Source organism: Ostrea edulis, chromosome 4 (assembly GCF_947568905.1).
Source record: "Ostrea edulis chromosome 4, xbOstEdul1.1, whole genome shotgun sequence".
NCBI classification, from domain to species: domain Eukaryota; kingdom Metazoa; phylum Mollusca; class Bivalvia; order Ostreida; family Ostreidae; genus Ostrea; species Ostrea edulis.
In genome coordinates, this window is record NC_079167.1 from 69,299,776 (window position 1) to 69,360,723 (window position 60,948).

At 35.4% G+C, this 60,948-nt stretch overlaps 3 protein-coding genes across 4 annotated transcripts in view; all 3 read left to right on the forward strand.

Annotated features, from left to right (window-relative positions):
• Positions 1-21,269, forward strand: part of LOC125671922 (E3 ubiquitin-protein ligase TRIM4-like) — a 41,315-nt gene extending 20,046 nt beyond the window's left edge. The window contains exons 2-9 of the mRNA XM_048907907.2: positions 6,026-6,164; positions 6,264-6,670; positions 13,337-13,414; positions 13,511-13,726; positions 15,037-15,059; positions 17,089-17,210; positions 20,017-20,120; positions 20,292-21,269. Coding sequence (XP_048763864.1) covers positions 6,275-6,670; positions 13,337-13,414; positions 13,511-13,726; positions 15,037-15,059; positions 17,089-17,210; positions 20,017-20,120; positions 20,292-21,065 — 1,713 coding nt within the window. The 5' untranslated portion in view covers positions 6,026-6,164; positions 6,264-6,274 and the 3' untranslated portion in view covers positions 21,066-21,269. The remainder of the gene's footprint in view (positions 1-6,025; positions 6,165-6,263; positions 6,671-13,336; positions 13,415-13,510; positions 13,727-15,036; positions 15,060-17,088; positions 17,211-20,016; positions 20,121-20,291) is intronic.
• Positions 21,270-25,528: 4,259 nt separating this feature from the next.
• LOC125671943 (uncharacterized) lies at positions 25,529-29,563 on the forward strand. The gene is made up of 2 exons (XM_048907944.2): positions 25,529-26,199; positions 29,155-29,563. Exons 1-2 carry the CDS (start codon positions 25,821-25,823, stop codon positions 29,292-29,294), a joined length of 519 nt encoding a protein of 172 aa, XP_048763901.1. The 5' UTR covers positions 25,529-25,820; the 3' UTR covers positions 29,295-29,563.
• Positions 29,564-48,097: 18,534 nt separating this feature from the next.
• LOC125671933 (core histone macro-H2A.1-like) lies at positions 48,098-60,614 on the forward strand. Of its 2 annotated transcripts, none has more exons than XM_048907924.2 (9): positions 48,098-48,217; positions 48,830-49,037; positions 50,439-50,545; positions 50,660-50,890; positions 52,121-52,210; positions 52,687-52,777; positions 52,926-53,015; positions 55,629-55,809; positions 59,027-60,614. In XM_048907924.2, the coding sequence occupies exons 2-9, from the start codon at positions 48,869-48,871 to the stop codon at positions 59,187-59,189; spliced, it is 1,122 nt and encodes a 373-aa protein (XP_048763881.2). In that variant the 5' UTR covers positions 48,098-48,217; positions 48,830-48,868; the 3' UTR covers positions 59,190-60,614. The 2 variants fall into 2 exon arrangements, with proteins under 2 accessions (XP_048763881.2, XP_048763882.2); XM_048907925.2 differs by lacking the exon at positions 55,629-55,809 and adding an exon at positions 56,121-56,295.
• The last annotated feature ends 334 nt before the right edge of the window (positions 60,615-60,948 follow it).

The following is a 60,948-nucleotide window of genomic DNA, read 5'->3' on the forward strand; positions in this document are numbered from 1 at the left end:
ACCCAACATATTAGTAGAATTAGAATGTCTTCGCATAATCTTGCCATTGAGAGTGGACGTCATTTTAATGTAGCAAGAAATAACCGCTATTGTAAACTTTGTAATTTAGATATTGAGGATGAATTTCATTTCATTTTAAAATGCCCTTACTTTATTGAATTGCACAGGAAATATATCAAGAAGTATTATTGGAAAAACCCATCTGTTTTTAAACTTATACAATTATTAAGTGTAAAAAATTTCTCAGAGTTGTGTAATTTAGGGAAATATCTTTACTGTGCCTTTAATTTACGTAATGATTTACTTATATAGCATTCTGTCTATAAATTCACACCAGTATTGTGTAACATACCATATAATGTCATGCCATGCCATACTATACAATTGTTAACTTGTTTATTATTTTTGTAAACATGTATGCCATAAGACGTATGTCTTCAGCAATAAAGAATAATACCTGTGTTTTGGTAGTCAAGGCTGCTAACGAGAACTTGTATGTTTTTCTGAATGAAAGTTGTTGACAAATTCATGGTGCCTTTTACGAAAACCCGTTATGAACTTTGCAAAGCTTTGGAAGAAAAACTTTAAGGCCAAACGAGGTAAATAACCGTTAAACAATTTGAGTTTATATGTACTCCAGTAGCAAATTGCTATGTTGAATCAATTTTTACAGATGCATGTAATTTGAATAATGTTGAATTTTATTAATGCGTATTAAACTTCCCATATATTGTTTTGTGGCCAGAGTCATTTACAGTTGCCAATTGTTGGTTGTAGAAAATAAAACATACGAGTATAAGAGCTTTTGGACTGTAGTAGTATAGAATATTAAATATTTGATACACTCGTAACATGTAACCGTATACATTGTATCTGATACTCAGGAAAAAAAGAAGACAATTTAATTTTCACGATTTCAAAAATTATCTTTAGGCTACATATATAATGTATTGACACATAAAATATATTAGGCTTGTCCCTAGTACTGGGGAATCCTTCAGGTATTTAATGCGCAATGAGTATAAATATGAATGAAGGTCAGTTCTACGTCACGAATGTTGGCACGGAGCTCCGATTAGGGAAAATTCCCGCTTCTGTGCAACACCCTCTTTTTTCAAAATCCTTACCTTCATGGACAAGATGGAGTGGTCCGGTGAATTAAAATGCTGGTAAAAAAAAGTTTGTTACTACCATTATTTATTTGAAATCTGTGCCCCGAGATTCTTTTATTAAGTGAAGTATTATGAAACGAGTGATTAGATTGACGTATGGCATTTTTGTGGTTCTTGGGGAAAATTTTGTTTTATATACTTCATGAAACCTTGAACCCCTACTGTGACCTTGTCCTGAACACGGGGGTCATGCTGTTAACAAAGTTAGCTTAAATCTACATCACATGGGGGTGCTTATATATTAATTTGGCAAATTATATTCTCATATATTCTAATTTAACTCTTTAAAACCGCATGGTGAACCCACCCGCCGTGGGACCCAACAAACTAGATCATATATTATGTTCACTTCCATCTATTTTTAGCTGGTTTTTCCAGCATAGGATCAGAGGGACTTTCCTTTATACGAATGAAAACTCTTGACTAGGTCTGGGTAAACAAAGATGACCGGTGAAATATCTTTTGGTAAGCTGGTTTCGATGATTTAGCATTATTCAATTCATATATATGAAATAAACAATTACTCATAGTTCTAATCACTTTCGACTGGGTCTTGTACTGTAGCTGTAAACAAATATGGCCGACCAGATATCTTTTCGTAAGCTCTAGTAGCTGCTTTCGATGTTTTGAATTTCAATCATACTGACATTTTCCCGGTCAATACGATGCTTTAGCTATTATTCAGATACAATATTCATCTCGTCCTCTGGCCTCGGTGAATATTGTGCACATGCTGTTCTGTTATTCAGATATATTATTCACCTCGTCCTCCGTCATCGTATTGACCTAAAATGTAAATTTATATCGATACTTGTGGGAAAAAACCAAATACATGTATCAGGAATTGCATCAATTATGCAAATTACCCCATGTTTCCATGGTTTTCATACCCTGTCGTCGTTCATACAGACAGACGAGACTTTAACCACCATTAAAGGGACTGATTCACGATTTCCCCCAAAATTTTCTTTTTCACTATTAATGATCGAAATCTACTGCCTAATGTGTTTAAAAGATTTTATATAAAAATTAAGGTTATGCATTGTCACAGAAGCTTATTTTAGAGAGTTTATTATTTGTTTTGTAAACAAAGATTGTGGCATTTTATTGTTTACGAAATTTTCAAAGAAATGGATATCGATCTAAGTTTATTATATCTTTCACATTTCAAACATTTTTTAGGTAAAATGTGTCATCTAAAAGTTAAAATTTGTGACTAGGCAAAATTAAGATCTTTATTTTACTAAATCAATATTTCACTTGTTTGTTTGTATACTTAAAAAGACTCGAGTCTTTGTTTACATAACACATATTCAAGGCTAAAATATTGTTTTTATTCTTGCATTCAGATGGTCAAAATTTTGGCTGTCAACATTAAATGAGTTATATTTTTAATATTTAACATCAAAAATGAAAAATAGTTTTATCAAAAATCGTGAACCAGTCCCTTTAATATTGCAATCACAGGGATCATATTTTAAACAAAACTGAATTGAACTTCTTGAGAGGATGCTTGCGTGTCAATATGACAAACAGGGCCCTCGTTGTTCCTTAGAAACAATTCCAATGTAGTTCTATTTAAATCCAATCTAATTAAAATTAGATGTTAAATCCGCTCGCGTACTCGCATACATAATGTATGCGTACATAATGTATGCGAGTACGCGAGCGGATCTAACATCTAATTTTAATTAGATTGATTTAAATTTATGAACTACTTGATCATACCCTTGTAGTTCTTATGATTGATTGACTGATTAAATACCGTATAGCGGGTTTTTTCCGTGAGGTTATAATTTTGGCTTATTTTAGCGGTTATATAGCTAAAAGAAAATTCTTCCCTGTCCGTCAAAATTTATTCCGCTAAAATTATTAGCATACCTTTCACCCAGCAAATCCCCAAATTTTAGACCCGCGGAATAAACCCGCTACACGGTATTTACGTCCCTCTTGAGAATCTTTCACTCATATGGAGATGTCACCATTGCGGCGAATGGCTGCAAAATGTAGGCCTATGCTCGGCGCTTACGGCCTTTGAGCAGGGAAGGATCTTTATCGTGCCACACCTGCTGTGATACGGGACCTCAGTTTTTGCGGTCTCATCCGAAGGACCGCCCCATTTAGTCGCCTTTTACGACAAGCAAGGGGTACTGAGGACCTATTCTAACCCGCATTTCCACGGTAGTAGTTCTTATGAAGATGATTTTTAAATTAAAAAAATAAAAGTGAAAAAACAAAACACCTAAATCCCTTATCCTATGTTGGGATTTCTGCAGAAGAGAAAAATACGGAATATTTTCCGTGTCAAAAAGATGAAATAAAATAAAGCTTGTATTTGACACACGAGTTGCAAGTTTTTAATCTAACAGATCAAAATGGACAAGCAGTATTGATAAGTCACAAAAAGTGGGATGTAGCATTATGTATCTAAAATAAAAATAAAAAACACCCAAACAATGCGAATGTCGGTAACATTGCTGTGGAAAAAAGAAAATACCACTTGTTCATTCAATCTCAGAGTACATAATAAATTGGTAGAATACTTTGAAAGATGAAAGTCAAGGTCGCTTCCAGGATATCACGGAAACCACTATGAAACACTAAATTAATATAGACTCAAATAATTGAAGATATCTTTAATTAATAAAAAAAAAAAACTTTCAAAGAAGATGAGTATATTGCTTTGCACCGGTCGGTATGTCGGTCGGTACACCACCATTCACTTGATTGTAATGATATTTCATATGTGGGTTGTTTATGAGTAGTCGAGGACGCCTATTGATTTTCAGGTCAAAATGTCAAGGGTCAGTCCACTCTGGACATAGGAAGATACTGTGCGCTCAATATAATGAGAACCCTTTCCTTGATAGACATCAAACTTGTTACACTGGTACATCATAAAGAGTAGATTACCCCTATTGATTTGGAGGTCACATGGTCAAGGGTCATGCTGGACATAGGAAGATAATGTCTGCCCAATATCTTGGAAACTCTTTGTTTGACAGACATCAAACTTGGTACACTTGTACACCCTAAGAAGTAGATGATCCCTATTGATTTTGTTATCATATGGTCAAAAGTCAAACTGCATAAGAATGTGTTGTTCACTAAATATCTTGAGAACCTTTTGCTTGACATACATCAAACTTAGTACAATGGTTCATCTTAAGAAGTAAATGACCCTTATTGATTTTGAGGTCACGTGGTCAAACCACTCTGGACATAGGAAGAGGTCCGCTCAATATCTTTAGAACCCTTTGCTTGACAGACATCAAGCTTAGAACACTGGGTACATCATCAGGAGTAGATGATCCCTATCAATTTTGGGTTCACATGGTCAAAAGTCAAGGTTCAAACTGGACATAGTAATAAATTGTCTCCTTTATCTTAAGAATCATTTGCTTGATTGATACCAAATTTGGTACACTGGTACATCCTAAGGAGTAGATGACCCCTTATGATTTTAAGATCACATGGCCAAAGCCAAAGGTTAATCCACTCTGGACATAGGAAGATATTGTCTGCTGAATTAAATGATACATGTGTATAACTTTTTTTTTAATTTTGCACCATAGGGTCTAGCCAAGGTCACGCAAGCCGTTTGACTCCCTCGTAGAACACTGCATTGACAAACGTGTATGTGACCTAGACAACATGCATGGGGGCATAAATATTTTATTTAGGCAATCACTGCCTTTTAGTGGTAGAGCTTTCGCTTCGTAACCGGGGGGACGTGATTAAAGGCACCGATCTTGTCATAGCCGCGTCAAACCAAAGACTTTACATTAGGTAGTGATTGCACCCTTGCCAAACGCTCAGCATTTAAAAGTGAGAATCACGGGTCTTTCGGATATAAACTTTAAAACGAAGGTCCCGTGTCGCGGCAGGCGTTGACACTTTAAAGAACCCTCACTGCTTCGGCCCTGTGCGCTAAGCATAGGTCTAAATTTGTGGTACTTCACCTACAGCTGGTGACGTCTCAATATGAATGAATAATTCTCGACGGGACGTAAAACAAACAATCAGTCTTAGGTTTGCACGAGCGGAGCTCAAACTCAAGACCTGGCTACGAAGCGAACGCTCTATCGCGACTGGTGACTACATGTACTTGCATTAGTTTCGTACTTACAAAAGGTAGAGGTTTTGTATTTTTAGATGTGAGATTCCATCTTGAGACAGATAACATGCGATGTCTATTGATTTCAAAGTGTAAAATCAAGGTCCTATTGCTTGTGATCAATGCAGTAGATTGAAGTACAAAGGACCCCATATCAAACTATAATGTTCAGAATGACACACTTTCAATGTTACAATGCGAGAGAGTGCCTCGCTTTGTTTTGGCCTCATTTCACTGAATTTCCAACCTATGCAATCTTCAAACTGAGAGGAAATACCTGATTTTATCTACCTGCATATTCATATCTTTGGGGGTGGATTTTACAAACAATCAGATATGAGGTATATCAGGTTCTGTTTTGATTACAATAGTCCATAAAACGACACAATTAAAAAGATCAATTTTCTATGGAGTAAAGAATTTGCTGCAAGTTATAAAGTAATTTTGTGATAATTTCTGGCGTTTTATGAAAATTGATTAATGATTGTTGATCAGGGTTATTCCAAAGTTGAATCATTGATCTTTTAAATAAAAACATTTTCAGAGACTACACCATGACTTTGCATGCTAAAAATAATGTCTGATTTTACTTTAAACATTGGCAGCTATTACCCCCGTATTGACTCAGTTCGATATTTTGATTTTGTATTTAACATGTCACCTGTTCAGTAAGTACCCTGGGTGTTTAGTTCTTTGTGTATTCGGTGTAACTAAAATACTGTACCTTTAACTCCAGATAATTTTGGCGGTAAGCCTTCCCACGATCAATGTGGACAAAATGAATACGACGTTTAACACCGAGATATTCTCGTGGAATCTATGTTTGTGTATAAATTATGGATGAATCATTGTGTTTCTGGCGGAGGTAGGCTGAGGTAAATTTGATTTTTTATAACGTGTGAAGAATTATATTCCAATATATATATATATTTTTAAAATATCTATTATCTCTATATGGCATTGTATTTGTATAGGTATCAACAATATGGCGTCTCTGGTTTTAGACCAGTACCTAAGATGCCCCGTGTGTATGGACTTTTTTGCGGACCCACACAGACTGCCATGCAGCCACTGCTTTTGCAAACGATGTCTGGAGGGGGTGCGCCAGCACTGTTTGTCCTTCAACTGCCCAGAATGTCGCCAGTTAGTCATACTGGACTACAAAGGGGTGGATGGTCTGGAAAAGGACAGGAGGCTGGCCGCCATGGTTGACGAATTCGCTCATCAACAACAACAGTCTCGCGTCTGTAAGGAGCATAAGCGGACCGTGGAGGGATATTGCGAGACATGCGCAGTGCTGATGTGCGGAAGATGCTTCTTCAGTGATCAACACTCGGGTCATGTGATGGGGGATGTTGACGTCGTTGCTAAAAGGAAAAGGGTACTTGAACGTATCATAATACTTAAAATCAAACCCAAATAACCATAACAATAAAAGATAAGTTTATTTATTTGCTATTTTTAAACTTCAGGATTCATATCATATTCGCTATCACTGTTTCACTCAGTTAGATTTAACAACCTCTTGAGAATCGGATGTTTCCATACGAGACCAGGGCTCGACATTTCTTTTTTCATAGATAAAAAATCGTGTTTACAATTTAATTTCAACCAGATTTTTGGAGGGTTAGAGACCCGGTGCATTAGTTGGACTTCAAGGGAAATATGTTGCCTTCTGTAGATTTTGTGTGTGCTAAAATTATAAAGAATAAATTATCTTAAATGTGTCATCAAATTAACTACCACATCGGGAAGTAACGCACATGTAGTTCAAATACTAGTATTAAAAAACCCAATATGGCGTGCGACCTGCAGATAACGGTATTTGTTCACACACACACAAATCCTTTACAATGATTATAAACAAATCGAAACTTTTTATTTAATAACAGATCATTGATTTTCTTCAATCTTGTTGGTTTTGTCATTTGCTTTTTGGCGAAAGTACACTACCTATATATCTAGGTTCTGTGTACATAAGGAGACCATTGTGTCCGCATATCTTGAAAATCAATTTTTGCTGATTAAACCATTTTAATTTGCTGTAATCCAGTAGGTATAATATAGGTCTATCACTAATCGAGGACACACACAAGAAACAAAATGACGAGATTTAAATACCAACATTCGAACTTTTGGCAAAGAATGAGATCATATTTCTTTGTTTCAAATCAATTTTCATTGTTCATATCTCCATGAATAAGCATTTCGGGTTATAATAATTGAATGCAATACCCTGGATTTTGTGCCATGTGATCTTGTTATGAAAGTCATTAAGATATTTGCTATAACAGATCTAGTAAAACCAATATAGGTTATGAATTATTATGACGATAATGACACAAATTGCTTGAAATTTAATATTTCATTTGAAACATTTACCCCCATATTTTCTCTATGCTGTTGTAAAAAATACTTTTTTAAAGGTAGTGCTTTTTAAACAAAAAAATCAAATGTCAAAATCATGCATATTGAATGTTGAGGGGTGTCAGTATTGAACCATGCACAATATCATAATTGTAACGCATGCGCATATACCTTTTCCTCTATGTGTTTCGCTATGTGTACATCATGCATATGAAATCACGTATGTTTTACATACTTTGCGAGAAGTTTTTATCTTTTTGTGCTATTAGATATACTATTTCGATCCTTCCTGTCTTATAAGTCACAATAATCGACCTCACAGGAATTTTAGAAGAGAAAACTTCATGTTTATTGACAAATAAACTACTTAAATGGTCTTTGAAAAAAATCCTAATCTGATTACGCATTGTCTACTAAATGACGTTGGTCTGGATTCTAGGCTAAAGCTAACACCCACACGCAACTTACACCATACATGTACAAGGTTTTTAATCACTAAACGTTTATATTCACACTAAACCGGTCTTATGGAGTAAGATTTTTACCCTGAAAATCCCTAAGGAAAATTGGTTGCAGGAGATTTTCTCAACGCAAAATAGAATATAATTTAGATCTACTCCCATAAAAATCTCACCCCAGAGTAATTCATCCGGGGGGAGAAATTCTACTCCAACTGGAACTTGTATACAAGCTTTCATCTAATCATAAATAAAAGCATCACTGTTCGTTATCTTCATCTTTCATACACATAAATAAATATACAAACACACGTGTGTATATGCGTGTACCATAAATACCGTATACTTAACATAGAGATACACGTAACACAGAGATACACGTAACATAGAGATACACGTAACATAGAGATACACGTAACATAGAGATACACGTAACACAGAGATACACGTAACATAGAGATACACGTAACACAGAGATACACGTAACATAGAGATACACGTAACATAGAGATACACGTAACATAGAGATACACGTAACACAGAGATACACGTAACATAGAGATGCACGTAACACAGAGATACACGTAACACAGAGATACACGTAACATAGAGATACACGTAACACAGAGATACACGTAACACAGAGATACACGTAACATAGCGATACACGTAACACAGAGATACACGTAACACAGAGATACACGTAACACAGAGATACACGTAACACAGAGATACACGTAACATAGAGATACACGTAACACAGAGATACACGTAACACAGAGATACACGTAACATAGAGATACACGTAACATAGAGATACACGTAACACAGAGATACACGTAACACAGAGATACACGTAACATAGAGATACACTTAACATAGAGATGCACGTAACACAGAGATACACGTAACACAGAGATACACGTAACATAGAGATACACGTAACACAGAGATACACGTAACATAGAGATGCACGTAACATAGAGATACACGTAACATAGAGATACACGTAACACAGAGATAGACGTAACATAGAGATACATGTAACACAGAGATACACGTAACATAGCGATACACGTAACACAGAGATAAACGTAACACAGAGATACACGTAACATAGAGATACACGTAACATAGAGATACACATAACATAGAGATACACGTAACACAGAGATACACATAGAGATACACGTAACATAGAGATACACGTAACACAGAGATACACGTAACATAGAGATACACGTAACACAGAGATACACGTAACATAGAGATACACGTAACATAGAGATACACGTAACATAGAGATACACGTAACATAGAGATACACGTAACATAGAGATACACGTAACACAGAGATACACGTAACATAGAGATACACGTAACACAGAGATACACGTAACATAGAGATACACGTAACATAGAGATACACGTAACATAGAGATACACGTAACATAGAGATACACGTAACACAGAGATACACGTAACACAGAGATACACGTAACACAGAGATACACGTAACACAGAGATACACGTAACACAGAGATACACGTAACACAGAGATACACGTAACACAGAGATACACGTAACACAGAGATACACGTAACATAGAGATACACGTAACATAGAGATACACGTAACATAGAGATACACGTAACATAGAGATACACGTAACATAGAGATACACGTAACACAGAGATACACATAGAGATACACATAACACAGAGATACACGTAACACAGAGATACACGTAACATAGAGATACACGTAACATAGAGATACACGTAACACAGAGATACACGTAACACAGAGATACACATAGAGATACACATAACACAGAGATACACGTAACACAGAGATACACATAGAGATACACGTAACATAGAGATACACGTAACATAGAGATACACGTAACATAGAGATACACGTAACACAGAGATACACGTAACATAGACATACATGTAACATAGAGATGCACGTAACACAGAGATACACGTAACACAGAGATACACATAGAGATACACATAACACAGAGATACACGTAACATAGCGATACACGTAACACAGAGATACATGTAACACAGAGATACACGTAACATAGAGATACACGTAACACAGAGATACACGTAACACAGAGATACACGTAACACAGAGATACACGTAACATAGAGATACACGTAACACAGAGATACACGTAACACAGAGATACACGTAACACAGAGATACACGTAACACAGAGATACACGTAACACAGAGATACACGTAACACAGAGATACACGTAACACAGAGATACACGTAACACAGAGATACACGTAACACAGAGATACACGTAACATAGCGATACACGTAACATAGAGATACACGTAACATAGAGATACACGTAACATAGAGATACACGTAACACAGAGATACACGTAACACAGAGATACACGTAACACAGAGATACACGTAACACAGAGATACACGTAACACAGAGATACACGTAACACAGAGATACACGTAACACAGAGATACACGTAACACAGAGATACACGTAACACAGAGATACACGTAACATAGAGATACACGTAACACAGAGATACACGTAACACAGAGATACACGTAACACAGAGATACACGTAACATAGAGATACACGTAACATAGAGATACACGTAACATAGAGATACACGTAACATAGAGATACACGTAACACAGAGATACACGTAACATAGAGATGCACGTAACATAGCGATACACGTAACATAGAGATACACGTAACATAGAGATACACGTAACATAGAGATACACGTAACAATATATACGTGTAGCATATATATACGTACACGTAGCATATACATGTATACACGTCCATAAATCATAGATTTACATATAGTAAAGGCTAATGTTTGTTGAAACCATGGCTCTTTGGGTCAGAGCAGAGCTACATTAAGTTGTGCAGTTTTATATATTTAGGAGAAGTCTTTTGAACTATTCTTTAAAGATGACACTGTCATATGTAAGCATCCTCATACATTGTTGATTCAAGTTTTCTCAAACACCGGATCAGGAAGTGATTGTTCCTTCGCCAAACGCTAGACCTTAAAAAGGGAGGTCCCGTGTAGCGGCAGGCGTTGGCACGCTAAAGAACCCTCACTGTTACGGCCCCGAGCGTTAAGCACGGACTTCACCTCCAGCTGGTGACGTCTCGAAACGACTGAAAAATTCTCGAAGGGACGTAAACGAAACAATCAAACTTAAGATCCGCAATAGGGTTTACGTTTTTGAAAATAAATTTTCATTATATACTGAAAGTCAACTATCAAAGAACAAGACTACAAATGTCACAAAATCAACAATAACGCTTTGTTAGACTACTACGCATGCATCTCAAGACATGCAGTTGTTTGATGGTACAATCGCCATCTAGAGTTGTCTTTCGTAACTTGCATTGTGTACGTTATGATATGGTCCCAGTATCACGATTCGCGGCACGATTGAAATCGGGAAATAATTGTGGTAATCATATATCAAATCTTACCGAATCTTGGCATCAGTCGTGACAATCCGTCAAAAAAATGTCTATGATCAACACGATTAATTTTCAGTCGTTATAATTGCACCAAATCGTAACAAAGTGCAACATATCGCATTTAATCGTGCTCCTAAATCGTGATGATCCCGTTTAATGTTTTACAAGGTAAACACCACGTTTTGTTGCGATGTCCTACAATCTGTCACGATGGTTATGATATAAGCATACAGTAGTACTGCAAATGCCACGTTGTCACCAACCTTAACTTCCGCCATTTTTATACGCCCGTCGAAGATGGGACGTATTATGGTATGGCGTCGTCCGTCCGTCCGTCTGTCTGTCTGTCTGTCCGGACCTTGTGGGTAGGATACGGACCGAACCATAAGCTCCAAGATTTTACAACTTGGTACATTTGATCACCATGATGAGAGAAAGATGCCTATTGAATTTGAATGTCAAAGGTCAAGGTCGTAGTATCACTTAGAAAAACCTAGTAGGAAACCCTTGTGGGCAGGATACAAACCCAACCGTAAGAATCTCTCTCTCTCTCTCTCTCTCTCTCTCTCTCTCTCTCTCTCTCTCTCTCTCTCTCTCTCTCTCTCTCTCTCTCTAAGTTAACACGTGATCGCCGAAAAAGATAAAAATACCAAACAGACGTGTGACAGCCGATCGGTGGGTCGTGAGTTCGAATCTCACATAAGGTTTTACTCTCTCTTTGTTTTCACTACTTAAGAAATTTTTAAAAGGTTTTCTATTTCAACATATTAGTGTATATATTCTCCACTTTCCATTCGTACCAGTTCTCTCTAGTGTGGTTATACATCCCTAAGACACACATATCAACAGTGAGAGTTAAGACACACATATCAACAGTGAGAGTACATCGATATAATGCATTTGATTACTTCAAAACACACAGAGAAAAATGGCATTTTTCAAACAAGACAACAACCCCAGCTACTCAAATATTTCTATAATGATTGGCAACTCATGCACAAAGTATATTACATTCTCTGTGCATCATTCTCCTTGCTGTCTCTCTTTCTCTCTCCAGCTTCTTTTTCTTATTTCAATACACTTCTTATCTATTCTCAATTTTTGAACATGTCTTTATATGTACATACATTCTGTATATTTCACTAGATTGGGAGTATGTTTGACAGTACTAAGGTTGCATTACATCATCGCATAAACATTCTTCAGGGGTTGATTTCTTCAGAAACCCAAGTTCACCGCTATTCTTACTTACTACCCGTTACGTCTTTGACATACAGGGCAGTAACGAGGTCCCTCCATCCCTGTCACTAGCTAACTTTAGGTGTGTGCCCCAACTTCTGTTCTTTTATTTCGCCCTCTGCTGTTCGTTGTCAGGTGACTTTGGGTCTCCTCCTTTTCCATTTTACTTCTAGTGTCCATAACAGCCGTCTTGATAATGCTGTCTGAGCCCCTTTTCAGTAAATGAATAAGCCGTTTTCATCGCCCTTTGGTGAAGATTGTGGCCATGTCATCTTGTAGGCATCTACTGAGAAGGTCCTTTTTTTATTCTCAGACGTTGAGAGCTTGTTTATATCGTTCTCCGTCATTCGCCAACACCCCCATCTATATTAAGCTGGTGTATACTGAATGGTATAATAAATTGATCTCCAAATTTTAAAAAGCTACTGTTGTCTTTACCGTTGTTCATCGTCCTTAAATCCAATATTCATTTACAGGACGAAATTTCGTCAGATCTAGCATTTATCAAAGGAAAGGTCAATTCCATTTTAAGCGACAGTGACGTCACAGTCCAGGTGAGAAAAATCAAATAAGGTAATCGATTTTTAAGTCACTCACCATCCGACCTTCAATTTTAGTTTTGAAAAAGCATGCTCCTGTTCTATTTTCAGAGTCAATTATGCGCTCTACAAGAACAAATTACTGCAGAATTTGAACAAATACGGCAACTTTTACGACAAAAGGAGGACATGTTACAGCTGGAAGCCATTAAACTCGCCGAAAAGGCCTGTCATGGCAACGATAAAATTGCTAAGGCCCAGGAATTGAAATCAAAAATACAAGCCCTAGAGGACTCCATATCGGAGGACGGAGTGTCATTCTTACAGGTTTTTCTTTCCATTGGTTTCTTTGCAAAGCAAGTGATCATTGAAATCGGTCCGGTAGTAATATATAGCCTTTATTTTTTGTGAAACCTTTAAACACATTAGACAGTAGATTTTGATCATTAAAAGTGAAAAACAAAATTTGCGGAAAAATCGTGAATCAGTCCCTTTAAAAGATATGTAATTTTGTTAGCACTATAAATCACATATTATCCATTAAATGAAGAATCTTTGCACACGACTGTGAATGTAATAAATCATATCATTTCCTTAATTTTGCTTGTAAGACGAGTTTCGATTGGTTAAAAAGCTGGATATAAATTTCTGTACACTCTGCTGCTGCTGTGCATAGAGTACAACCTCGGGGTAAAGCCTCGTACACTCATGATTGGACCTGGAGAATGCCCCGTTAATTTGAAAACGAGGGAGGGAGGGTAATTCTCTCTCGTAGTTTATGCCACACAGCAAAAGGTATTTCATATACTTATTTGACTCTGCAGACAAAGAAATTCTTAATTTTGTGAGCAAATATGTTGTAGTAGTCGAACATATTTCACACATTTGTACCCGAAATAATTAATATTGTCAAAGTGTGCTACTACTATACATTGTTAATCTAGCCTTCGATGATTTTTCTTGATTAATGTCATCATTTCTCCCTGGAAGTTTGGCTGTGCAGACATAGGGTGGCGTGCTGTGTGGTCGTGCGTGTTAGCGTGTCCTGTTAGAGCGTGTTACTGCGACTGCTTACAGTGTGAATTGCAATAAGTACAAATATAAAATTCCTTTAAGAAATAGGACTTATAAAATGTCCATGATGTCCCAAAGTCAAAAATATTGCTCCTCCCATATAAATCTACACAAATTTTCCCACTGTTTTGAACATGGGAATATGGCAAATTTGATTCATTTGGTAAACTTATAAAAACATGGATTTCATTTTCATTAGTTTTGAAAAAAGTTTGCTTATAGCAAGTGTTGTTAGCATGCTGTTGCACTTTTTGCAATTTTTAAAAAATGCATTCATTAATATATTACGAAAGCCTATTAGTATCATGTAAAAAAAAAAAAAAAAAAAAAAAAAAAAAAAAAAAATCACATTCCATTATCGTTATTACGAGATAATTATCTCGTAATTACGAGATAGTGGAAAGTGAATTATTTTTTTTATATGCATGCAATACTAATAGAATTTCGTAATGTGTAGATTTTTTGGAATTTAATTTATTTCGATAATTAAAGTAGTGAAGTATTAAATTATTAAAGAAAGGAAATATTGAACATCTTAACGCTGAACTTTTGTTTTATTACAGAACACAACAGAGCTCAAAGAGAGGTAACTGCTACAATGCTGTTTCACTCAAATATTTGAAAAATTTTCACTTTATTCGTGTACTCAATTTATTTATTTTTTGGACCTTGGTTTGATTATATGTGAAGTCAGGATTGCTGGAAATGAGAATCTAATCTTGGGTATATTTGGTTAATAGAAATTGTTTTGGATATTCTAAAACCCCTATAATAGGGAGTGGATATAAGAGTCATGGCTAAAAACTATTTCACGCAGTTTTTCTATTTATTTTTTCAATCAAAAAGAAGATAGTCAAAAACATCAAGTCGGTTCAAGAAAACAACTGATTTTGTTTCTCACGTCGTGAATTATTATAGTACGATAGCTATCAGTTATTTTAAATGTAAAATAGCTTTTTAAAAAATGAAATTGAAATTGATGAACTAATGATGATGTGTGTGTGGAAGAGAGAGAGAGAGAGAGAGAGAGAGAGAGAGAGAGAGAGAGAGAGAGAGAGAGAGAGAGAGAGAGAGAGAATAATAAACCAGTCAAATTAGTTCGGTTCGGTACTTTTTGATTTCTTGAATTTGTTCTACTGTCAAAGGTCACCATGAGTCATAAGTAACACAACATGGTTACCAACTTCTTGCTCTTGTCCTATGCAGTATAAGTCTAAGGTTAACGAGGTTAAACCAGATGCTATGGAGAAAAATCAGCTTGTACATGTAGTCATTGTACGTTGTCACCGGAGCCAACAGAACATATTTCGGCCTTTTCCGTAAAGTCGAGAAAAACTTCCCGACTTGACGAAAAAGACCGAGCGATGCTCCGATTGCATCGGACCTTGATGATGCGACCTTCATTTATAGATACGTTTTAACAGGGTAGTACGAAAGGTCGGCTTATGGGGGACCCAAGTTTTTAACTTTACCACCTAAGAAGGGGGTGCTTGACCACCCCAATATGGCAAAAACGACCTTTTGTTTTAAAAAAAAATTCAACCAAAAAGGGGATGGGTGGGGTGCACCCCCTCTTTTAGATCCACCATTGTCATTGCATTACATTATTGCCTTAGCAATAAGATTTAAAATCAAATATTTGCATATTTCAAGATAACACCCCCACCCCTATTTTTATGCTCCCGAAAAATTTTGGGGGAGCATTTAGTCGCTCTCATGCTTGCCTGTCCGTCCGTCCGTCTGTCCGAGCTATTATCTCCTAAACCTCCTTTCATCAGAAATTGATATGATTTATTGATTGTTCCTTGAGACAGGGACTTTTGGACCAAGGTCATTGAGACAGGGACTTTTGGACCAAGGTCAAGGTCATTTTGGAAAGGTCAAGGTCACTCAGAACATCTCTCTCTCTCTCTCTCTCTCTCTCTCTCTCTCTCTCTCTCTCTCTCTCTCTCTCTCTCTCTCTATATATATATATATATATATATATACATATAGTCTTTATTTCAACAGTTTTTGAAAAGGTATGATCATATATCACACAAATAAGTAATAAGCTAATAGCTTTCAGAGAAAGGTCAATCAGGGTAATTTTGCAAAGATCAAGGTCACTCAGAACATATACCTTATAAATGAAAAATACTTCATTTCAACAATATTTCAACTGTTATTGGTCTTTTGGACCAAGGGTCAAGATCACTCAGAAAATATACCTTATATAAAGAAAGAGTACCTTATTTCAACAACTTTTGAACAGGAATATATTGATTATATATCACGCAAATAAGTAATAGGGGCTTTCAGACAAAGGTCACTCAAGATCATTTTGTAAAGGTCATTGTCACTCAACATACCTTATACATGTCTATGAAAAAGAAACCTTCATTTCAACAGTTATTGATCATTGTGCGAGTTATTTGTCACATGAAGTAGTTCATTGGTTAGATGCATTTCGGGGAACATCCATCAGTTTCACTGGTGTTCTTTTTATTTCAACCTAGAATATTAAGTTCCCGTTAGAAACACATGCCTACGGTCCACGTAATGCAGTCCATCTTTAAAGCTTGCTCTGTTATTTTCGTCTGGCTACCTGAACAATTCATTGATTGCTTATGCAGACTTAAGATTGAGAAGAAACTGGTGACCTCCCTGGACGCTGAATACTCCGATACTCACACGTCTCTGCCAACCCTCAAACATGGCGACACGGAGTTGTTTCTCATGTCCTTCAGACTGGCCCGTAAGTATTAGAACTATTCTTTGTATGGGAAATACTGGGGATGTTCTGTTACAGGTATGTTTTAAATCTTTGATATCAAAGGTAATTTAAGCTGTTTCAGCTATACTTAGTTGAAATTGGGAAAACTCATTTTTAACAAGAGCTTATCGGTCACCTGAGTACTAGTTAAAAGTATCACTAGTGCCAAGGGCTACGAAATCTAGAAAAGAAATTCTTGTTCTGAAAATTTAATCTAAATTCTAATGTTCAACTAAAGTATCAAGCAAAATGTGTTATTTAAACTTAAATGCCTATATGGATTGATTGATAGTATCTTTTTAAACGTCCCTCTCGAGAATTTTTCACTCATTTGAAGACGTCATCAATATCGGCGAACGGCTTCAAAAGGTCTACGCTTGGCTCTTACGGCCATTGAGCAGTGAGAATTCTTTAGCGTGCCGAGAATCAAAACCCTGAGGTTGCGAAATTCACAATTTGGGTACATCCTTTTCTGCTTCTCCTAAATATGCATTTAGTTTTATACTGTTTTGGCAAACTTAAAGAAGTCTTTCAAATGATGAAGACAATAATCAATATAATAATTTTGGCTCTACCCTGGAACTATTACGTTAACTGGTCTTTGGAGCTGTCACAACAGGGGACCAGTTAAGAGAAAAAGCAAGCTGACGTAATCAGAGTTGTGACTTAAACCCGGGACAGGGGCATGTTGAAAATGGATTAAAAGCAAGGAAGTTTTGATTTCCTTATGACGGTTTTGTGCTTTGGTGTTAAATGTTTGAAAACAAGTTGTCTATTGCGTAAATCCAGGCACATCTGAGTCGAAACGTCGGTCGAAGCATAAACCGTCACCGACTCCGGCATTTACACGTTTTCCAGAATCAAAACATGAATGCTTGCGAAGAGAAGTCGATCAAGGTTATGCCTCTCGACTTCTCTAAAGAGAATACCCTGGAACCAAATCACTTACCCCTAGGGTCATGGAATTTACAATTTTGGTAAAGGACTACCTACTCCTTCTAAATATCTATTTACATGTAGTTTCAATTTAGTATCAATAGAAGGTATTATTTAAATGTTTTACACATATACGCTATATAATTATACCAAGTTTGACCAGGCCCTGGAGTCCGAACGAACCCCTACCCCGGTGATCATGAAATTTACAATTTTGGTAGAGGTCGTCCTGCTCTACATCACTATGCATTTATGTTTTCTTTGATATATGCGGCTGTAGAGTAGAATTTTGAAAATTGGTCAGTTTTTGGCAGTTTTCCCTTCCCTTAAGCCCGGTGATGAAAGAGTCTTGAAATTTACAATTTATGTCCCCTTGTTCGAAAGATGCTTCATAATAAAGAAAAGAATTGGATTAATATTTATCAAAAAGAAGTTAAAAATGTTCAATTGTTAACCATTAATAACTGACCATTTTGTCCACACCCTGATACTACACCCCCTACCCCTGGGATAATGAAATTCACAATTTCGGTAAAGGGTTACCTGTGCATTCTAAATATTCATTTTGCTTCAATTTAGTATCAATAACATTAAAGAAAATGTTTTATAAAATGTTTTACACATAAATACTATTTACATCGTACCTAGTTTGGCCCCGACCTGGAGTCCGAACCTCCACCCTGGAGATCATGAAATTTACAACTTTGGTAGAGGTCTTCCTGCTGTACAGCACTATTCATTTTGTTTTTGTTACACATGAAGATTTTTTTTTTTAATTGGGTACATATTTGGCAGTCTTTGCCCCGGCCATAAGGCCCCATAGGTGCAAGAGTCCTGACAATTACAATTTATGTCCCCCTTGTCCCAAATATACTTCATATAAAAAAAAATGGAATGGTAGTTATCAAGAAGTTAAAAATGTTCAATTGTTGACGCACGGCAGACGACTGACGACGTACGCAGACAAATTGCAATAGGTCACGTGAGTAAACTCAGGTGACCTAAAAATCAAAACTAATTGATTTTTCTACTGGTGATAAAGAAAAGCTAGACATATTTTATCACACTGACAGATTTATAGAATACTGGCTACGCATTTAAACGCAATAAAGCTACAAACATAGGTACACTTAACAAAACAAACATACAAATTTTGATTCGCGATCTCTTTTAATTATCCTTTGTGAATTCTTAAGTGCCATTTTTGGAAAGACATTTTTTTTTCAGCATTTGGTATGGAACCGAATTTCGGTCCTCTACAGACCCTTAAAAATCCCTGTCAGTTGAAGCACTTAATATTTCTCTTGTAGTGTAGAAAGGCTACCAGGAACTTGTGCATGTCCTATTGAGATAACGATCGAGGGTTAGAATTTTGTTCTGACAAAAGTTTTTGTGTAAAATCTAAATTATGTACCTAAAAATTAATAGGGATTCTTCAATCAACCATTGGAATTGTCTTAATGTAAATCCCATAAATGAAGTAGTGTCTTATTTTACGAAAAATCTGAAGTCGAATTAAAAATATTAGACACAGCATGAGAAAGATGATAAACAGGACTGGGCGAATTCCACAACTGTGTGAATGAATTCTAAGTAAATGAAAGTTGTACAAAACGTCAATATCTTCTCAACCAACAGCAAACCCAACAAAAAACACTCATCGAAATGAATTGACAATCCATCAGAACTTACATATTACATTATGTTTTCGTTCATCACTGTTTCAAACTGCGTTGAAAATCCCACCCTGATTATGCGCCGTTTTTTAGACTTTGATCTTTATCATCTTGATCATTTTGTGGCATTAGCTTTCGCCATCTGTGTCTTCAACCTGCCTTCTTCTTGTTTCCAGCAGCGCCAGATCCACGGCTGCGCATCCGGAAGTCAAGCGAAGGAAGTGAAGACCTTTCATACAGACTCGCCACACAACACGTGGAGAGCAGCAAGCATTCTGCGGTAGGCAGCTCGTAAAACTACAGATGCCGAATGTGCACACTTCACTCTTAGTGTATATAAATATTTTTTCTTAACTTTGCTCCATTAGCAATCTTATTCATAAATGCATATCACTTAAAGGCAATCGAAAAGCATTTGCTAACGTTTTAAAACCGTTATTTTCAATTGCAGAAGCTTTCATTTCACACAAATCTCGTACTGGAAAAGGAGATGGCCCCAAGCCCTGCAGTTCATGCTGCAACATTCCTGTCATCCGGGTATCTGGTGCTGTTAGACCTTAATTCAACACTTCTGTTGTTTGATGACAATTACGCTCTTCTTCACGAACTGAAACTAGAGGACAAGGCATTTGATGTAACTGCCTTATCCGACCACATGCTAGCTGTAACAATCGGAGCAGCTAAGAGGGTGGAGTTGATTGATGTCAAGGACGAAACGTTGCAACCGAACGGGAAGATCGAACTAGATACCGAATGTTTCCATGTCTCTTGTATAGATGACAAAATCGTGACCGGTAACGGAAGTTTAGTCAGTTTCTTCAGCGTTAAGGGGGCTCGACTGAAAACCATCATCATGTCTGGAATGATACAGTCCCTGTATATTTCCAAATCACACAGGAAAATGTACCTTAACATCCGGTCTGAGTTTGTACTCTGTACGGACATGCGCGGAAACCGGGAATATAAATACAAGCATGACGACTTGCAGGAAATCGGTGGCATATCAGCGGACAACAGATCTCTGGCGTATGTTTGTGGTTCGAAATCCAATAACGTCCATCAGATCGGCCCCGATGGACGGCTGGTGAGGATTATACTCTCCAGAGAAAATGGTCTGACAAAACCAATTTTTGTTGGCTTTGATAGCACGTGCTCCAAGATGTTTCTTATTGAGAAAGACGATACATTAAAAGAGGCGGTTAAAGTTTACAGTATGAATTACTGAGAAAGACGACACATTAAAAGAGGCGGTTAAAGTTTACAGTATGAATTATTGAATCAGTATTGTACGGGCAGACGACAATTCTTACAGTTTGTTCACATAGTTGTTTTTGATTATTTGTTGTTTGTTTATCATAAACTAAAAATCTATTTTACTCTAATAAAACAAACTCCATTTGTTTGGATGGGGATCATAGTAGACTGGAAACGCTTAACATTTGGCTTTACATTTCTCAAATGTCCCATTTTCCTCATGTACTATTTCATTTACAGATGAATTAAACCGGCTGGTGTTTTCTGGTTCAGTTTGAAGTTTGCAACAGTACAAATACAGAATTTCCATGTTTAAAAAAGGATGGCACTTACTTTTTATATACTAAGTACATCTAGCAAAACTGACCGTTCTCAATCACAGACAATCAAATACGAAAAGACAAGTGTAATTTTTAAGGACAAGCAGGTCAGTTTAGGGTCTAAATTAAAATGGATTTGTTTTCCATTTTTGACGAGACGAAAAAAAAATTGAAATGAACTTAATTCTGGTATATTTACATTTCCATAGTTTTTGCCTTTACTATCTTTACAAATTGTAATGATAGCCATTTCCTCATGAACACGCTGTACTTGTAAAATTGAATATTGATAAATACATCGTACGTCTATTTAAATGGCTGGGAATTCCGACGGAAATTAAAGTAGTTCTAATGCAATCTAATTAGAATCAGACTTCTCAGATCCGCACCGTAAACTCTGCGTAAGATAAAAGGGAATTAGATGATATATGTATTGAAAAAGATCATCTCAAGAAGTATTAAACCAGAATATGCAAAAAAAAAAAAAAAAAAAGTTCACTTGTATAGTAATGATATATCATTGTTTACACCATCCACGACCCCCAACCCCTTCTCCATGAAGCGAAGGAGGAATTTAAAGTTTTACGTTGGAATATATAGAAAATATTTGTTAAAAAACCACAAGAGTGCAATTTATCAAATTATAAAATAAGCAAGCTCTTTGGTGTAGCGTACTTCAAAAGTTTATTTGAACCATGACCCCCGGGGCCAGGCTAAACGTTATTACACTCAGTTACAAATATTAGAATACATACATACATACATACATACATACATACATACATACATACATACATACATACATACATATATATATATATATATATATATATATATATATATATATATATATAACGTTCCCAGTTGACCTCAATGCACTGCTGGTACGCTGAGTATATGCGTAGGTGTAAAGTGCCTTCAACCCTTTGTGGAACAAAAAAATTATTTATTTACAAAAAAGCAACGATAATATATGTATGTCAAACTCTGAAATGTACAATGGTTATGACTTCAGCATGCGATGGAGTTCAACAACCATCGCAAACGAGGCTATCGGAGAGTGTATCGATTCGTAGCACAAAGTAATTATTGTGTATTGAGTTTCAAAAACGTAAATGTTATAAATTTAGATTTACGTACATATATTTTTTTGTGTGCAATAGACTTATCAACCGGTGCTTTCCCCCCATTGCGTGCTGTGTAATGAACAAAATAAGCTATGGAAGGAAATAAATTTATGATATAGTGGGTGGGTATACGAAGTTAATGGCTAAATGATTTTATACGATCTGAGATTATTTCTTTTAACATTGAGCAACTTGATGACGGCAGCACAGCGTATTCATGTAAATGGATCTCCATTTATCTATATATTAATATAACAATAAGAATACTCTCAAAGGGCAAGAGCTACGTGATAAAAATTTAAAATGGGGCAACTTTTTTTTATGATTTGTGACCTTTAAACTGAACAAAACTATTGCGTACAAAGGTTGGGAAAATGATAGAAAGTATACAATGTACATTAATGTATGATATGTAAATCAATTTAGTAATAGACTGCTGGAAAATAAATACCGTATTAGGTCACCTGAATAAACCCAGGTGACCTATTGCAATTGGTCTGTATCCGTCATCGTGCGACGAGCGTCGTGGGTTAACAAATGAATATTTTAACTTCTTGATAATAACTATTCTAATTCTTTTCATTTGGTATGAAGCATCTTTGGGACAAGGGAGGACTTATATTATAAATTACAGAACTCCTGCACCCCTGAGACCTTAGGTGTGGGGCAAAAACTGCCAAATAATGACCAATTTTCAAAACTCTTCTTTACAAACGCACATATGTAAGAAAAATAAATGCATAGTGATATAGAACAGGAAGGCCTCTAACAAAATTGTAAATTTCATGATCCCCAAGGTAGGGGTTCTGACCCCAGGGCGGGGCCAAACTTGGTATATGGTGTTTATGTGTAAAACACTTAAATAACATCTTCTATAGTGCTATTGATACTAAATTGAAAACTAAATGGATATGTAGAAAGAGCAGGCAGTCCTTTACCAAAACTGTAATTTTAATGGTTCAAGGGGTAGGGGTTTTGGTATCAGGATGGGGCAAAATGGTCAGTTATTAAATGTGTGAACAATAGAACATTTTTAACTTCTTGATAACTCCATTCCAATTCCTTTCAAATCTTTACAACCGCACATGTGTAAGAAAAACTGCATGCATAGTGATGTACAGCGGGAAGGCCTCTACCGAAATTGTAAATTTCATGATCCCTGAGGTAGGGGTTCTGACTCCAGGGTGGAGCCAAACTTGGTTAATAGTGTTTATGTGTAAAACATTTGAACATCTTTTGTAGTGCTATTGATACTAAATGGAAACTAAATAAATATTTAGAAAGAACAGGTAGTCCTTTACCAAAATTGTAAATGTTATGATCCCAAGGATAGGGGTTTTGGTATCAGGGTGGGGCCAAAATGGTCAGTTATTAAATGTGTGAACAATGGAACATTTTAACCTCTTCTTGATAACTACCATTCCAATGCCTTTCAAATTTGGTACGAAGCATCTTTGGGACAAGGGGGACATAAATTGTACATTTAAAGACTCCTGCACCCCTTGGGCCTTAGGGACGGGACAAAAACTGCCAAAAATTGACCAATTTTCAAAAATATTCCCTACTTTTGCATATCTGTAAGAAAAACTAAATGCATAGTGATATAAAGCAGAAAGGCCGCTACAAAAATTGTATATTTCATGATCCCTGGGTAGAGATTCCGACTCCAGGGCGGGGCCAAACTTGGTAAATATAGTGTATATGTGCAAAGTATGTAAATGATATATGCATTAATGTTATTGATACTAAATTGAAACTAAATGGATATTTAGAAGGAGTAGGTAGTCCTTTACCAAATTTGTAAATTTCATAATTCTAGGGGGTAAGGATTTGGTTTCAGAGTGGAACCAAAATTATTGTCGCGATTATTGTCTTTCTCATTTGAAGGACTCTTTCAGTTTACTGATGCAGTTTAAAAACTAAATGCATATTCAGGAAAAGCAGAAAAGAATATACATAAATGATGAATTTCGCAACCCCAGGGTTTTCACTTTATGGTGGGTCCGAATTTGTGATATCATTTAATGATAATAGATATATTATGCAAAGCCTTTCATCAGTATATATGCACTTTTCAGGGCATTGAAGTTTTAAAAACACATCTTGTTAAATATGCTGTTGCTGAATATTGGAATTTAGCTTTCATACTTCCAGAATAGGAAATTGTTTTTAGATTTTATAGCCCTTGGGACTGGTGATACTTTTAACTAGTATACAGGTGACCGATAAGGCCTGTGGGCCTCTTGTTTAAAGATGTGAAACATATATGCTCTAGAAATGAATATTCTACTATGTCTGAGTTACGTTAAATACGTATCGTCTGCGTCAGAATCTACCGAGGTGTTAATGAAGACCGAGAGGTCTGATCTAAATTATTTCCTAATGGCATCGTGTCGTCTGCTTTCTGCTGACCATTACCCAATTACGTCACATACGGCATATGAATCACGCGGCAAAAGTCAGAAGAAATTACCGACAGCAATTGCAGATTTGTAGAATATTGAATTAATATGTAGATTGGTGTACAATTTTGATTTCTCTAGAGTTTGTGAGAATAATCATGTGAAAAGTGCCTGCAACACCATATTTACAAAACAAAAAAAATATAAGTCTGGGTGGACTATCGGCTGTCATGGCTCTGTGATTGTGAAAATACGCGAGATGGATAAAATGCAAATCAAGATCACATAGAGAGAAGCAATACAAAATATTAAATTATCTGTATTAAAGCATTGTTACATGTAGTTAGTTTTACATACTTCACTTCAGTGAAACTTTCAGAAGTTTACTACTTCTAGCGATTCAGACTTTAAATGACTCAGCATATTACACGTAGAGAATTTTAAAAATCTAATTCACTTCATTACTCAACACTTAATCATTACGATAATACGTAGATATGATCCGGCGGACGAAAGATCATCAAAATCTGATACTGGGCATCTGGACATCGCTCCAAGACCGTCTATCAACTTTCGCAGTGTGTGCTTCTCGAGAGAAAATGCTGGACATTATTATAAGTTTGAGTTGTTTCTGAAGCATCTCACGGGACCACAGACAGGCTCGCGCGCGCTCCTCGCGCGTTGATATCAGACTTACATGTAATACGTAGGTGATGCTATGCTTTTATGATATACGGCCACTTTTATGTGTTCCTTGATAAGCAGAAAACTTGCGTAAATTTGTATTCTTCTCGGAAATCTTAGAAAAACTGTTACTCACACAATATGAGGAAATTTTGAGTGAGTATTTTGCAAGTTGTGTTCGTAATCAAGAGTGATGGAGGACGATTCTTCGACAAATCTCGAGCTGCGACAAAGCTCATCGAGTAAACAAACATCAACTAGAAGTGCTCCGAAACCTCAAAGACAGGAGTCATCTACATCCAATCGAAAAAATTCAGACTCCAGTGCAAAAAGTTCAATTAAAAGAGGACTTCCTTCTACGGCTAGTGTTAGGTCTGGTCTGGAGGCCGGGCAGACGACACGAAATGGAAAGGACTACTACGACGAGGCCCGGAGGGCGGTGGAAAATCAGAACAGGGAGACTTTTGATACACCTGTTTTGGAAAGTAAACCATCAAATTATCTTTGGTTGGCGCTTTTTACAACTATTTTCTTTAATCCGTTGACAGGAATTGTTGCAATGGTGATGGCAAGTAAGTATAAAATGAGCGGTACCTTCTACTCTCTTTCTTTCTCTCTCTCTCTATCTCCCTCTCTTGATCGATCGATTAATCATAACGTTCAAAGCATGTCTATGCCCATTTTTTATGACTTTTGATAATTCCAAGCTTGTCCTAGATAACACTGCAACTCCCTCTTTCGGAATCTCAGTTTTAACCAAAACTCGACGTCAGGTTAATTGGATTAAGATTAATTGTTCTTCGTGGGTAAGCATTCTTGAAAAGAGCACAAGTGACAAGTATTAAGACGGCGAGAGAAAAACAGAAGCACTCGTTCTCCCCGGCGGTAAAAATAAAACCGGCAAACTAATTAAAAGCAAGTGAGTTTGTTTAAATATACGCAGAACGCTTACTTAAAAATTTCGACTGTAAATATTCAGTTCCAAAATATATTTCCAAAATAATGAAAGAGATGCGACATATATTGCTAAAAAAATCCTAAAGATAGAATGCATGAAGTTCATATGAATTATAAATATATCTGATGCGAGGAATTTAAGTTCCCACCCTGAAATCTTAATAAAATTTTAAAAACATGTTTCTGATGAAAAAATCCCCCCCAAAAAACCTCATGCATTCAGTATACAACACCGATTCTCTTATATAAAGAGTAGGCGCGTTTTGTTTACTTACGCAAGAATATATTAAACATGTCGGAGCATCAAATGATATCGAGAACAAAGCTATAAAGTTAATGACCGAACGTAAAAAACGGACGATAAAAGATTACTCTCCTGAAACAAATCTCTTGTAATCGAGGCTGATCTAATAGAGATAGAGATTATCATCTTCTATCTGCTATTGGCTTGCCTTTTAACGATAGTGTGCCATTGTATCGTCTGTGGTATAAAACTGTTGAAAGGGCACCTGCTTACTAGAAAGATACAATGTAGACGTTTGTATTCACGAGTTCACTCTGTAGTCATAAATTGTCAATTGAAACCTATGGAACTCATAAATTCTTATTATCATTTTTTAGAAATTAGGGCACACTGTTGGAATAAAAAGGGCAATGCGTAACACAAAATTATAAAATCTGACAAGAAAATATAATGCAAGGATGTATGGATGGCACGCTTCAAATCATGATTGTTTATTGTTTCTGTAAACAAAGTCGCACAAAGGCCCTTTTCTCTCAAATATAAAAGAAATATGCACGTTTGATGTTTGTTGGGCGTATATAGATATTTTTATACTCAATATATCATTTCTAGAAGTCTTAACAATAACACGCATTTCGAATGAATGGATTTTGAATTATACCATCTTAAACGAAAAACTCTAAAATCGAAGTTTACCTTCCTTTTGTAACTACATGTTATCAAACAAAATAGGGGGGGGGGGGGTCTGAAACCATAGAATTTGATTTTTGCCAGCAATAAATTGTTCACATCATTTCAGAGATTACAGTAAAACCGAATTTTGTGAAAATATCTAGCTAGTGATATGTGAACAGTGCCTTTGGATTATATTCTTCGGTTTGATTTTCTTTTTCTCACTATTTCAACATTATGATATTTCCACAATTTTTCATTATATCGATCAAACATTTACCAAAATGTATGCATTGCTTTTTGCCTAATTGATGTTTTAATCTGTCTGTCTCTTTCTTCTTGTGTCTTTGTCTGTCTGACTAAATAAAACTTCATACATAGTAAACTGAAAGGTCAAGGCCAATGCTATGTGATCGCTTAAGTTCAGGGTTATTCATCAAGGTCAAGGACAAATTTGCTATACCGATTGAACGTGTTCACACCAGGAGGCAATTTGTTTCACGACCACATCTTGTTTTAATCTTACAATGGAATGACGACGTAGACTTGTTATCAAAGTATATCTAGTTTATTAGCCAATCAGGTTTCAGGCTATATCCTTCTCTGCTGCTGTAGAAGAACTTGGCTTTACTCTCTCTCTCTCTCTCTCTCTCTCTCTCTCTCTCTCTCTCTCTCTCTCTCTCCGGTAGCCTGATCTATTCGACTGCAGTGTAATTGTACACACATGTACGTACGCCACGAAGCATAATATAAACAAAGAATAAAGATGTTCATTACCTCGTTAGCTCGAACATTCTGTCCATACACCTGAAAGGAATGCCTCCTCATCATTGTGCAAAAACCGTTGTAAGAGGTGTTATCCTAAACCTTTTCTTGTCTTATCTAAATTCATCAAATTACATTCATGCAATGTAGGTATACCACCTTCATCTTCCCGTACTTTTGATACTAATACATGACGTAGTTAACGCAAACACACCGGTTACATGTCTACAGACTATTTCTGTAAAGTAGTGCAGAAAGTCATAATTATTTCTTTGTATGTTAATCATGTAGTCTAAAGTGCTCATACTAGAACACTCAATAGGGGTTTCTTTTGTATATTGAACATAGAGGCAAATGCTGGGAATTTGCCACACAATTTTGTTGAAATTTACTTTCTGCAAATAAGCTCATTGCTTTAATGTAGACTGTCATCGCTTTAATGTAGACTGCCATCGCTTTAATGTAGACTGTCATCGCTTTAATATAGACTGTCATCGCTTTAATGTAGATTGTCATCGCTTTAATGTAGACTGTCATTGCTTTAATGTCGATTGTCATCGCTTTAATGTAGATTGTCATCGCTTTAATGTAGACTGTCATCGCTTTAATGTAGACTGTCATCACTTTAATGTAGACTGTCATCGCTTTAATATAGACTGTCATCGCTTTAATGTAGACTGTCATCGCTTTAATGTAGACTGTCATCGCTGTCATCGCTTTAATGTAGATTGTCATCGCTTTAATGTAGATTGTCATCGCTTTAATGTAGACTGTCATCGCTTTAATGTAGACTGTCATCGCTTGACGTCCACAGAGGAATGTCACATAGAGTTACGATTCTGTGTATATCTATGAATTTAAGACATAAGTGATTTTTTTTCTATTTCAGTCCAAGCGGACAATGAATACATCAAAGGGAATTCCGCCAAGTGTAAGAGACTGGGTAAAATTGTCCGTGTGATATCGATTGTATCGATAGCATTGACGATAATCATCATCGCTGTCGTCAGCATCGTCTTCAACATCTAGTTGTCGTCTGCTCCCCCTTCCGCGTGTTGCATTCTACCTCAGGGATCGACTTTCACCTTCACTATTACAGTGAAACTCCTTTTTTTATAATTAACTGTGAATTCTAATTCTAATTTCAAAATGAGAGTCTTCCATATTTGTGTTAGTACCAGAAGATTTCAACTGCATGTCTAAAGACTATGGTAATCCATATTCGTTGCTTTTATTCATACCTGGAAATGATATGGGTAAATAAAGTGCATGGTTAATAATAAAAAAAAAAAACGATCTTTTAAGAATTACATGTATTTGTTTTTCACAATGCCATATTGAACAGGGGCAGATCCACAAAATTTCCAAAGGGTGGTTGAAACCCTAGACGGTACCTCGTCAGATCCAAAAATGGCACAAAATGTCCTTTTTTGTGAAAGTTTTCATTCCCTCTATATGCACCAATTTTGAAGGATATTAATGTTCCTTCAACAAAATCAAATTAACTTTTGAACTTGTATCATTTAACTTCATGTGGATAAACAAATACATTTCAGTATTTTCAATAACACTGCATTTCGATCTAAAATAAGAAAATTAACATTATTAGTTGTATAGAAAAACTTATGACTAACGGTGCTGTATATTTCCTCTGTACAAAAAGCTAATTTTATAATTTTTTCAATCTTAGATAAAATGTTCATTGAAATAGCCAGTGGTGTAGCACGTGGCCTAATTTATGTAACGGTATCTAGTGTTATGTTAATAACGAATTCCTCATTCGCAAATTTACTGTTTCATCGAAAACATGATAAGGAAAAAATTACCCAAAAACATTTAATATGAAATATATCTGGTTTTGAAGAGAAAAAAAGCAGAATAGGTTCACTCTTTTCAAATGCTTTTTTTAAATTTTATTTTTTTAAATTTTTTTTTTACATTTCAATCCTTATTATAGGTACATGTAATTAAAAGAATCTGCAGAATGTTAGCAATTCAGCATTCTTGTAAAATTCTAGATAAAAAGAAAATCTGAAATTGAAAATATGTTTCTCTCAATGACTGCTGTCTATTTGCATAAGTGAAGCGACTATGTTTCATTCTAAAGTGAGAGGCTTACTTATAGATTGTATAAACTAATCAGATATACGCTATTTTTAGACAACCGAAATAGTTAGATTTATATCAAGAAATCATCCATTGTACTTTCAGCATAGGGTGCCTACCTTCTGTTTCCGATATAAAATTCCTTTAAAAATCTGAAAAGTGCGTAATCATTTTGTAAATCAGAAAATTTTGTGACAGTAGAGAATCAAAAGAAGCCATTAAAACAGCAAATAAGTCGATGGCAAACTTCAAAATAATTCTAGAGTACTATCTAATTACAAATCATTTTTTACACTGACAAAGTGCACTTAACATATTACATTTAGGGGGGTGGGTGATAATTAGTTCACCTATATTTTTCGACTTGACAAGAACAATTGTTGTCTTGTTCGTTGATATTAAAGCACAACTAATTAAAATGAATTATTTTTTAAATTACATGAGGGCATGGACTGCGACTCTCCACGTAGGCACACTATATCCTGATAAGTATGTCGGCATGAAGCGCTGACTTTTCAGAAATGAAAATTTATTTTATAGTTTTTGTCTTTGATATCTTTACAAATTGTAATGATAGCCATTTCCTCATGAATGCAACGCAGTTGTGAACAATGCGCGTATGAATCTTGAAAACCATAGTTCGTCTATTTTAACGGCTGGGAATTCCGCCAGAAATGAAAGTAGATAATGGATGTAAGAAATAAAAATAGAAAAGAAATAAGCTAACGTGCTTCGTGAAGTATGCCAGCATAAAGCATCGCAGTTCATGCCTTATGAATTTTCAAATATAAAATTTTATTTATTTATAATTATGTAATTTACAATAGAGGCACTAGATTTATAAAGATTCATACGCGTTTTGTTCACTACATAGTGCATTCACGAGGAAATGGCTATCATTAAAATTTGTAAAGATATCAAAGGCACGACGTTGGAAATGATAATATTTCTTGATTAACATATAATGAAAAAATTCACTTCTTGGAACTCTTCAATGTGTATAATGCATTTAAAGCTTTCTTAAAAAGCGAATTTGTTCTTCCAATACGACTGAACTAAATAATTTCTGTGCAATTGCCAAACATGCTCCTAGGTTTTATGAAAAACACAAACAAATGAATTCTGAAGCCAAAACTAAATATAAAAGAAAGTTTTCACAATTTTGAAGTTGATACGTATTTGCGGTGAGAAGGATAAAATCTTTGAATAACCTCCTTTGGGTTTTGTATAGCATCTTTTTGTTTCTTTGGTAGTTATAACTACACACAAATAAATATATATTTTATTTCATTTTTAAACTCTCTCTCTTGCGTAACTTTCAAAATCCATACCCGACATAAAACATAAAATTCATTTTAGCTCGCCTAAATATAAGTTGCACAAGGCCTGTACAAAATCTGCACAAGGCTACTGATATTCCACAATCAAACAAATGTGCGCCTTTCAGATCACAGAATCTCTTATTATCACTAAATCAGCAGACTGGTTAAAAACAAGACCTATGTTATATAACGACTTGACCTCTTGACCCTGCCTTCCCACGCAGTATTTGTACTGCTCTGCACTGCAGAATCTGTGCCAGAATCGTGGTGAACTGTAAAACTGGGTAACCTTTATGTCTGCGGAATTTCCCGGCTAATAAAAATATCTGTGTACACGTTCTTTCCTCTTTGTTGCTACTTCCTTGTGGCAAACTTCAGAGATAAATGTATTTTAAATCGAGATTTCGACTAAGTCTTGGAGATACAGAAAATTCTTGATTTCTGATGCAAGATTTATATCGAATGATGCAATGTATCTTGTACTCGTCTTATACCAATACTGCAGCGGATACTTCATTCATAAAATGCTTGTATAAATCAAAACATTTACAGTATGGCGCATATGGATTTCACAAGGCAATTAACTAAATCCATTTATTTGTTTATTATCATTATTGCATTTGGAACTCCATAGAGAACACCGAATGGCAATAGCGATGCGAACAGACAACACAATGCTTTATACAGATAATATAGCTCGTCGTTATAAAGGTGTTTTAAGCCCATCATAGTTGGTATTATGAGCTAGCCACTAGATAGAGTTTATAAAAATCACCAAATACTGGGCTTTTTCATATGGTTGCCAGTCTTGTTGACCGATGTTATTTTTCAAAACTCTCGATGGAGATCCCCTTTGATAGCACGAACAGCTGTTCAACATAACTTAATTTACACACCTGTAGATAAGTGCTGTTCTTCCGGTCGTGGTGTCGTCTGTACTCCGTCGTCCGTTTGAAAATGTGAAGATAACGAACAGTCAAAATTGAGAGTAGGGCAAATATGGACTCCTGACTCACCAGAGGTGGGATTAGGTGCCCTGGCTCACCAGGGGTGGGATTAGGTGCCCTGACTCACCAGAGGTGGGATTAGGTGCCCAGACTCACCATAGGTGGAATTAGGTGTCCTGACTCATCAGAGGTGGGATTAGGTGCCCTGACTCACCAGGGGTGGGATTAGGTGTCCTGAATCATCAGAGGTGGGATTAGGTGCCCAGACTCACCAGAGGTGGAATTAGGTGCCCTGACTCATTAGAGGTGGGATTAGGTGCCCTGACTCACCAGGGGTGGGATTAGGTGCCCTGACTCACCAGAGGTGGGATTAGGTGCCCAGACTCACCAGAGGTGGGATTAGATGCCCAGGTTGCATATTTGTTTTGTTTTACGTCCCGTCGAGAGTTTTTCATTCATGTTGAGACGTTGCTATCTGTAGATGAAGTACCACAGTTAGCGCTTAGGGTCGTACGTAGAAGTGAGGGTTCTTTAACGTGCCAGCACATGCCGCGGCACGGAACCTTCGTTTTTAAGGTCATATCCAAAAGACACGAGATTCTCAATTTTAAATGCCGAGTGTTTGGCAACAGAGCAATCCGTCTTACATTATATAAGTTTGATGCGGCCATGACACGATTGGGACTCTCGAGAATTCAAGACCTACTAGTACTGGTTATGAAGCGAGCGCTTTACCACCGAGCTACTGCCACCAGTCCAGGTGCATAGGAGGAATACGCATCCCCTGTTGATCGGTCACATTCGCCGTGATCCCTATATCTAAGTCAGGTAAACGGAGTGTTCTGTGGTCAAAATCGGTGTACATAAAGATCACGTCACACGACCCTGACTGGTTGTATGTGCAACTCATATCATAAAATGGTCATGAAAATTGGCGAAATGCTGACTTTAATCAAGACCGTTGAAACCTCTGTAACACTATTCAACTTATTTGTCAGTAGTCTGTCTCGATTTAAAAATTGATCATAAGCAAGACGTTTGTTACGACCAGCGCAGAGGATCGAATGCAATAATATCATCGGCCTTGGTTCATACAAATATATTTACATTCACTGAATCTTTTCTCTTAAATTTCTTTTTAAATTGACATTGATTGCTTTCATCATGCAAAAAATACAAGTTTGTTGCAAACTAGTTCGATCCGGTTTTTTAGTACCTACTATCTGCCGGCAAAATCATTACCAAATATGGAGTGTCATCAAGGTCAAAGGGTGCATTGGCTGTTCCATTTAACGTATCAAATGGGTCGACTAGATGCTATTTTAGATCTTAATTCTAGTTTATATTTTTAATAATACATAAAAATATAGATAAACAATAAAATGTCTTTCTTTGTTGTTTCATCGGGTGATGAAGGTACATGTAGCAATCATTGCAGAAAAAATGTACAATGCTAGCTACCTTCATCACCCGATGAAACAACAAAGAAAGCATTTTATTGTTTAAATGGAACCAGGTTCAACACTATATTCTGATTGATTACACACAAGGAAATTAAAAATATATTTTTAGTTTATGATATACATATCAAATATCAAGCAAAGCACTAGTACATGTAAATATTTGCGATAATAAGCAATACATGTATGTAATGATTTTATTGGGGGGAGGGGGAGGTGTGTGTGTGTCATAATTTGGTGTTAAAACACCTACATCTGTTAAAGAAACCTTAATGACACACACACGCCTGGACACTATCAGTGTGACATCACAAAGCTCAACAAAATCTAACCAATTACATTTGTTGAAATGTTGAGTCCCTATATCTCTGCCGCCACTAAATGTCTGAATAAAGACTTTTAGAAAGAAATAGAATAGTTTATAATTTTGTTTTTGATAAAACATTTGGCAGTACGAATTAAGAGTATCGAGGGATATTTTGGTAACGCTGTTGCTACTATAGACTGCATGCTGCACATTGTCCGTCCGAGTCTGATCCGAGTTTAAAACAAAACAAAATTGAAGTCTACGTCTAATATTTTTTTTTTTTTTTTTTTTTTTTTTAATCTTTAATTTAATTCAATATCAACAAATATATAAATAATTCATCAACATAATGCAATTTCATGCAATAAAGTTTACAATAGTTAGATTGGATTGTCAAGTCATACTATTCATAAATACACACACACACACACACACACACACACACACACACACACACTATTATTTATCACATGAAAGGCTACCCTTGTTTACCTGTAAGGCACACTACCACATACACAAAGAGTCCAATTGCCTCCAGGTAAACAGAATGTGAAGGAGCCGTCTCCCTCCACATCGGGCCTCTCATAGTCTACGTCTAATATTAATTAACACACAGCAAGCTAATGTACAATGGATCTGAACATTGCTTATCTATAACGATATGCGATCCAATATAAGTATATATCAACATATGCAACGTATTTACATTAAAATAAACAAACAAATATACAAATAAAACAGGCATCGGCGATGGCATAAATACAAGCGGACGACGTGGCACTTGCAGCCTCCAGATGTAGAGTACCTGTAATGGAGGTTCGATATTATAAGATGGTGGCGTCTTAAACTGTTAAATGGAGAATGATGGTCAGAGAGAGAGAGAGAGAGAGAGAGAGAGAGAGAGAGAGAGAGAGAGAGAGAGGAATATAGTCCAAGATCTAATTGAAATTATTGATTTTGATAATACATATTGGTACTTGATTCTAAAATTTAATGAATCTGATGAACATGGACTATGAATGCTTGAAGTGACAAAACCGACCAGCAGAACATAATCTACTTTACATATATAAAGCAAATCCACTGCAGTTAGTGGGATGGCCGATAGTAGGAAAACCGATTCACATCTAGGGAAAATTCGTAGTTGATTTTCTAGTAATTTGGAGATAAGATCTCGAAATTACGAGTTAGTTTTCTTATAATTACGGGGGGAACTCTCGTATAATTTTAGGTTGACACACCGAATTAGTTCTAATTCAAACAAGAAAAATAAACAAGGGCAGATAAAAATATAGGGGGGAAATTTGCGCGTGTATGCATATCTGTTAATTCGGGGGGTGTTTATATTAGCTATAAATATACTGAAATATACTTCTCGAAAAAAGATTCCGCAAGTCCCTATACATCTGAGTTATTAGCATACCCTACCCCCTCTTAAATGTCCCTCTCTCCGAGGATGAAGACCTCGGACCGATGGCGGTAAAGCATGGGGGTTATATTTATGCTAAAGAAGGAAATTGTGGAGTCTTTGATATCTGTGGTAATTTATACCCTTCAAGACAAGCAAGCATGTACGTGCGAATATACTTCTTGAATGCTTTTTAATGCCCTGGTCATCTCTACAATGCCTGCAGATATCTCGTGGTTTTTTTTCTTCCATTTATCTGTTGTTGTTTTTTTAAAAGTTGGAACATATGTTTGTTATAATGAGAGTTTTTCCAATATATTGTATTTATGCAGTTGTTATATACATAACAGTTCATCTTATATTAACAAAAATTTGCTTAACGAGGTTCGCACCTGAGATTTGGAGTTATGTCAATTTTTAGGGAAGTGTATTTTTGATTTCTACATAGAAGGAGAATTAGGAAATTAAAAAAGAAAAACTAGTGTTGCAATGCTTGTTATTGAGCCACAGGGTTCTAAACACGACCTTTTTGCACTTAGAATTGACTCAAGATTTGTTCAATTAAACTTGATTTTTCTGTTGGTGTCAACACTACATAAGCAACACAAATCAAACATTACATAAAATAGATACATAATCATGTCTTCTAACAACACAGAATAGAAAAAAGTCTATTACAAATAAGTGAAATATAAATAATGATTTTTTTTGCACTTGATATGCGAAAAAATTCGTGATATCAAATTTGAGAGTTTAAAGGGACATATTAGGAGTAATGTCAATTTCTAAAATTATCTTAAAATTTAATGAAATGGAACTTTAAAAAGGTGGTGTTTTGAGATGAAATTTTTAAATTATTGGTGAAAATACTGATTTTTTTACACACAATTTCGAGTAAATTAATTTAAACTTTTTAAAAGAATTGCTGTTCTGCTTGGAAAATATATCAACCAAATTTAATGGATTACAACATTTTAACTAGTTCCAAATCTCAGCTACTTGTGTCACAAATTCTAAAACTGAAATGCACGTATAGGAGAATAAAAATAGAAAATATATAATCCCCTCGGTCTCGAAATGTTGTTTAGAAATAAAAAGCCGAGACTAAAGCCCCAGCTTTCATGTTTCAAAACATTTCGTCAGCCTTGGGTTTTTTATGTCAAAACAACATTTCAAGACCGATGAGGTTATCCTGCAACACCCACAAAAACAAGAACTTTTTATTTTCATTCTAATACGACTCAAAAAAATACATCTGACCGTTTACCTACATATATATATATATATATATATATATTTACTGCTACGAATTAGGCCATTTAATGATGTCATGAAGTTTCCGAAATGGACTAGACCAAGATGATATTTTTTGCTGACGAAAAAATAGCTGCAGAACTGTAGTCCTCTGAAAAAATATTGGAAGAGATCAGAGAGCTACAGATCCACCCCTTATATAAAAAACCCACCTTCGATTAACGGCGCACAAAAACTGTGCACGGTTGAGGTTTTATATCGCTATGTTCTTGTATCGCCGCCTCATAAATTTAATATAAAAATGCCCAACATATTGTCCTACTATATTTGTGTCCAAACATACCTTCAAATATTCATTACAGCTCCAAAAGACTCGAAAGCTCACAGCTTTTAATGATTTCGGGGTGGGTTTTTGTTTTTTGTTTTTTGTTTTGACGTAGCCATGTTAAGTAGCCAGTCAATTCGAATCCCGGTTCATTTCCATAATAACGTCTAGATGTGAACTAATATCCCCATGATTATTTTAGTCAAATATCTAAACAATAAATCATACCAGTTGGGTTAAATAATTATTATTCAAATAGATAAACTCACGGCTACGCTGCTTTCATTATGCTGGTCCGGTCCCCATCCCTGCCACACGAGAGTAAGGGACAAGACTTGGTTTTTGTAACATTTACAATAATCAAGAGATTATTTTACCTTTAGATTAAGTATATTTTTAATTTCTGATAATCATTCGTGTTTATAATAAATGAAGACCGAATGCATAATTTGTAACGAATATCGTGAATGAAAGGTGAAGATAACGAACAGTGATCAATGTCATAACTCCTATAAGCAATACAAAATAGAGAGTTGGGCAAACACGGACCCCTGGACACACCAGAGGTGGGATCAAGTGTCTGAAAGGAGTAAGCATATCCTGTCGACCGGTCACATCCACTGTGAGCCCCAGGGGCGGATCCAGGAATTGCGGTTACGGGGGCGCAACTTTATGAGGCAGGGGTTCTTGAGGCCCCCAGTGGGTCCAGGGTGAAGCCCTGGTGGAGACCGGGGGCAAAGCCCCCGGAAGCTCCTGGAATTTATAGATTTTATAGGAGCTATCCATAGTCAAAATCAGAGTGCCAAGAACGGCCTAACAATCAGTATGAAACACGTCAGACAGCATTTGAACCAATGGTAGGTTGTATTGGCAAACTAGATCGTTATAACGACCATAGAATTTGCGAAATGGTGACTTTAAACGAGACTGTTGGAACCCCTGCACCATCAACTTGTTTGTCAGTAGCCTGCTTCGATTTAAAAACTGGCCATAAGCAGAACAAGCTCTCAAGTATCGAATCAGTTGAGAGATATAAACACCATATGCAGGTGATAATGGAATATTGCTACATAAATATGGGAAGTTGACGATGGAGAAGCTTAAGTCATCCCGCTTGTCATAAAGTTGAGTTGTTAGTTTGCCGTTAATATCTACTTTCAATAAAATATCTAAGTGTGAAGCAGAAGTGGACGACTCTGTGGTGTCTTTTATTTCGAGTTCACTGGGATATATCGAATCGACATGTAAATGAAAATTATTTCTGTTAATAGATAATACGTCGTCGATATATCTAAATGTCGAATTGAAGGCCACAGCAAGATATTTTTTCTTCTCACGTAAAAGTTTTTTAAAAAAGAAATTCTAATACAAAAACAGGTCAGCAAACAAAGGAGCACAATTCGTGCCCATGGGGATTCCAACAGACTGTTGGAAGACCTGATCACCAAAGACCACGAAGATATTGTCATTGAGGAACACTAGACTAGAATATTTTTTTAAATTTTAACTTCAGAGTACTTGTGCTTGGAATCAGAGTGGCGTTTAACAAAATGATTTTTTTGGATGACTGATCACTAGATGGGAATATTTCCGTTTTTCATTTTTGTTGAAGAAGCAACTGTCTATTATGTCAAAAAGCCTAGCCTTTAATTTATCGCGAGGAATGGTCGTGTAACGTGTTGAAAAGTAATATGTTTTCATGTTGTTGATTTGAGAAAAGTTTTGCGATTTCAAATAGATTAAAAAGTTTGATGTAGACAAAGCAACTGCCGAATTCAGTTAATGAAAAACACGCATTTTATGATAAAACTCATATCCATATTCAGTGTGACCGTCGGGCCGAGCGAAGCATGAAATTGTCATTGGTCTTCATAATTCGAAGTAATATCAATTAAATAAATTAGAACTTACTTTGAAATATATATCATTTATGAAGTTCCCCTCGCGCAAACGCCCAATAACATCGAGAAATATTAAAGGGCGAATATATGAGGATACCCACAGGATCCGCCTATTAATTTACCGCGGGGAATATAACGCTAGCCAACGTAAACCGTGCATTGAGAAGAAGCTGAAAATGTTCAAAAGTTACGACCGACACTGTTTTTGTACGTTGTCGTTTGTCGTCCGTCTGTCGTGTGTCGGTCACAACTTTTGAACATTTTCAGCTTCTTCTCTGGAACAGCTGAACCATTTTCAACCAATTTTGTTATGTAACATCGACATGTATGGGTGAAAGGGAACAAATATTGTGAATTTCATGGTTTCTGTCTCCCTGGGGCCTGAGAAGTGGGGCCAAAACCACCAAAATGTAACGTAATCTTCAAAAATCCTCTTCACTCCTGAACATAAAGTAGTCAAACTATTAGCATGAATATTACAAGCAATGAGCCTTATACCAAATGTGTGAGAAACTTGACTCCTGGGTTCAGGGTTCATGCGCCAGGTGGACAATAAGTCACATGTCAACAGTCAGATATTGGTGTTAGTAAGTAAAACCAATATCTCTAAAAAGATTAGTAACTTGCATGTAGATATAATTATCTTGTATGTAGACATAATTATCTTGTATGTAGACATAATTATCTTGCATGTTGACATAATTATCTTGTATGTTGACATAATTATCTTGTATGTTGACATAATTATCTTGCATGTTGACATAATTATCTTGTATGTTGATATAATTATCTTGCATGTTGACATAATTATCTTGTATGTTGACATAATTATATATCTTGTATGTAGACATAATTATCTTGTATGTTGACATAATTATCTTGTATGTTGACATAATTATCTTACATGTGTGGGTTGGGGGTGTGTGGGTGGGGTGGGGGGATGGGGGGGGGGGGCAGAAATATGCCACCATACATTTCCCTTGTATAACCTACATATGTATTCTGTGCTTCTTACTGGACTGCACGGAACCAACATTGTTCACTCCTCGATCAAACGTAAATCCCCAAAGCTATGTTTCATACATTTTTTTCTCTCAAAATAACTATTTTTATAACAGTATTTTATCTATTATAAAATATCTGTAAAGATTTATTGTTGATGCAACCATTTATGAAAATTTTACAAGAAACATATTAAAGAATTGTCAAGTTTCATAATATTCACTGTTGTAATGAATGGAGAGGTGTACTATCATCCCAATCACAGCGTTACAACTCCGCCTGATCGAGCGTGCCACTCACTGATTGGTCGTGTGGTTTCAATCAAACTGAGTTTGGATAACTACCACTGTGTACAACCCCGCATTTGGGGGTGCGGAATAATGACCTTAGGGGGTACGGGATTCGAAGCGTGTTTTACTAGATAAGTTGACATATTCAGCTTGGTTACAGGCTTACAGCTATAGAGATAAATTATTCTGCCATTCCACATAATATAACTGATACACATGGTTTCTGCACATAACGCTGTAGCAGATATTTCCATGACTTCCGAGATTTCACGTCAAATAAACGATGAAATCTTCAATTTAGTGTGTGCCACTAGGGGGTACAGCTTTCAGTGGAGGTAGGGGGCAATGAACCAATCTCTAAGTTATTGGTTATTAAGGAAATATAAATTATTTCCAAAAATACACATGGATCACAGCAATGAATTTATTCAGACGTTATACATATGTTTTCTTTTTACGTTCTCTTTTAAATTACCACACCTAAAAGTTTCTTACACAAAAACGCTATTTGGTATTGAACACAGTAACCCTGTATCCATAACCACGTATTTTCATGCATGTACGAAAGGATCTAATGTAAAATGAATAATGATATTTAAAATTTGATCGTGAAAATTCAAAATTTATAAAATATACTTATCTATTATCTAATGTGCATAATTCAGTTGTTGACTGTCTTTAATAAAATGAAAGAAGAAATGGTTTCAATACGAAATTGGCCCTGTATTTTTCTAAAATATGAAATTGTTGAACCCACTGATACCATGTCTTCTTTTGTTTGGCCAATCGCTCTTGGACCACCCCTAATATACAAGAATTTAGCTTGTATTTAGTCTATATCCAACATTCCAAAACCTCTTTGTAACTAACCTGTGTCACATATTGCTACTATTTTAGGTCACCTGAGTCTTCGTCCGTTAGCAATTTTACATGTTTAACTTCTTGAAAGCTACAAGGCCAATTGTCACCATTTTGTGGTGTGAAACTTTTTTTTAGGATAAGAGGAATATCAATTGTGAAATTTATTATCTTAACTCCCAAAATTGCCACAACAAATGCCAAATTTTCAGAAATCTTCTATACTCCCACACATGTGTGAGAAAAAACAAATGCATGGTTATGATGTACATGAAGCCCTTTACCAATAATGTGAAATTCACGGCCCCTTAGTCAGGGGTTCAGTCTCTAGGGTGGGGCAAGTTTGGCCATTTATTATAGCTATTTTAATCTTTAAAAATCTTCTCTACTCCTGATTGTGAAAAATGAAATGCAAGGTTGTGATGTCCATGAGCATCTCTATTGTGAAAATCATGGCCCCTGGATTTGGGGTTTAGGTCCTAGGGTGGGGCCAATATAGCTCTCTAGTGGGGTTGTACACGGTGACTACGCTATATGTCATTATTTCAATGTGATTTGTCATTGAGAACAAAAGTGAAACCTGTTTCATTGATATCTGTGACAAGCCTCGCCCAAATATTTGTAATTTCGACCAAACAGTGTATCATGAGGGTAGATTAAGGTGTCCCATAAAATATCACAGTGCATTTTGTGTCGAACTACCAATATGTGACGTCATTATAGAAAATGACATCGTCACTGCAAACTTGAGCTGTTATGACGGGGAGAGTGTCATAAACTTTAGACCCTATTTCAAACTGCCTGTAAGATGCCAGAACGCTATTGCAAAAATCACGTGTCTGAATTGTATTTTAAAATCTTATATGTTCGAACTTTTTAAAATAGTCTGTTTAATTACCCTTGATTGAAATTCATCGTGTTCAAACTGCTTTCGAAAAATAGACTTTTGAAATGTACTCTGTTCTATACCAGTGGTTAGAAGTAGAATTTATGATGTGTTTATAAAAGAGTCTAGCGCAGGCAATTTATGAGGATTCATTTGAGATCTTTTATGGAAATCGTAAAAGGAGTTTGTTCTCTACCTGAATCTTGCTTGGAAAAATGTGTGATGGCTTAATTATTTGTTTGAATACAGATTACCCTCAAATGTGTCGGTAAACTTGTGTTTCAGTAAGTTGAACTCTTCATAAAATACATGTATTTTGTACGCAAGTATAATGCTACCATTTTTCCCAAGCACACTTCGGGTACACAAGGCTACCGTGAGATCATTTATGAAACAAAAAGTTAAAAATAATTGTTTAATCAGCTGCGCTGAAGCGATTTATGTGAAACACTTCAAACAATACGGAAGTTCCGAGTTCCCCAAGAGTTATTTCCCTTTGTCGAAGTCTTCCGTAAATTATGACGTAAAATATGATGACGGTGGGTACATTTGCTAATTACTATCGTTGTATTATTTCTTAAAAGATGATATCCAGAGTTTCTCAGACCATCCTTTCTCAGGGAAAAGGCAATTTTAGTGAGTTTATGAGTATTGGATAACAAAATGGCTCAAACAAATATTGTTAATTGCCATCTTTCTTTGATAAAAGCGTCACTCATGTAGAAGAGGAAACGAATAATGATTCAATCGTCAATTTGATGATCTTATTCAAACAAATTATGCTTGATATGGCTAGAATATGCATACCAGTGATTGATATAAACAAAAGTTACGCTTTTATTACATTAATCGTACGTAATCGTTATGTACAATGCCAGTCTACGATATAATGTATACATTGTGTATCCACCATACGTCATAAAATGCGAAAGAGTTCGACAAAGGGAAATAACTTTTGGGTAACTCGGAACTTGCGTATTATAAATGGCCGTCACGTGATCAACGAAGTCATGTGATATCATAACAAATATGTTAAAGAGTTCGTATGGCAAGCCCTTTTACTATTTATTCGAAAAATAAGATATCTCTTTAAATTAAAGAGATATCTCTTATTTTAAAGAGATATCTCTTTAAAATGAGAGATATCTTTTAATCTTAAGAGATATCTCTCTTAATAAGAGATATCTCTTTCACTTAGAGATATATCTCTTTTACTTTTAGAGATATCTCTTACACTTAAAGAGATATCTCTTATACTTTAAGATATATCTCTTTCACTTAGAGAGATATCTCTTTCACTTAAAGAGATATCTCTTTTACTCTGAGAGATATCTCTTTTACTTTGAGAGATATCTCCTTCACTTAAAGAGATATCTCTCTAGAAATTCCTAGAGAGATATCTCTCAAAGTATAAAAGATATCTCTTTAATCGTTGAAAAAGAGATATCTCTCAAAGAGAAAGAGATATATCTTTCCAATATTTTTATTAGTTTGAATACTTAAGTAATTCTCCCTAAAACGGAAGCCCGCCAAGGCAAATCTTACCATGATGGCTGGGGTGTTGCTAAAACGCAGAACGGAAAATGGAACGGAAGACGGAACGGAACGGTTGATTGATTGATTGAACATTGTTTAACGTCCCTCTCGAGAATATTTCACTCATATGGAGACATCATCACTGCCGATGAAGGGCTGCAAAACTTAGGCCCATGCTCAGCTCTTATGGCCATTGAGCAGGGAGGGATCCTTATCGTGCCACACCTGCTGTGACACGGGACTTCGGTTTTTGCGGTCTCATCCGAAAGACCGCCCCATTTAGTCGCCTCTTACGACAAGCAAGGGGGTACTGAGGACCTATTCTAACCCGGATCCCCACGGGACGGAACGGAACGGAAAACGGAAAATATATTATGCAATAATGTTATGAGGAGGTCAACATTTTGCAAAATCAAAAGGCTAACTATTTTGAACAGGGAATGCAGAAATTACAGAGAGAACAGGAAGTCACCCTCAGAATCCACCATTTCATATTGATACCTCATACTAATGCATTATTATGTATTTTTACACGGTGTGTTTTGTGGATGAATGTACCAACAGGCGCTTGCTTAATATTTTGCATAGTAAGTTTTAATAAAAATATTAAGCAAGTGCCTATTGGCACCATCTTTTCCCCCGGCTTTGTCACCCCCCCCCCCCCCCACCCAATTTGACAGTATGCTGTTTCACAAATGAAGAAAAAATAAATAAGGTAACATACTGAAAAAGACTTGAATTATAATCTATTACTTTATTCTGGCTGGTATGGTAAGACAAAATTTTATGAGCTCATCCAACGAATAAAAGGTACACCCCCCCTCCCCCCGAAAACAACATTGTAAAAGATAAAATAATTTTTTGAACAATTTTCCCCCAAACATGGCCTTTTTAAATCGAACGTGCTTTTAATCGAACTACATATCTTTAAGATAACTGAATTTGAATTTGAATTTAGTTCTACACCTGGTACAATATACATTTATGTATCACATCAAATTTTAAAGCGAACGAGTCCGGTGAAGAAAAAAGTGTTGCCTCATTTGGGATGAATCTATGTGAAAGTTCGTACATTTACCGATATCCTGCGGATTAGTGTTGAAACTGAAGAGATACAGCAGGAAAGAAAGATTGAAACAAAACCAATGTTAACTAGGGTGAAGTTTACAACCAATAGTAAGAGGAATTAACAGATTTATTTCATAATATATGAAATAGCTAAAAAGCTAACGCAGAATTTATGCTTGAATGGAATTAAAAGTTATCTCGTTATTAATCCAAATGTTAAGCTATACAAGTATTTAGTTTAAAAATTCACTGCCAGAAGTCCTCCCTATTTAGCATTGGAGTGCTGCGGTTACTAAGTCTCCTGTTAGTTAAAAAATGATAAATCAAACAAAAGATGTTTAACTTGTTGACTAAATAAGATCAGGAATTATTATTGTTTTATACATATCACACTCCTTTTTGGAAGTACACGACGTATTGCCACCGGGGGGTGGGGGTGAGTATAGTCTACGTGTGTTCTTTTCATTCTCTACCCATAGGTGTAACTGCTCGCTAACACCTGTCATTGCCGAAATTTCGAAATTCTTGTAAAATGCCTTGTAAATTCTTATACTAACGTTTAACTAAATACGATTAATCAATTTATGATGCAAAATTTTAAGATAAAGTTGTGTTATCGCTTGTAAACAATTCCAAAATTGTTGATTTTAATCAAAATTACCCCCCCCCCCCGATTTTTTTTTTACTGTTATCTAATTTACATTAATCATTCTAATTCTTAAATTCTGTTCCGTTTCGTTTTCCGTTCCGCGTTTTAGCAACACCCTGATGGCTGCTATCCCGTGGGAAGATTTTGCCTTTTACCGCATGTGAAATGTATACATGTACAGGTAACAAAAAACAAAGACAACAAATTGATGAAATATGCGAGCTAGACTAGATTTCGCCTCTCGGCAACTTGACAATATCACCCCAACCACCTCTTCAACCTTTCCTGCCATTTGTACACTAGAAGTATTTTGCTTGGTTAAAAAAATTGGATTACATCATTTCAATGACAATGCAAGAAGGAGAAGTCATTATGATCACCGGCGGAAAAATCTAAAGAGATATCTCTCTAGATTAAAGAGATATCTCTTTTTAAAAATTTAAAGAGATATCTCTCTAACTTAAAGAGGTATTCTTTTTACATCGATAGAGAGATATCTCTACGCTAGAGAGATATATCTTTCTCTCTGAGAGATATCTCTCTAGCTTTGAGATATATCTCTCAAAGAGAAAGAGATATCTCCCAAGCGTAAAGAGATATCTCTTTAAGCAAAAGAGATATCTCCCTAACGTAAAAGGATCTCTCTCTAACTTACAGATATATCTCTTTAACCAATAAAGATATCTCTCTTATTTAAAGAGATATCTTATTTTACGAATAAATAGTAAAAGGGCTTGCCATAGGTTCGCACCTGACATATGAAATAATGTCAATTTTTGGGGAAGTGTATTTTTGATTTCTACATTGAAGGAGAATTGGGAAATTAAAAATAAAAACTGGGGTCGCAACGCTTGTTATTGAGCTATATAGTGTTCTAAACATGACCTTTTTGCACTTTAAGTTTATTCAATTAAACTTGATTTTTCTGTTAGTGTCAACACAACATAAGCAACACAAATCAATCATTACATAGGATAGATGCATAATGATGTCCTCTAACACTACAGATGAAAAAAGAAATTAATACTAGTAAAGGAAATAAATAATGAACATTTTGCACTTGATATACGAAAAACTTCGTGATATCAAAATTGAGAGTTTAAAAGGACATATTAGGAGTAATGTCAATTTCTAAAATTTTACATAATTTTCAAGGTCTGGTCTTCCAATTTAATATGCAACTAAAAAAAGTTGGGGTTGGAGATCAAATTCTTGAATTATTGGTGAAAATACTGAATTTTTATTCAAAATTTCGAGTAAATTATTTAAAACTTTTTCAAGAATCGGTGTTAATGTTTGGGAAAATATATCAACCAAGTTAATAAATTACAACATTTGAAGTAGTTCCAAGTCTCAACGACCTGTATCATAAATTATAAAACTGAAATAACACGTATAGGGGTATAAAAATAGAGGATGCATTGGATGAAACAGAAACTGTAATATCATGCAGAATTAGAACTTTTTGATTAGTGAATCCTTCCGCCACAAAATATAGTCCCTGTCAAACCCTTTCAAACTTTGAATTGACACAAAATTGTTCAAATGTATCAAAAGCTCAGGAGCTAACTTAATGTACAACCGAGAGAACTTTCTATATAAATTGTTTGTACTTAAGTATATAAATTACAAGTTAAATAAAACCGACCTCGCAATGCAACGTATGTTTTTAACGTATTTCAAAGCTCCGGGAAGCCTTAAAGCTGTATGGTCCGAATTACACTTTTTTTTTTCATCTCGTAAAAACGCTATTAAATCATCGCACGTATGTAGTTATGAGACTGTACGACCTATCATAAATTATTTCACCTGTTTTAACCCAAATAATTTGATTTTAAATCGATGTTTACAAATAACCGCGTCACTCTGCCATTTCAAGTGACAGTCACGTGACCAGTTCAAACTTTCAGATCATCGGTGGTCTTATTTGTGTAAAACTGTGTATTTTGTTATAACAGTACCGTACCATAAGTTTAATAGAAATAAAAATATCAAATGCCTCTTAGTAATTCGTTGTTTTACGCTCTTTCAGCCTTAAAACTAGACATTTGCGTATGAGTTAATACATCATGTTGGGATTCCCCTGACGCGCGTGGGTCTATTTATAGACGTCTATTATGGGATGATTTATATATGTAGCCACTATATTTACTTTCTGAATAATACTCGCACTGTTTTCTTTTACATGCAGATGCTTTCAAGCATTTAATTAAGGGAAAGTTAATAACTTTATAAAGTAATTAATCTGCTTTAAAGTAATTATGTACAAAAATAATACATGAACATCGGGTCATACAGCTTTAACATAGCTGCTCATCAGGGGTGGATCCAGACATTTTTAAAAGGGTGAATTGTTTAACCATCAATTTTGGTTTTTAAGGGGGGGGGGGCAAAATGCATGATTTTTACCTTTTTATGCCACCTTTTTAAAGCAATTCTTTTTTTGTCGAAAGGGGGGGGGGGGGTCCAACCCCCTCTGGATCCGCTACTGGTCATGCTGTTATTGAAACGATGTTAGTTTTGGGATTAGAACGAAAATGCAGTCTAAGAATTGTCAGTCTATCCAAATATTTATTACGTTTCTTGCTTTTCATAGTGTTCACTCCACGATCGAACGCACGCGCGCACAGTCGGTGAGTTCCTAAAGCTACGTCTGTTAAATTTTTTTCTAAATAACTATTTTTTCATCATACAATTTCATAGCAGTAGCCTATTTTATATATTACAAAACCTCTGTAAAAATATATAGTTGATGCAATCATTTATTAAAAAAGAAAAAACAACAAGAACACGTGATAAAGAATTGTCAAGTTTCATAATATTTCATTGTTCCTTCAAATCAATATGTAATGAATTGAGATGTATAGTTTTACGATGTGCGTTACCAAAATATCGAAAATGCGTTTCTGATTAAGAATCGTCAGTCTATCCAAATATTTGTAACATTTCTTGCTTTCCATATTTTTAAAATTGTAGCAATTTATTTTACCGCCCTCGTTTGTAAACAGTATGTGTGCAGTTTTTTGCATATCTTTCCGATTTAATAAGAGACATTATCTTTGTAAGCAAGCCGATATTAATTTCATTAACGATGAGGAGATTGTGGCTGTGACTGAGACTGTGTACTCGGCTCTCCATTAATAAGGGGGCGTGAAATCCTCACGCCGCCGGTGCTACAACTTCCTGTTGATATGCTCGTACTTGTTAGTATTTAGAGTCAACAAAACATTTGTCGTTACCCATAGGTCCCTAAATTTTGCTGACGACAACAAAAAAATAGCAAAATGTCAGCCAGAGGTGCAAAGAAGAAGAAGCCCATGTCAAAATCTGCAAAAGCCGGTGTGCTTTTCCCAGTGGCACGAATGAGACGGTACTTGAAAGGGATGACCCATCATTTCCGTATCGGAGCGGGTGCCCCCGTGTATATGGCAGCTGTCATCGAATATCTTACGGGTACTGTATTTGCACATTCAACAGTGGCTATGGTTTTTTCAAAGTTGAATTGAGTACGAAACTTTTGGCACAAGTGTTACTGCAGGGTTTTTCGAAATCTTGCAATTTTGCAGCATACGCCCATCGCGTTGATGATGTGTGCCATGCCATGCCAGATGCTGGATCTGTATCTCTGGGGCGTGGATCTAAATAAATTCAATCAAAATTCTTTTTTATCCAAGTGACCTGGTATTAATTAAACTATTTTCAATCAGTAATTTAAAAGAACCAATCCTTATTTTTAAATTGTGGCAATTCAAAGTATATATTTCCACACTAAACAGGTTGGGAACACTTCCCCTATAACAAGGTATTCTCGCTAAAACGCGATTATCCCTATTTAGCGGGAGAGCAAACATTACCATAAACAGGTGTTTTGGCGTCTTTATTGAAAATAATGGCAAATCCCGTTCAATGCTAAATAAGTGCGACACATACTCAACATGATGCAAATTGTTTCTATGAAATTGACAACATAGTCTTGAAAGAAATTGCATATCAAAGTTGCTGTGTAAGAGGGAAGCAGTCTGAAATCCAATGCACATCGTGAGTGTTTTTGTTTTGATTAATATATTTGCAGAAGTATCAAATATTTTAGCACTTTTTCTTTTTTGAAGCGATGTACTCCACGTGTGTTTTTCTCGGTTGTACGGGATATATTTACTCTTGCTAAAGAGGGATAATCGCGCTTTAGCGAGAATATCTCACTAATGGGGAAGTGTTCCCAACCTGCTAAATACTTTCTTAGTACATGTATGGAAAGATAACTTTGGGATTAATTAGCCTATAGCTGCACATATCTGTTCTGGTTGATTTTAATTTAAACAACTTTTCATTTTATTATGTATAGAACATAATGAGGAGTAGACGGCAGGCTGAACCTATATAAGCCTTCTCCTTAATTACATCTGTTTCTACCTGATCTATGGGAAGAGAACTACAAATCCGACCATTATAAAAACCAGCAATTTACGGAACAACCCCATTTTCTGAACATGATTGAAATGTTACACCTGATCTCTCTGAATTTTTACAGTGTTGACTCTTATTTCATTCTCAGAGAATCCCAAAAGTATTTTCCCATTTCACTTGTTAAGATTTTCAATCAAATATTATTGAAAGTCTCATTTTATAAATGTGGAAAATTTCCACTGCAATAAATTTCACCCAAAGAGCTCGGGTTCAATTTCAGTTGCTTTTATTATAGTATGTTCTATGAACAGCATGCCAATCCTTGAACAGAATGGTGAAACACAATTCACAACATGAACAGACACACATGCCTAAGTATACTCATGTGTATCTTTAAACACTGTAAGTGATTTTAACATCCTTTCCACTTTTTCACGTTTTATTTTATAGCTGAAATACTGGAGTTGGCTGGCAATGCAGCTAGGGATAACAAAAAGGGCAGAGTGACCCCAAGACATATTCTCCTTGCAGTTGCTAATGATGAAGAATTAAAGCAGGTAAGGAAGAATATCAACAATTAGAAAAGGATATCAAGATTTCAGAAGTAGCTTCTATCTGGTGTTGACATGTATTGCATTAATGGTTTATATAAATTTTATTATTTGTTGCAGCTATTGAAACATGTCACCATAGCCTCAGGGGGAGTGTTACCATGGATTCATCATGAACTTCTTCACAGGAAGCGGGGAGGAATTCAGATGAAGCCCACCACTGCCACCACAGATGGTCCTTCCGCTTCAAAGAAGCCCAAGGTCATTCCTGCTGCTTCACTGCCAGCCGTACCAGCCACACCAATCAAAGGAGGAAAAGCCGCTAAACTGAAGGCCGTTAAACCACCCAAGGTACTTTGGGCATGTTTGTTAGCAAAATTATGGATAGAGTATTTATCTTACAGAAAACATTCAGGTGTTGTTATTTTATTTATCTTACAGAAAACATTCAGGCGTTGTTATAGTATAGCAAATCTGAACATTTGTGTGATATTCTAATTTTACAAGATTGTTTTCTTAAATGAGAAGACATTTTTGTGAGTGATCGATTCTGTTTACATTTTTGGAACATTAATTATAACAAGAACTACATTTTTGTGACTTAATTATGTGATAAAGTTATGCAAAAATGAAAGTCCTGCAAATCTGCACTGCAGCAATTGAGTGAAATGGCTAAAATTGTCAGTCGTAGGAAAACTAGAAGTGAAGTTGACAATTTTGAAATGAAAATTCCCCATCTGATATATGTGCATTTTTATGAATTATTACAAGGTATATCTGTGATACATTATATTCTCTTATTTAGTTTATAATGATAAGGAAAAATATACTGTTTAAATGTTTATACATTTCCAACCCTCTAAAGCACTAATGTGTTAATTTCCCTACAATGTACTACTGGATGTACATTTCTCACTTGCATGTAAATAAAAGGTCAGTAGGCAGAATTTTGGATATCCACACAGAATGACATATGTTTTGGGAGTATTTCATTTCAAATTTAAATATATAAGGGATCAGTCTAGTTTGTTGGTTATTTGAGATCTACACTGGAAAACATGATTTCTATTATAGTTAATCAGCTGACATGCCCAACAGGATTGGATGTGCCCTGGAGGGGGTATTAGTTATATTAATTTAAACTATATTTTATTCAAAGTGAATGGGATCGAGCAGCAGGCATAGCCTATTTTAGCCCTCTCCCTATAGTTATAATAGGACAGATATACAGTCAAACTTGTTATATCGAACTCAATGGGACTGAGAAAAAACTTTGAGATATCCGAGGATTGGAGATATCAGGGGTGCGATACTTCAAAAGAATAAGTGGTTGGGACTTCTTAATCACTTCGAGATATCCATGGGATTCGAGATATCCATGGGATTCGAGATATCCATGGGATTCGAGATATCCATGGGATTTGAGATATCCATGGGATTCGAGATATCCATGGGATTTGAGATATCGGTGTTTGAGATTCCGAATTTTAACTGTAGTTCAAACTGAAATACTTTGCAGTAGTCTGAGTGAAAACACCCCTGTTGTAGCCTATGAACATGATGAATGACTTATTTTTGTAGGGATTTAAACCATCAGCCGATGCAGTAGCTGCCACTTCTGCGGGGGGATTTACAATTTTGTCAGAAAAGAAACTCTTTTTAGGACAAAAGGTAATTATTCTCTTTCTAATAGAGATCTTCTCATCTTGATGGTGACACATAACAGAGCCTTGTACCAGGTGTGAGTGTGTGATGATCTTGCTATGTAGGGTTTCAATGTGTGATGTTGAAATAGCCGAGTATTACCCGGGAAAAAAAACCTTTGTACCAAGGCACATACTGTAGATTCCATATTTAACGCGAGCACTTGCTATAGCAAAATCACGCGTATACATCAAATCGCGTGAACATGAATTCGCATGTGGTCTGTTAATCAAGAGTTCTTGCAGGTATTTTAATGACAGAAAAATAAGAACTGATAATTTTATTTCCTGAGTGAAGTCTCTCGCAAAATGATACGATAATAAATTCTTCACATACATTTAGGAATCCGCAATACTTGGTATTTGCAATTTTCACATCTAATGACAGTGCAATGTCAACACAATCTCCAAAATTGTTTTTCTTTATGTATAATTGTATTTCAGATGACAGTCATTCAGGGAGATTTGGTTAAGATAGCTGCTGATTCTATCGTACATCCCACCAGTAGTAATTTCTACATGGGAGGTGAAGTAGGTAGGTCATTAATTACTGCACATGTATCTGGCAACATTGGGCATCTTGTGGTTTTCTGAATCAATGATAATGAATTCTGATATGTAATGTATTATATCTAGGGCAAGCTTTGGGTAATAAATTCTGATATGTACTGTTTTATTTTTAGGGCAAGCTTTGGATAAAGCAGGTGGAAAAGATTTTCGAAAAGAAATTGATGATTTAAGCAAAACGCACGGAAACTTAGACACAGCGGGAGGTTAGATTTTTCATGTCATCCAAGTCACTCAAGTCACACATTGTGATCTGGTTTTGTTCGTCCTCCTGCATCTGTTAGTATTTTCTGTCTCTTCTCAGATAATACCTAGCCAGTTATCACCACATAGGCTTATAGAATCAGTGAAGTAAGGTGAACAGATATCGTAAATTTTGTAGGTCCGGATCTGCCTTCCTTAGGGCTGAAGGCTTGCAAAAAAAGGAGCACTATCATCTCCGGAACTTGATTATTAGAGGACTCTATGGCTTGTCTTGTAAAAATGTATTTACTTCTTTAAAAAGAATCTCTTTGACTCCTGAACATGAAACAACCAAATAGTGATAGTGCTAATGAGGTAGTAAAGTAGGTGTCCCATATTGAGTTTAAAGTCAAGGGTCAAATTGGACATATTTAAATACATGTCCGCTGAATATTTTGAGAACTCTATTTTGACAGACATCAAACTTGGTACATTGGTTCTACCAAAGGAGCAAATGATTCCTATTGATTTTGAGGTCGCAGGGTCAAACTACTTTGGATATAAGATATTGTCCGCTCAATATCTTGAGAAGCATTTGCTTGACAAACTTCAAACTTGTTGCGCTGTTACATCCTAAGGAGTAGATAGCCCTGACTTTGAGGTTACAAGGTCAAAGTACTCTGGACATAAGATATTGACTGCTCAGTATCTTGAGAACCCTTTGCTTGAGAAACATTTGGTACACTGGTGCCCTCTAAAAAAGTAAATGGCCCAGGCCCATTGGTTTCAAGTCACAAGGTCATGACTCAAATGACTGGTAATTTGGAAATATTTGCTCTGCCGTATCTTGATAGATCTTTTAACTTATTATCATGGTTGTCACAGACTAGTAGATAACTTATATTTTTCACCATCATTGCAGACATTCTAGATGTAAAGTTGCCACAAAAGGGAGGGGGTATAAATGTTTCTTAAGCATTTCTTATTTCTTTTGATAAACAGCAAGTTTTTGGTAGATGATGCCAATTGTAGATACTGTATTTGTAGCTGTGGGGTAAAATATTTACAGATTAAATTTGAACTCATTGCAGTATGATTCATTGTAATTTCACACAAAAACCAAACATTTACACAAAAGTAATCCATGTCTCCGTTGACATGAAATTTTGTTCTGGAATTCTACACTTGAGCAGATTTGTCCAAAATGATGCTGCGTATCTGATTATGTTGTGTCATACTCTAGTGACCGTTAAGCTGCGTATCTGATTATGTTGTGTCATACTCTAGTGACCGTTAAGCTGCGTATCTGATTATGTTGTGTCATACTCTAGTGACCGTTAAGCTGTGTATCTGATTATGTTGTGTGATGCTCTAGTGACCGTTAAGCTGTGTATCTGATTATGTTGTATGATACTCTAGTGACCGTTAAGGCCCATGGGCTTCCTGTATATATTTAGATTATTGTTAAAGTGAATCAGTTTATTTCATGGACATATACAAAAACTGTAAATGTGTAGAAGTAATTTTCCTACATTATTTGTTAAAATTTTGCAATAGTTAAGCATGTTTTTTAGCTCACGTGAGCTGAAGGCTCAATTCGGCTCAAGTGAGCTATTCTGAACAAAACTTTCCATTGTCCTCATTGGCATTATCTTAAACCTTTTACATTTTCGACTTCTTTATAAGAACCACTTGACCTTTCAACCAAAGTTGGCACAATCATCCTTGGGTAAAGGTGATTCAAGTTTGTTCAGTTGAAGGGCCATGCCCCCTTCAAATGGGAGATGATCACAAAAATGCAAAAACAGGATGGGGTCATTTAAGAATCTTCTCAAGAACCACTGGGCTAGAAAAGTTCAAATTTTTATGAAAGCTTCCTGACAGTGCAGATTCAAGTTTTGTTGAAGTCATGGCCCCCGGTGGTAGGATGGGGTCACAATACGGAAATAAAAGTTTTACATGCAAATATATAGGATAATACATGTATCTTTGAATATCTTCTCATGAACAACTGGGCCAGACAAGTTCAAATTTACATGGCAGCTTTCTGACAAAGTGCAGATTTAAATTTGTTGAATTCATGTCCCCCTCCCTCCCCTTTGGATAAGTTGGGGCAACAAAAGGGAATCAAAGTTTTACATGCAAATATATAGAGGAAAATCTTTGAAAATATTCTCAAGAATTACTGGTCCCGAAAAGTTCAAATTTACTCGGTAGCTTCCTGACATAGTGCACATTCAAGTTTGTAAAAATTATAGCCCCTGGGGGTAGTTGGTACCCCAATAGGGGATCAAAGTTCTACATGCAAATATGTATAGAGAAATCTTTAAATATGAAATATGGACCAAGGTGACTCAGGTGAGTGATGTTCCCCATGGGCCTCTTGTTTTAAATGTAATTGAAAATCATGTATAGCATCAGGAAATTTCATGGATGTTCAGTTTAATCAAATTAGATTTTAGTGAATTGCAACTGTAGCAGCATGAGATTTTCTGATGTTACTATAACCAAGAAGCATGCATAAATGACTTTGATATGAAAAATGTAATAAATTTCAGGATCTGCAGGAATCCCAGGCCAGATTAGATAAAAGTTTTGATTTTGCATGAAATAACAAACACATTGACTTATTGTAGCTGCAATCTGCCCGGGGCATAATTTTCCTGCCAAGTTTGTAATCCATGTTAACAGCCCGACTTGGAGTGGTGGGTCTGGTAACTCGCAACAACTTTTGGAGAAAGCTGTAAAGAATGTTCTGAAACTAGCAGATGAGAAAAATCTCAAATCTATAGCCATTCCTTCTATAGGCAGTGGAAAGTAAGTTAGGACCTCACAGATTTATTGCATGCTTTTAGGTTTTGTGTATCCTACAGCGCAGTTAAAAATTTCATGAATGAGAGGGAATAAGTGACCAATGATACTTCATATTAGATGGAAGATGAGTCAATACTTCAGAAAGTCGGAATTGTCTTTCATCATCATTTTACTAGATATGTGTAAATTTTTTAAAAATTTGGAAAATTTGAAACTTTTCCATGAAATTTTTAACTTTGTGTTGGACAGTAGGGTACTGCTTGATAGATATGGCTGTCAGTTTTTCAACTTTACTGTTGTATTTGTTTATATAGCTGCCATATGCCCAGGTCACAATTTTCCTGCCAAATTTGTAATTCACTGTAATGGCCCAACATGGAAAGCAAACGATGCTATGCAGCTGTTAGATAAAACTGTTAAGAATTGTTTAGCGCTCGCTGAGGAAAAGAATTTATCCAGCATTGCTTTCCCTTCTATAGGCAGTGGACGGTAAGATCATGTCAAAGTGAACATATGTGTAAGTGCATGTAGTCAAAACTCTGCGGTCATATCGAGCATGGGTTTTGTACTGGCATAATAAAAATACATGTATACAATACAGATGAGTTTTAGGATGTTGGCTTTTAATCCGAGTAATGAATGTTGTGAAACCTACATGTGTATATAATATACAATACACATCACATGCATTGTACACATGATATACAATACATATCACATGCATTGTACACATAATATACAATACATATCACATGCATTGTACATGTAATATACAATGCATATCACACACATTATACATGTAATATACAATACATATCACACACATTGTACACGTAATATACAATACATATCACACACATTGTACACGTAATATACAATACATATCACACACATTGTACACGTAATATACAATACATATCACACACATTGTACACGTAATATACAATACACATCACACACATTGTACACGTAATATACAATACACATCACATACATTGTACATGTAATATACAATACATATCACACACATTATACATGTAATATACAATACATATCACATGCATTATACACGTATTATAAAATACACATCACACACATTGTACATGTAATATACAATACATATCACATGCATTGTACATGTAATATACAATGCATATCACACACATTATACATGTAATATACAATACATATCACACACATTGTACACGTAATATACAATACATATCACATGCATTGTACACATAATATACAATGCATATCACACACATTATACATGTAATATACAATACATATCACACACATTGTACACGTAATATACAATACATATCACACACATTGTACACGTAATATACAATACATATCACACACATTGTACACATAATATACAATACATATCACACACATTGTACACGTAATATACAATACACATCACATACATTGTACATGTAATATACAATACATATCACACACATTATACATGTAATATACAATACATATCACATGCATTATACACGTATTATAAAATACACATCACACACATTGTACATGTAATATACAATACATATCACATGCATTGTACATGTAATATACAATGCATATCACACACATTATACATGTAATATACAATACATATCACACACATTGTACACGTAATATACAATACATATCACACACATTGTACACGTAATATACAATACATATCACATGCATTGTACACGTAATATACAATACATATCACACACATTGTACTTGTAATATACAATACATATCACATGCATTGTACACGTAATATACAATACATATCACACACATTGTACTTGTAATACACTACATATCACATGCATTGTACACGTAATATACAATACATATCACACGCATGCTCATCAGACTTTTACACACTTTGTAATTTAAACCTTTCAAATACAGTATGATAATATTGTGTCCCCACAATTTGGGAGCTTGTAGTTTCTGGCGTGTCTGTCTGTGGCAGAAAATGTAATGCTGTTCACAAGTTTTGAACAATTACAGAGAGAGCTTTGATATTTAACAGTAGTGTATATAATCTGATTTCCAATGATGCCACATTTGAAATCTTTATGACCTCAACATTGATCTTTGAATAAGACTGCTTGTAACTTTTGATCAACATGCACAATGGTGGTGAATAGAAAAGAGCATGTTGATATTTGTCAATTTATTGTTAAATCTAATTTTCTAAAAATATGTGTGGTATTAATGATTAATTTTTTCTCATAGTTTCATAAAGAAAAAGTGTATGTAATTTTTTTTCAAGAGATTTGTATGAAAATGTAATTTCTTTTCAAAATATGTTAATAAAACATGCTCTGTAGCAACTTTATATCATTAGTGGATATTGTATCATTAATGGTTACTACGATGCTCTTTATATCATTAGTGGATATTGTATCATTAATGGTTACTACGATGCTCTTTATATCATTAGTGGATATTGTATCATTAATGGTTACTAGGATGCTCTCTATATCATTAGTGGATATTGTATCATTAATGGTTACTACGATGCTCTCTATATCATTAGTGGATGTCGTATCATTAATGGTTACTACGATGCTCTCTATGTCATTAGTGGATGTCGTATCATTAATGGTTACTACGATGCTCTCTATATCATTAGTGGATATTGTATCATTAATGGTTACTACGATGCTCTCTATATCATTAGTGGATGTCGTATCATTAATGGTTACTACGATGCTCTCTATATCATTAGTGGATATTGTATCATTAATGGTTACTACGATGCTCTCTATATCATTAGTGGATATTGTATCATTAATGGTTACTACGATGCTCTCTATATCATTAGTGGATGTCGTATCATTAATGGTTACTACGATGCTCTTCCCAATGACCCTGAACAATGTAAAATTCTAAGTGAAATAAATCAAGCAGTAATCAAAATCCTGAAAATTCCTATGGTGGATCCTTTTTATTTGATGATACCATATGATTACAAAAATCCATTCACTAGATATGAAATATGATCGCATTATACAATTTGGGATTATAAAAAAAAACTCAAAAGTTTTGCTTATTCTAGTACATGTAATTGGAATTTATTACTGTAGGCTGTGATGTCACAGGAAACATTTGTGTTTCAAAATCGAATCGATGTATAAATTTTATATTAAAAGGAAATTTTAAAAGGGGGTTTATTTTGATTTTGTGTTCATTTCAGTGCTGGATTTCCCAAGCAGACAGCAGCGCAGATCATCCTGAGGTCAATTAGTAATTATTTTGTTACATGCATGACGAGTTCTCTGAAACAAGTGTACTTTGTGCTATACGACACAGAAAGTGTAGCCGTGTACACCAGTGAGCTCGGGAAGCTCGACTCATAGACTCCAAAGACATAATACGAAGAGTAAGTGTTTACTAATTAGTTGTGTGTGTTGAAAAACTTAATATCAGAGGTTAAATATTTCTGTGTTGTACTTTTATCTTAAAGCTCTGTTACTAGTTCATTGGTGTTCTGTAATAAAGCTGATTTATTGTTACTGATGTTTCATTTCCATGTACATTGACTTTGATTTGTAATTGAAGTATGCTAATATGCCTTATGTTACATGTACACAGAATTTGACATACCCGGTATGAATTTTTTCATTGTAAATGTAATTTTTCTTTGATACTATTGTGAAATTATATCAATCCATGATAGTAATCAATATCAATTCACAGCTGAGCAAGCATTTGAAGATTGTTTCCTGGTAAATTGATAATACACAATGTGAAAAAGAGTTAAATGAATGAAATATTGTTCAAAGCTTTGATAAATCAATAGAGACAATTTTCATGGCATATCTTCTGTGCACAAATGCTTCTTATTCATTTATTCACTGAGCTGCATGGAGTGTATATCATTGGTTTATGAGTGATACAAATAAATTGTATAAACATCAACAAACAAAAGGCAGCACTCTCAAATTGTGTAAAAGTAAGAAAGAGAGGTTTTATTCCATTCATTTTTCACTATGCTGTACAACTCGTCTGTATTCAAATCCACATACATGTACAAGGTTATGCTTTCAACACTTGAGTCTTTTAGGCCTGTAATTTTTATTGTCCATCTCTATATCAGTAGTTGTTAAATTCCAAGAGTTCGATCGTGCAATGTCATTGTGATGGTACATGGGTTAGTGAAGTTACAAAGCAATGTGCTACTAATGTTATTTATAAACCCAACTGTAGTCTTAGAACTTGTGCCACATTTTGAAGTTTGTGATATCATTATTTGTTTGTTAAATATAGTTCATAATTTATTAAGTTTTTTTTTTTTTAAAAGTATAGTTTTAAGTTTTACAAAAACTTTCTGAAACTGTGATGTATGGCAATGTTTTAGTTATAAATTATATTTTATCCAGTACCAAGTACAGCGTACACATACCGGTATGTTATAGTAAAATTAGATGTTGGTTTGTTGTACCTCAATGCTGGCATACAACATCTCTAAACTCTTCTATTGTATCAGACTCATAAAAACATTGTTGTGAAATAGTGTATTATATGTTTTAAATAGATTAATGGTGTGAGTGATATGCATTCTTAATAACATCTTTTTATAAAAATATTCTGTGGTTTTATGTGAAGAGTAGGGGCACCTGTTGATGATTTGGTCTTTGGGGCAAACGGTTTTATTTAAAATATGCCTGGTTTATATTTTTCATATGTTTAGTAAAATATGGAAGTGTATAGAGTAAAAACCACATTATATTGCATACACAAACTTTTTTGTCTCTGTAGTAAATAAATGAATGTTAAACTCATTACGGCTTTTGTTGTTTGATAAAGTCTTATGAGGAATGATGAAATTTTATCAGGTGTTCAATATCCACAGTGGTAATGAAGCATTTATTATATCAATTTAATTATTATACAATTTGCATAACAATCAGATTTACGGAAGTACTTCAGCGAAGTCACTGTTCCAGGTAAATTTGAAAGAACATAAAATCACAAAATTGCAACACTCTTAATTCTGTGGTAAGTAAACAAAAGTCAGACTTGTGAACAATAGTTGTTTAATAGGTTATGATGAGGGGTCTACAGTATTTTGGGGTATACTTCAAACAGGGTAATCCTTCAACCAGGCTGCCACCT

Bases quoted from the DNA above. Each gene is read 5' to 3' on its own strand.
- LOC125671943 (XM_048907944.2), top strand. From the start codon at position 25,821: ATGGAGGACGATTCTTCGACAAATCTCGAGCTGCGACAAAGCTCATCG. The intron at 26,200-29,154 runs GTAAGTATAAAA...TTTCTATTTCAG, and splicing joins TGTTGCAATGGTGATGGCAA to TCCAAGCGGACAATGAATAC.
- LOC125671933 (XM_048907924.2), top strand. From the start codon at position 48,869: ATGTCAGCCAGAGGTGCAAAGAAGAAGAAGCCCATGTCAAAATCTGCA. The intron at 50,891-52,120 runs GTACTTTGGGCA...TTATTTTTGTAG, and splicing joins AGGCCGTTAAACCACCCAAG to GGATTTAAACCATCAGCCGA. The intron at 55,810-59,026 runs GTAAGTTAGGAC...TGTTCATTTCAG, and splicing joins CCTTCTATAGGCAGTGGAAA to TGCTGGATTTCCCAAGCAGA.